Source organism: Vicia villosa, linkage group LG1, assembly GCF_029867415.1.
Source record: "Vicia villosa cultivar HV-30 ecotype Madison, WI linkage group LG1, Vvil1.0, whole genome shotgun sequence".
NCBI lineage: Eukaryota > Viridiplantae > Streptophyta > Magnoliopsida > Fabales > Fabaceae > Vicia > Vicia villosa.
The window spans coordinates 54,621,356-54,693,444 of NC_081180.1; the positions used below are offsets into that span (position 1 = coordinate 54,621,356).

At 34.4% G+C, this 72,089-nt stretch overlaps 6 protein-coding genes across 9 annotated transcripts; 4 read left to right on the forward strand and 2 right to left on the reverse strand.

Annotated features, from left to right (window-relative positions):
• Positions 1-3,940: 3,940 nt before the first annotated feature.
• LOC131638274 (serine/threonine-protein kinase SAPK3-like) lies at positions 3,941-6,843 on the reverse strand. Its single transcript, XM_058908829.1, has 9 exons — positions 6,527-6,843; positions 6,101-6,175; positions 5,525-5,626; positions 5,352-5,405; positions 5,186-5,278; positions 4,973-5,065; positions 4,676-4,780; positions 4,483-4,581; positions 3,941-4,411 (listed from the first exon to the last, which is right to left on the reverse strand). Exons 1-9 carry the CDS (start codon positions 6,647-6,649, stop codon positions 4,133-4,135), a joined length of 1,023 nt encoding a protein of 340 aa, XP_058764812.1. The 5' UTR covers positions 6,650-6,843; the 3' UTR covers positions 3,941-4,132.
• Positions 6,844-17,499: 10,656 nt separating this feature from the next.
• LOC131640380 (uncharacterized) lies at positions 17,500-18,939 on the reverse strand. Its single transcript, XM_058910805.1, has one exon. It carries the CDS (start codon positions 18,937-18,939, stop codon positions 17,500-17,502), a length of 1,440 nt encoding a protein of 479 aa, XP_058766788.1.
• Positions 18,940-20,479: 1,540 nt separating this feature from the next.
• On the forward strand, positions 20,480-24,177 carry LOC131638282 (calcineurin B-like protein 1). Of its 3 annotated transcripts, none has more exons than XM_058908841.1 (9): positions 20,480-20,694; positions 21,145-21,279; positions 22,346-22,428; positions 22,663-22,722; positions 23,089-23,197; positions 23,297-23,349; positions 23,490-23,570; positions 23,724-23,836; positions 23,918-24,177. In XM_058908841.1, exons 2-9 carry the CDS (start codon positions 21,201-21,203, stop codon positions 23,979-23,981), a joined length of 642 nt encoding a protein of 213 aa, XP_058764824.1. In that variant the 5' UTR covers positions 20,480-20,694; positions 21,145-21,200; the 3' UTR covers positions 23,982-24,177. The 3 variants fall into 3 exon arrangements, with proteins under 3 accessions (XP_058764824.1, XP_058764827.1, XP_058764821.1); XM_058908844.1 differs by having other exon boundaries at positions 20,480-20,660; positions 21,150-21,279; XM_058908838.1 differs by having other exon boundaries at positions 20,481-20,660.
• A 5,579-nt stretch (positions 24,178-29,756) lies between these two features.
• On the forward strand, positions 29,757-30,244 carry LOC131640470 (uncharacterized). Its single transcript, XM_058910887.1, has 2 exons — positions 29,757-29,903; positions 30,008-30,244. The coding sequence occupies exons 1-2, from the start codon at positions 29,757-29,759 to the stop codon at positions 30,242-30,244; spliced, it is 384 nt and encodes a 127-aa protein (XP_058766870.1).
• A 5,670-nt stretch (positions 30,245-35,914) lies between these two features.
• LOC131606603 (pentatricopeptide repeat-containing protein At4g17616-like) lies at positions 35,915-38,341 on the forward strand. The gene has a single exon (XM_058878804.1). It carries the CDS (start codon positions 36,030-36,032, stop codon positions 38,091-38,093), a length of 2,064 nt encoding a protein of 687 aa, XP_058734787.1. The 5' UTR covers positions 35,915-36,029; the 3' UTR covers positions 38,094-38,341.
• Positions 38,342-43,442: 5,101 nt separating this feature from the next.
• LOC131638296 (uncharacterized) lies at positions 43,443-47,403 on the forward strand. Of its 2 annotated transcripts, none has more exons than XM_058908852.1 (2): positions 43,443-44,187; positions 46,942-47,403. In XM_058908852.1, the coding sequence occupies exons 1-2, from the start codon at positions 43,528-43,530 to the stop codon at positions 47,200-47,202; spliced, it is 921 nt and encodes a 306-aa protein (XP_058764835.1). In that variant the 5' UTR covers positions 43,443-43,527; the 3' UTR covers positions 47,203-47,403. The 2 variants fall into 2 exon arrangements, with proteins under 2 accessions (XP_058764835.1, XP_058764840.1); XM_058908857.1 differs by having other exon boundaries at positions 43,474-44,187; positions 46,945-47,403.
• The last annotated feature ends 24,686 nt before the right edge of the window (positions 47,404-72,089 follow it).

Consider the following 72,089-nt stretch of genomic DNA (forward strand, 5'->3'; position numbering starts at 1 on the left):
TTCATGAGTAGTTCTGAGGGTATCCCAAACATCTTTGGCTAGTTCACAATGGTGTACTAGTCTGAATATATTCCTATCAATTCCATTGAATAGAGCATTTAAAGCTTTAGAGTTGCCAAGAGCCAGCTCCTCCTCATCTTTGCTCCAATTTTCCTCAGGTGTGAGGGATGACTTGCCATCCTTATCAATAGTGACAGGATGTTCCCATCCTTTGTTTGCAGCTCTCCATGCTTTACTATCCAAGGATTTCAGAAAAGCCACCATATGAGGTTTCCAATAATCATAATTAGATCCATCCAGAATGGGTGGTCTGTTCACAAATCCACCACCTTCCTTGTCCATAGTACCAGAAAATGTTGTCCCTAGATCTCACCCAGTAAGAAAAACAGGCAGGGTGCCTGCTCTGATGCCAATTGAAATTCTGGACTCAGACACGCGATGTCGAACAGGATGTCACGACATTACTATCTGAATATTTTTAAACAAATGAACAAGAAGTAAACAAACATATAACAACACAAGAAAGTTGTTAACCCAGTTCGGTGCAAACACACCTACATCTGGGGGCTACCAAGCCAGGGAGGAAGTCCACTATAAGTAATATCAATTTAAGGTAATACAGTTCAAGATTACTCCTTTCACTTAATATCTACCCAATGCAACTTCAACCTAATATTACTTAGATCAGAGATTCCACTCACTCCCCCTCAATCACAGCAATGATGAATAACGCTCAATGAATATGGATAGAAGACACACTTCAAAGACACAGCTTGATCTTGCTTAAAAGCTTCAATCAAGTACAATGGTACTCTTGCTTAAAAGCTTCAAGTACTTCTTACAACTCAAACAAAAACACCTAGACCAAGACAATCATCATGATGATTGTTTGGCTTACAAGAAAGCTAGAACGCAAAAACTTAAACACGAAGAACTCTTAAAGCTTCTCAATACAAAAACCCTAATCCGGTCTGCAGCTTCTTCATAATATATATAGCCTTCAGAAAACGCAGCAGCTGGGCCTTGGATCCGAATTAGTTTTAAACCTAATAAAACTAATTTCCACAAATCAAGGAACCTAAAATAAGAGCAATTAAAGACGTCCTTGAACAGATCAAAATCCAATATTTCCAAGTAAAGCGCATAGGATCTTAACAGATCACATAACCATAATTAGTAACAGAATAAGACGTAACAGCTACGAATGTCATGACATCGGCCTTGACATCAGGTAAAGGCCTGCATAAGTAAAACTTCACAACAGTAGAATGCATGTCATGACACCAGTTTTGACATGATAAAATCACAATGAGTTTTACCAAAAATTACAGCCAATCAACAACATCTACAATTTTCAACAGCTCGTTATCGATTCTGGTAAATGGAAGTCCAACAAACGCCTTTATGGTTTAAAGGGGTCTTAGACAAGGAGACCCATTGTCCCTTTTTCTTTTCACTCTAGTGGCGGAAGGGCTGGCTGTTATGTTCAATTCAGCAGCTGATTCCGGTAATTTCGAGGGGTATAGAGTTAGTAACAATATGGAGGTGAAGATTTTACAATTTGCAGACGACACAGTGATAATAGGGAAAGGGAGTTGGAAGAATCTGTGGAGTATCAAAACGATATTTAGAGGATTTGAACTAATCTCGTGCTTAAAGGTGAATTTCTATAAGAGCAAGGTGCTGGGAGTGAATGTGGTCGAAAGTTTTTTAGAAACAGCTTCACATTTCTTATGATGTAGCGGGGAGAAGCTTCCTTTAAAATTCATTGGTATCCAAGTGGGTTTAAATCAGCGGAGAGGGGATTCTTGGGGCATGGTACTGAGCAGCATGAAGAACAAATTGTCTATGTGGAAGTCTAGGTTTTTATCCATAGGGGGTAGAGTTACTCTCCTCAATATTGTTCTTTCTAGCATACCGATTTATATCATGTCTTTTTACAAAGCTCCTCTGAAAATCATCAAGGAAATTATTCATATCCAAAGTCGTTTTTTGTGGGGTGGGGTCGAAGACAAAAGGTGTATTAATCGGGTTAGTTGGCACAACATTTGTAAACCCAAAGTGGAAGGCGGTCTGGGGATCAAACACATTGGTCATTTTAACAATGCTCTCTTGACAAAATGGAATTGGAGGATTATGAATGAGGGTGCCTCATTATGGAAGAGTATTCTTGAATTTAGATACGGAGAAATTCACAAAGCTGTGACAATGGGGCGGATTTTAAGTCGAAAAGGAACGATTCTGTCTGGTGGAAAGATATGATGGCGGCGAGTTTTCCAAAAACTAACGCAATTGATTGTTTTGAAGGTAATGTTAGCTTTGGACTGGACGACGGTAAAAACATTATATTCTGGTATGGCAGGTGGTTTGGAGGTTTACCGTTTAAGGGGTTGTTTCCCTTGCTATTCAGTCTGTCTAGTAAACCTCTGGGCAGCGTCAAGGAGATGGGCTTCCGCAACGAGCTGATGTGGTTGTGGGATTTCCATGCGGCTGCGAGTGTTTTGTTGGACAATCCAGGAGCGATGCAAGAAGCTCTTGAGCTGCTGGAGTTATTAGGCGACATTGGCCCTACAGAAGGAGAAGAGGACGTGATTAAATGGCGGCTTAATACTGACGATAATTTTTTTGTCAAAACCTGTACTTCTTCGTTTAGGGAATATCATTTAGAAGTGGGAGTAGAAACAAACAAGCTAGCCGCAATTAACAAATTTTGGTGTTCTGAAGTCCCATAAAAAATAAAGGTTTTTGGATGGAGGATGATGTTAAATAGGTTGCCGTCGAAAGATCAATTGAGCAAGTGGAATATAATTCCTAGGGAAGAAGATAAAGTGTGTATATTTTGCGCCACTGCTTTGGAAGATATAGAACATTTGTTTTTCTTCTATTCTTTTTCTAAAAAGGTGTGGGATAGCATTTTTTATTGGCTGGAAGTTCAGATGGTAGGGAAGTGGTAGGGACTGGTCATCTTTTTCAGTTTACTCAAGCTTTGAAAGGAAATATCAAAAAGAAGAAATTGTGTCTTATTTGGTTAGCAACAGTGTGGATGCTCTAGAATACAAGAAACAACTTCATCATCAACAATACTGGTATCGTTTTAGATGACGTTATTGTGAGAATTTAAATGGTTTCTTAGATTTGGCATTCTATTAGCCCGAAAAGATGTGGCTTTATTCCTTTTTATTCTTGGTTACAAGCTCCATTGGAGGTTCTAAAAACTTGTTAATTTTCTATTATTTTGTGGCTCTGTAATGGGTTGTGAGTACCCCTATGACTCATCTCATTAATATATCTAATTAACTTTGCCTATAAAAAAATTATATTTTTTTACTAATGAAATTAAATGTATATAAATAAATTACATAAATATGATGTAGCATTGTAGAGACAACTTATTGTACGTGTCTCTAATCTGTCAATGGGTAATGCACAACTTGGTAAGAAAATTGTCTCTGATCAGTCAATGGGGAATGCACAACTTGGTAAGAAAATTGTCAGATGCATTTGGGTATCCCTATAAACTCAAATTTTAGGGTATCTGATCAATCCAAAGGTTATCTAGTCAGCCGCATCACTTTATAATTTTAGGGTATCTGATCAGTCCTAAGGGTATCTACAATCTAATAAGCCGTGTCACATTCTATTTTTCCATACAAATGAAATTGAGTTTAACTTATTATAAACTCTGATTTTAAATATCACAAAAATGAAATCGAATTTACTTAACTGGACTCACACTAAAGTAGAAAATTTGTGTTAACTTGCTAAGATATTTAAATGAATTTTCTTTTTATCATTTACATTATCTCAATTTTCACATCTGGTTACTTTTCTTTACAGTTTGATTTTAGTGTAGCAAATTTACATTTTTCATAAAACCTCAGTTTTTGAACTGCTCATAAACTGTGTATCAAACCATTTTTGCCCTTAGTTTGAGACTTACTGAATGAAAATCAATTCAAGCCCTTCTTATCAAATGTTATTCACACTCAAATAAACACAAAACCCTATTTCAAACCTAGGTATAGTGTTTATCTTTACAACATGAATGTTGCAGTGTGGTAAATGCTGATAATAATGCAGACCAATGTCTTATAAACAATGTAGCCAGCCATCCACCCAATGAAGGCCTCAATCACGCATTTTCATACTCATACTCACCACTGACATCGACATCGATTTCCTCGTCATCTTCAATGTTCATTGAACCCGAACCAGCTTGGCCACCTTCGCCAACTTTCGATCCCTGTCCCGGTACACTTGCCTCTTGTATGATCCTCATGATTTCTTCCACACTTTGGCTTGGTTGATCCTTCTTTGTTTCCACAAAACCTTTTCTTTCAGCCTCAATGATCTCTTTCGGCAAGTTCTTTAAAAACCAAGGGTTCTGCTTTATCTCTTGGAGACTGATCCTCTTTAACAAGGAACATAAATAGTTAGTACAAAAAACGAGCATAATGCAGTATCTAAATCGACTTGAAATACCTTGGCAGGATCGGCAACAAAGATGCGAGATAGAAGATTCCTACACTCTGCAGAAATGCGTACGTAGTCGGGTATGGAGTATTGCACGCCTATTATTCTCTACCAAACCAGAGAATCAAAGTTCAAAGTTTTAGCTATTAGAGATTACTCATAATCAATGGCATTTTGAAGTTGAAGTTAAAGAAAAGCTTACCCCAATAGTCTTTCTGAAATTTCTAGGATCTTCTGGTTCTTCGAATGGATATGCACCAACTAGCATGACGTATAGAGTCACGCCACAGGACCAAACATCTGCAGTCTACACAAAAGAGCCAAAAACACTTGCTGAATTGACCGTTTTGGACTAAGCGATAAACTTTTTAATCGACGTGAGACTATACTATTACTATATGTCAATTGTTAAACCGTGATTGTTAATAGCCGTAAACATGTTGGTTTGAAATATGGTTTGTAAGACTCTAAAGAAAGTGAATGAGAAAATCTCAGGCACCTTTCCGTCGTACTCCTTTCGTGACAGAACCTCTGGAGCAATGTATGCAGGAGTTCCGACTGTTGACTTTGGTATAGAGTGCAATAGTGCAGACTGCAATTGAATATTGAATGAAATGGGAAACATAAACAAATACTATTAACCTCGGATAAACATATGAGACAGTATACGATATATCTCTAGAAAGGCTCAATTAGGTGAAATAGTATTAACCTTGGAGTAACCGAAGTCGCAAATTTTTAGCCGAGGGGATGGATTTCCGTCCAAGAGCGTGTTTTCCAATTTCAGATCTCTATGACAAATTTCCTACAGCACGAAGCATAGTATAAGACACGGCTTTGCAATGAAGAACACAACAAAATTATGAGAGTATGCATACCATTGAATGACAGTAGCTAACACCAGATATTAGCTGTTGGAAGAAATATCTTGCCTGTAATAACATAAGAAAATCATTCACACGATAAATTTCAATGCGAATAACTTATTCGCGTATACGAATATTTCAAAAGGAAAAACAGAAGTTCAATCCAACCACATTAATTCTATAACCTCGTCTTCACTAAATCGGCCAGCGGTGCATATCCTCTCGAAGAGTTCACCACCAGCAGCATATTCCAAGACAATGGCTAAATGAGAAGGTGTCAGCATGACCTGCAGAACAGTTACCTTATTCATCATTTTACTATAACTCCTTAAAGCTCTAATTAATACAAATCAGAATCACACAAGACTGATTGAACGCAAACGATTATGCCTTTTTTTTAGTAACGATGCACTACATATAACTTTTTGCGCATTATAATCCAATATCGATTATGTGTTACATAAAGAAGCTAATTTCAATTTATGAAAGATGCTAGTAACTGGTATACTCGTGGTTTTAACATTATCTAGATTCTATTCAAAAAAATTACCAAACTAACTCAAGATCAATAATAAACTCACGTTGCAAAGAGAATTACGAATTATACCTTGATTTCTTTATGAATCGATCACATTAAACTATGAACAAATCAAATCTCGTTGAGACAAATTTCAATGCAGATAACCAAATACTACATTCAAAATCCTCCTCCAAACCTAATGAAGAATTCAAGAAACAGTTTAAGAAAGAAAAAGTGTTACCTCTTTGAATCTGATAATATTAGGATGCCTTAACGATCTGTGGTTAATTATCTCCCTTTGAACATTCTCATCAATCTGATATCAAAATCACAACTCACTCAGAACAAACACTTATCAGAAAAAACTTGAATAAAAAAAATGAAACATCCCTAATCCAAAGTTTAAGCTAATTAAGCTTTGATAATACACTACACAACTCTATAGAAACTCGTGAATATCACTGAATTCCATTCAATTCATTCTGAAAAACTGAAACATTCAAGATTTTGAAATAACACAAATCAATCTAATAATTACAGAAAACTAGTAAACTCACAAAACCATGAACCAAGAAAAATCATGTATCAGCTAGCATCACAAAAATATTCAAGAAAAAGTTACAAGAATACTCAAGAAAACATGAATGAAAAAACAAAGAAAGTTTACCTTTTTGCCCCTTTCAATGTATTTGAGAGCAACAAGTTCACCAGTGTTTTTATCTTTAGCCAACCTAGCAACAGCAAAATTTCCAGAACCAAGTTCCTTCAATGGCTCATATCTTTCTTCCATGTCAACCCTCTAAACCAAAACTCTCAAAAAACTCTTAAAAACAGAAAAGAAAGTACCAAATTAGATGATGAAAATATGTGTAAGGTGGTTAAGTATAATAGTATTATTTTGGTTATGATAATGTTTTGTAATGTAATATGTGAAAGAGACAAAGGAGGGACCCAATGGAAAGAGAATCAAAAGAGAGGGAGTGGACAAGACAAGAGTTACATAAAGAACTGAAAGCTTACCTCGAGAGAGTTATATATGGTATGTTTTTAATGTGTTATAAAGTTAGTTGGGGATGGAATGGTATTTTAATTTATGGAATATGTTGCTTTCATGAATATTATTATTTTAAAATGTGAATGATGTAAGGTATAGTGTTAGGATGGTGGAGAGGTAATAATTGGATTGGTTTTTGGAGGTTATGATGAAGCTGTTTGCGTGTACTATCAATCAAACACTATACGACGATTATAATACAATTTCATTTTTGTTTATTTGTGTATGTTGTAATCAAGAGAGATAATGTAAAATAAAAGTTTCAACTTAATGTTTAATTAATAACAAATTCGTGCATACTTACGAAATGGTTTTATGATCTGATATGTTTGTGCATGTGCTTTTGTTTGTCAAATGGTAAGAAATATAAGATATAGATTCAAAGCAAACTTTTAAAACCATAATTATATTTCATATTTGATATGTGGTTTAAGTGTTTGCATTGTACTACTAACCAAATCAACCAAAATATTACATAGATTAAACATCTCGAAAATGTCACATGATTATGATAGTTAAAACAAATTAAAAATATTCAAAATTAAATTTGAAACAAATAAGCTTTAAACCCAAAAAGACAACTTTCAACACCAGTCATCAATTCCTCCTCAAACAAACATAAATGATTCTTGAAAAGCGGCGGATTCTAAATGCAAATCATCCTCCTTATGAAGTTTTTTTTATTTTTGCGAATTCATACCAACCACACTCAATGAATTTTTCAGCATTGTTCCTTTTAGCGGTATGAATGCAGCAATGGTAAGTTTTCCTAGAATCAAAATCATACATTTTTATCTCCTGCAACTTACGTCTGATACAATATTTGATTATGTTTTTGGGAAAGTGCTGCAAAACATATAAAAAATGCAATCAATTATTAGCTATGAAATTGAAAAATAATAAAATTAATCATGTAAGAAAGGATTAAGATAGTAATACTAAGACATTTTTTGCTCTCTTTTTGAGATTAGTTACCCTGCTCTCCCAAACATACTGAGTATTGCACACATTCCCACCATCAACAACTACATTCTTCTTCATAACGTCTTCCTTGACAGTTTTGTTCACCTCTTTAGCATTTTTCTTCAGAACAACATTTTTCATAACTCTTGGCTTTACAAATTTTTTCTTGCGAACAATTTCATCAACAGATCGCTGATGATGGACAAGTTCATTAACAACTTTGATATCCTCCAGCTTGATAGTCCTAACAACTTCTTTTTTAACACGTTTATTTTTTGCATAACTTTTGCAAAATTTATCCACCTCAGAAATTGTCTCCGTGACAGATTTTCATTCATCATCAAATGAACTTGAAAAACCAAAAATTTCATAAATATTTGCATAACAGTGACACTTAAGAATCAGGTTAAAGATGTTTTTTTAGATAATATCTACAATAACAAATGATCATCTGATGCATGTATTGTTTTTTTGAAACCCAAGATGCTTAAAAAATTAAACATACAAAAAAAAGCTCCTTTATTACTGTAAAGTGACATGGGTTAAGAGTTGATTACCATCACTTAAATTTCAAAATAACAAAACCAACCAAAACAATGAATACAAGTGTGTGAAACATCAAAAATAAAACAATTTCCTTCATATAACAGTGACACATGTGACACAGACAAACTATCTAAACATGCATGTTCTTTATTCCAAGATCAGTAAGGTTAAAACAATAAACATGAAAATAAAGGGTTACTTTATTTCGCAAAACACTCAGGTCCAAACAGGTGATTACAAATACTTCATTTTCACAAGTCAAATTCCAAACAAAACGAAGATTAAAAGTGTAGTTTTGAAACAGGTTAAAAAGTCAAGAATTTCATTAGTTGTTGCTTGATGAAGATAACAAACAATGTAAACACGCTTGGCCATTCTTGGAGCTTTCATTCTTCCCACACCAAATATGAAAATGTTGAAAACCCTAAGTAAATTTAGAAGGTATATGATTTTCGTTATAGTGGGTCAAAAATACAAAACCAGTAGACGATTTAACCGAATTTTTATAACAATAAAGTGGCCCACCTAATTATTCAAGAAAAGGAAAAATAGTGTAAATAGAGTTTAATAAAGCCAATTTGAACAAAATTGGAATCCGAAATGTATATTCGGTTATTTGTGTTTAAAGATTTTTTGTAATGAGAGTTTAATGTGCAACTTGTTTCTGTTTAATTTTAGCCAACTAGTTTAAACATAATGAAATTATTTGTGTTTACCAGGTTGTACTTTCTAACATCTATAATATATAAGTATAATGTTCAGCTAATGAATTAATTCAAAGCAATGTTAAGTTGATATTGTCATTAATCGTGTTTACTCCTCCACCTAAAAACAGTTACAAATGTGATTACTTTTAGAACAGTTCACAAATATGGACTACATGAATATATGTTGCTTCGTATATATTACTTCAAAGTACTTAGTTACACATATTTTTAAGAATTTACTTAAAACGACATTGTTATACTTAATAGATGCATACAAGTATAGTCATCAAAATGATACTTCATATGTACGGGAGTGTGACTCAATTAGCAGCACGAAACACTTTGACATTTATAAAGTGTGGTGGATTTGTGACTTGGAACGCAATAATGTTTCCTTTCTTCATATTGCATAATTTCTTGAATACATACCAACCAGCAACAATGTATATTTCATTTTGGTGTGTGTCCCTTGTTGCATGAATGACCTTACATGTCTTCCTCATTAACATATCATCTTCATTTATGATAATTATTCGCTGAACATCAGGGGTGAAAAACACTTTGCCAGTGACCTTAATAAATGCTACAAAAATCAACATGCAAATATGGCAAAAATAAATATGGTTTTGAAAAGTGTAGTACATGCACTTTATTAAACTAATAATAAATGAAGTTATTTTCTTAAATGTAAATGAAAATGAAAATTAATGTACCAAAACATTGTTATTATTGACAATAATTTTAGTTACTCGAAGGAGTCAAGCATCATCCTTAAAGTTTGGTTTGAGATAGGATTGAATCATCCAGAAATCTAGTGTTAGAAAGTAAGATTATAAAGAGTTATAATAAAGATTATGGTTTAACTGATATATAGTTTGTAGAATGCATTAGCATGATAAAAAACATTATGTTTGACATCTTAGAGGCTAATTTCAAAGAAGGGGATGATGAATTTGGAAATAAATACGTTGGAAATGTTTTATACATAAAAACAAAAAAATATTAAAGTGTGTTAAATTGATTGACATGAGAATGGCAAAAGTCTATTTTTGCTGACATATGATGATGTTTCTGTTGGACTTGAGGTTTCACACACAAAAGGGGGTGAATTGTGTGGTTTGGAAAAATATGGTTTTAAAAACTTTATACTAATTTAATAAATATGGTATTTTAATTTTGTTACTTTATATATATATGGCGAGGAGAGACACGGGTCGAGAAAAAATGTCATCTTTTGGGAGTGGGGATGAGATTGAAATTTCAACCCTGGTGAAAAAAGGGTGCGGGCAGGAAAAAATAACTTATGTTGGGGTGGAAGAGGCAAAAATCGTGACCAACTTGGTTTGTTGTCATACATAGGTATGTTCATCTTAGGTTACAGTATACTAGAACTTTCTTTGTGGATAACTACTTTAAAGGAGTGACGTCATCAAATTGGCGTCATAGGGGTGACATCAGCATATTTTAATACTCAAATCAGACGACCATTATCGCCTTATCCTCATTCCTTGTCTATGTTGCTACGTCAGAGTTATCCCAGGGTCCTTTGTCTTTCTACCTTGTTCAGTGACACGTATCTTATAAGGGATCTCATTAGGTGTATTGGATATCCAACAACTCTTTGTTTAATCCCCCCTTGAATGGTCTGTGAACGAGCTACACCCATAAGTGTTGGATATTAGCCCAAATTGAAATAGTAGCCCCAAAGCTAAGGTTGGAAAAAATGGGTCGTGGTTTTTCCTCGGTCCCTTGGTGAATGGACTCATCATGGAATTTCAAGTTTTTATCTTACGTGAGCTTTCTTTTAAGTATTCGTGCATTTTACTCTATTAAACTCATCAAACGGCTCAACAAGAGTACACGTAAGATGGTTGGGCAGTATTTTATTTGTTGTATGATGGATTGTAGTCTAACGCCCATATGTCTTCTTTTCTAGAAGGGTTATCTTTGTCAGTCTATTATTGGCTCTCAGAATCATTTTGTGTCACCCCTTGGTTAGTAGGCGTGATGCTAGGAATTCTAGGTTGAGGGCACAATTAATATTTTTCCTCCAAAATCGATATGTGAATATTATAATAAGGGGAATCGTTGCTTGATGATTCACATCATGAGGAATGTTTCCCTAGTGAAGCCATATGGCCTCTGCCCTCTAGTGACCGATTTCTCATTTATTAATGATTTTTGAGATTTTCTTTAACCTTTAGGGATTCTTGGTTCAAGCGCCTCTATAAATATATTTTTTTACTTCGCATCCTTGTTTACTTTCTTCTTTGTTTCAGAGCTTTTATTTTTGTTTCTTCCTAATTTTTTGATAGTCCCTCTAAAGTTACCTCTTATTCTATTATTTGGCTACTTAATTCTTGTTGCTTCCAACTCCTTGTCAGTGCAGTCATCTTTCTTTCGGAGTCTTTATCTTGATTTAACAAATTTGATAAACACTTGAAAGAGTGTTTGTGAGCTTGTCTGCATAGAAAGATTGGATTTAAAGAAAAATATAGACACTTAAAGGAAGTTCTAATCAATCATTGGTAGATGAAACTAACTTAGGACAAAATATTTTGTTTATTGACATGTTATGTTGATCATAAAGAGATATTGGACAAAAAAAATTAAGTTAAGTTTTTCTATTGGAAAGAAATTGTTGTTAGGGATTTTATTCATTTAGGACAAGCAATCGATTAAGTAGTGGATTGTGATGACGTCTCTTTTGTTAAGAAAGAGGATCTTATATAGACAAAGTTTAAAATCAACTATCAATTCAATGCGTATGTATTATTCTACACTAAGCGTTTTTTTTTCCAGTATTTATTTCTAAATTTACAAGTTAGGTAGTCGGTTGGAGTCAAGACAGATATTGAGAAAGCCAAAGATTTAGGCAAAATTAAAGTATGAATTAAGCCATTATTTTTAACCTTTTTAACCTAAAAGTTCGCTCAATATATATTTAAACGAGAGTCTATGGTTGGAATAAAACTAAAAGAATTTGGCATGATACACTTATAGAATCCTTTTTTTAAGGCAAAGTATCTAACAAAAGAAATTAATGGTTTAATTAGTGTTGGTCATCTCTGATGTATTCTTATGGATAAATTTTTATTTGTTTTTTTTTTTGTTTTTGTTAAATCATTACAAATAGCTAAACCTCTTTGTTGTTTGGGATGGAAGATGAATTTCATTTTAGCTAGTTATTTGAGCTATGTAATTTGTGAGTTCTAATTTATACAAGATCCTTATGATTATTTTATTAATATCATATTTGATGTTTTTCTTTACTTGATCGTCATAATTGAATCGATTTTAATGAGTAATTCACTACTATTTTTAAAATAACGGTTCATTTTTCTAAAGAGATTAGAGTTCAGTGTTAGATAAAGGAGACTTTGAGATAATGAGTTGGTCTTAGTTTATTTTTCTAAATTATCACAATCATTTATTTATTAGTTATTTATTAGTTGTTGTGGTTAAAACCTCAATTATCATATAATGACAAAGAGATTATCATACAGTGACAAAGAGAGGATTCGAACAATTTTAATTGTTGTTTATTTTAATAACTTCTAGTCAATTTATTTTTAATCTATTTAATTTTAATTGCAACCAACTCTTCTGCAAACCCCCTATTTTTCAAAATAAATATTTTTACGATTTTGAATTATTGAATTAATCACAATTTTTGCGAAGATAAAAAAATTACATGATGATAATTTGAGTGTGTGTTTGCTTTTGTGTTGGCAAAGTAAAAAACGCTTGCTACTTTTTTGCTTTAATTTGTAGCTTCTCAAAATTCACCTAAAATGATATCGAAATATGGTATTTTCAATTCAAATGATCTATCAAACACACACTTGGTACATTTGAAGAACGGTAGGCTATCAAAATTTAGTATATTATAACCTCTTTTCTTTTATTTTTGGATTTTTCAATCTATTTCATGGAATAAGAATCATTTTAATTTCTCAAAAAAAAATCTAATAATTCTATCAAAATTCAGTATATTATAATCTCCTTTCTTTTATTTTTATATTTTCTCCATCTATTTAAAATAAGAATTCTTTTAATTTCTCAAAAGAAATAGAGATATTTATTACTATAATTTTAATATAAATAAAAGATATCCCCAATTATATATAAAACTAGAGTGATGAATATCTCCAACTATTTTTAAAAAAATATCCAAGATCCGGCTCTGGGACAGGGCAAACAGGCCCACAGCCCAGAGCCTCGTAAGAAATGGGGCCTCATATATTTTTTTTTGGATTTGGGCTTTTAAATTATAAAATAAATTATTTATGAATACTTTATGTTACAAAATGATACATGAATGTATCTGCAGTGCAACGGTTGTCCTCTTTAAGCTAAATTTGTAGGTTGTGTGTTTGAGCCAAGGGACAAACATATGATTTTTTTTACAATTGCTTACAAAACTGTCACATTTAATAATTTTAAAAGTACACCATGTGTTTAAATAACCATGGATAGTGATACTTTATAATTATTTTAAAATTTTATTAATATTAATATTATTTTTAACTAAATTATTATGATTAAATAAATATAATTAAATTAGAATATTTTAAAATATTTTTGAACAAGAATTAAATTAATAAATTTAATAAATATATATTATTAAACACCTATTTTTAAAATTAAAATAGAGCCAGTCCTGATACCGAATATTGATTATAATATGGTATTATATAGATAAATGACTAATTTTGATTTTTTAAATATGAGTTATATTTTATAATTTAAATGGATGATATTTTTTTATAATAAAAGATATTTTAATCTTTGTCTTGTGTCTCTAAAATGCCAGGATCGGCCCTGCCAAAATCCTTACTCATATATTTTCTCTTGCAATTTTTAGATTTATTTTCTTTTGATTATGATTTGGCCTAAGACTCTCTTTTTCTGTGTATCCCTTTTCTTTCTTCTTTCAATCATGTAAAAATATATACGAAATTGCAATCATGATTGAAAGATTAATTTTGCTTATTATGAGAGTCTAATATCTTGTCTAAATTCAATTTCGCCAGCCTCCATTCTTTTCCATGTGCTATCATAATCAGCATTGCCAGAACTGTACTAGTGTCTAATTTTCTGTGTGAGTACAATGTCAGGGTTTGGCATGTAACCTTATACCTAATTATTTAATTTATCATTTTGATTTTTTCTAAAGAAACAATTAAGTGTGCTCGTGAGAAAACTGAATTAAATTATTGTAAAAATTCATTCGAATTTGAACCACATCAATTTATTAAAAATCGAATTAAATTAAAATTATTTGTTTAGTATATTGTTTTAAAATTTTGAATGTACCAACTCATTAGAAGAATTTTTTTAAAACCGAACCATTAAATTATTTTTCATATTAATTTTTGGAATGGGTTCAGTTTCAATTCGGTTTAGTTTTAGTTTCGATTCATTTTTAAAATTGTTTTGTATTATAGTTAAATTCACTAGTTCGATTTGGTTCAGTTCAACAATTTCTTGAATTTTTTGAACAGTCCTAATTAAACAATAATAATAAATAAATAATATTAAATATGACATTTTTTCCTAATCAAAACTAAACAGATTAATTCATTCATATTATAATATTGAGTGTGACATTTTTTCCTTATCAAAACTAATAATTATCTAGCCCCAACAAAGATTGAACCCAATACAAATTTCTATCCACTAGGCCAAACATCTATTTTTGTTTGTACATTGCAATTTGCAACAATAATATATATATATATATATATATATATATATATATATATATATATATATATATATATATATATATATATATATATATATATATATATATATATATATATATATATATATATATATATATATATATATATGCTTCAGTATTTAATTTAATTGAAATTTCAACTATTAAAAATTAAATAAACTAATAAATATAATTGAAACTTTAAATAATTTAGCTATGGTTGACACAATAAATAGTTGTAATATTTAATAAATAAATTATTTTATAAACTAAATAATTAAAATATTAATAATTGAAATATTTAATAACATAATTATTTGTTAAAATAAATAATTAAAATGTTAATAGTTCAAATAATATAAAATAATTATTTAATACTTAATAAACCTGTTTAATCGTTAATAGTTTTAATATTAAATAATATTTTATTAAATATTTTATTCAACACGGAATATTTTTATCATTATTTTATTATATTTAAAATTTTAAACAAAACTTAACTTTACCTTATAAAAACAACTTACTACTTTAAAATAAATATTTGTATTAATATGTGTTGCAAATTACAACAAAAGAATAGAAGTAGTTTGGTGGAGTCCAATGCATGCAATGGGTACAGGCGTTTTTATAACAGAAATTTAACGTTAGGGACTAACGTCAATAAGAATATGAGATATAAAGAGTCAGGTAAAAAAAATACAGAGACCAAATTCAAAAACTCGCTAACTTACAAGAATCAAAAAACTATTTAAGTATATATAATTTATTTTCAGACATACACTTATTTATTTGGTTGTAAGAAAATTTCTGGGCATACATGTGAAAACATATAGTATAAACTCTCAAGAAGAAATTCTTGAGGACACGAGTTACCGTTCTTCTTGAGGACACGAGTTACCGAAGTTGTTAGATCGAATCTATATAAATCACCGATGCATTTCTCTCTTTCATTATCTCTTTACAATTTAGTTCTTTATTTCTTTCTCCTACATTTTCATCTTTTCATCTCTCTGTTCTATTTTATTTTAATTTTTATGATGCATATTCTCTCTTTTATTCATAAATTTGATTTAAATGTTTTTATATATCAAAATTTTTATAATTGGCCATCGTTTCAACCTACACAATTAAACTTTATTGTGTTTGGAGTCACTTGTTCAACACACGGCTCATGTTGTAGTTAGCTCAGAGATGGTCGTCGTTATTTGTGCTAAGAAGTCTGCAAAAAATTAGCCTTTAGAGTTTTGCTTGGCTTAAAGGAGATGTCAAATTTAGAGATCTCAACAAACCATTTTATCATTCGTCTTGTGAGATTCGGCATGTGGAGAAACTATGTTAGGGGTAAGTCGGTTCGAACGACAATGGTGTGCGCTAAGAACTAACATTTTAACTTTCTCAATGTCGTTACTAATGCTAATTCGATCTTCTCTATTTTATGGTAGTGTGTTTCCGCCCATACGACCGCTTTAAATATGAAGTATATTGTGTTTTGAATGGAGCATGCTTCTCGGATGAGGGAGATACCAAGTGCTTCGGAAAATACGACTAGGTGGAGGAATAAGGTCAACCAAATTGCTGATTAGACAAAACTGGCGGTTAAAAAGGTGTGATATCAGTGATACATACACTTGTTGCTATTATGTGGTCCGCTCGAAGCGTGTTTTTTTCTTCATCAGCATGTAGAATGGAAAAACTTATTAAGCTAACCTCAAGACGAACCTGATTAGGATCGCAAACATCCCATTCATTTTCATTATCTATTTCTTCATCATCGGAGCCTCCATTTTGATCACCGCTAAGTAAAGCCCAACAATTTGTCAACTCTAACACCAAAGGCGTATTTCTCAAGGTTAAACCTCATATTATTCTACCAAACTCTTTGAACACATTAGAGGGGTGTTTGCCATGTTGTTCCTCTTTGGTGGAGTTGTTTGAGATTTCGAGAAATTTCCTGTCGAATGTTTCTCGTCCATCTCTTCCTTACTAGACGACCCTACGTCAATGTGGGAACAAAGAAGTTTGTTGGTGATCTCAAAGTAGATGCTCGGGAGGTGACTCTGATAGTCATATCAGATATTATAATCGTAGATTGTGCGAGATCATTGTTAATGAGATGTAACTTTCAGAACTTGATGAATCTTATGTGGAAATTTGTCAGACGAGAAATATGTGTGATGCATGAGCAAGTTTTTCCAGTGCGGAGACGAGAGCTTTCAATATGATGGAGCTTAGAGAACCTGCAAAGTTAACATTTCAAAGTCTAAATCAATGAATTTTTAGAAATTGTGTTTGTCTAATTCAACTTGTGATGTGGAAATTCATCTTATCATATCCTAAGAACAAAGGATGTTTGAGAGATTCAGATCAATATCTCTATCTCTAGAAAGCTCCACTTATCTATTTATCCTATTAGGCAAAGTACTATATTGAGTCTTCGTAATTGAAAAAGACGGGTCACATTTGCGCATACTATTCTTAAAGTCATATGGGATGATGTTAGATGGTAAAATTTCTAGAGGCTTTTTTTTTGGGAAATCAAAATTCATTGATTAAAACCAAAACAGTTATGTACAAAGCGATCTCTAAAGATCGAGCAGAAACTACATATAAAAACTCAACTTAAAATCTAACACCCAACCCTATCAAACTATAAGGTGAGAAATGTGCTTTTTGATCTTAGGATATCCCCAACATCTATAAACTATAACATCTATAATATCTTGAACTATATTTCTGTTATGTTCTGTCGAGTTAAAACAACGTTCGTTTCTATACTTCCAGCAAGCATACGTGGTCTCTATGAAAGCAATTTTTAACACATGGGTTTTCCATCCCTTCCCCTTACTAGTTTGAATCACCCACTTTAGTCCATCCTTCCATTCGCCAGGATCATGTCTAATCTGAATCCAACTCAGCACCTGATTCCAGATTGGTTTAATACCTAGGCACGTAAATAACAGATGATTCAATGTTTCTTTTTGGGAGCAGAACACGCATTCATCATTGTTTATCAGACCCATACGACATAAACGCTCTTTTGTTGCTAATTTCACGTGGCATGCCATCCAAACTACAAAGCAGGCCCTCAGTCTTGCTAGATTGTTCATGAAAAGAGTTCTCCAAGTAAACTTTGGTTGCAGCTCTACCATTTCATTGTAGATCTCCCTTACTTTGATTTTCTGCTGCACAATATGCCAACAGTTCATATTTTGAACAATCTGTCTTGGGCTCAGGATTGCTTTCAAAATCCAAGAGCACCCAGTTTTAATACCAACTGTCATGGCAATGTCCTTCTTGATGTAGTATGTATGTACCCACTTCACCCACAAGTTGTCACTCTTTTGGCTAAGGTTCCACAACTGTTTTATCAACTGAGCTTGATTCCACTTTTCAATCGATATCATGTTGAGACCACCCCTGTTTTTTGGCGCACAAACAGTCTTCCAAGCAACGGGGGATTTTCTCTTCATGTCTCCTTGACTTGTCCATAAAAACGTACACAAATAGCAATTAAGCTTCTTCATTATACTCTTGGGCAAGGGCAAGCAACTCAACCAATATTTTGTTTTTGCAAATAGGACACTCCTTATGAGTTGAAGCCGGCCAGCATAACTCAAGAAGTTTACGCTCCAGTGTTTGATTCTACTGACTATATTCTCAATCAAGCACATATAGTGATGGGTGTTCATCCTTTTACTTGTGAGGGAGATCCCCAGGTACTGAAACGGGAGCTTCCCCTCTTTGAAACCAGTCACTCTTCTGATCTCCTCCTTCATACTGTCATCCAGCCCCCCAAAATAAACTTGGCATTTATTGGGATTCACTTTGAGGCTTGTGGCTTTGGAGAATTCAGCAAACATATTCATTGCCAGCTCCACAGACTTCATATCTCCTCGCGTAAAGACTAATAAATCATCAGCAAAACTGACATCTATGATGCTAGCTTTTTCACACATCGAGTGATAATTGTAATTGGGTATTTTACCAAGCATTTGCATCTTCCTATGCAAGTACTTCATCACAATAACAAAAAGGATAGGTGATATTGGATCCCCGTGGCGAAGTCCTCTTTTAGCTTCCATAGCTGTTGAAACTTGCCCATTGATATTAAATTTGTATGTGACTATGCTGACCGCAACCATCACCCACTTAACAAACCTCCTAGGGAACCCAATCTCCTGTAGGATCTACTCCAAAGCCCCCCCAGTCCACGGTATCATATGCCTTATGAACATCCATTTGCATAAGGCACCGTGGCGTTCCTCCTTTGTTGGCATAGCCCCTTATCAGTTCAAACGCAGATGATCTTGTACAGCGTAGAACAACATGCGATAGGCCTAAAGTCCTTCACGTGCTTTCCAGAACAAATTTCTACAGGTTTTTTCCAAATGCATTTGTAGTGATAGCCACATAATAAATGCATTTGTAGTGATAGCCACATAATAAATTTTATCATATCCCTCCCGATCGCAGTTGCGGGGGATCGAACCGTGATTCTACCTATTAAGTCCAGCGCCAATCACCACTGAACCAACTAACGATTGGTTTTATGATATTATTTTGATTAAACAGCATGGTGTAGTAAAATTTATGTTATTTAATTTAATATATACAACATACAGAACTAACCTTGTTAAAAAAAATTAGTTTCTTAAAATCGATATCCTTTGAGCAGGAATTGATTTCCAGGAGCACTTAAAAGAGAACTAACCCTTAAGAAAACAACTAACTTTTTTAAAAAAGAAAATATCACAGCAACGATATGAAAAGTGATAACACGTTACCTGAATTAAAGCTTTGACAATAGGATTGTGATGATGAACAAAAATCAAGATGAAGGCGTAATCCACGCTGGATAATTATTAAACATAAACACGAGCATTTTCTCTTGTTAGAATATTCCAATTCACGTTCAAAGATTCTAGATAAATTATTTCCGTACCAAATTATAAATAGATTTTTTTAAAAAAAACCTATAATAATTGTTTCATAAAATACTATTTCCATATTTTTATTATTTTAATTTTAATTTTTTAAATATTTCTTTTTAATATCATTAATAAAAATTAAATTTACAAATCATGTCATAATTTCTCTTTATCATGTAAAATTAATTATGATTTTAATTATATAATAATAAAAATGATATATAATTTAAAATAAAATAAATATAAATTTTTTAAATATTTATTTATAAATTGTAAATGAGGTAGTTCAACTCGTATATATTAATTGAATTAAATGTAAATTTTTATCTAATGTGATAACATCATTTATTTATATTTATGGATTAATTTATTTATTTTTTAAATTAATAATTAAAAAATAAAATTATAGAATCATAATAACATATTAAAAAATAATAATTTATTTATTAATTGCATCTCAAATATATAGAAAAATCAATATTTTCAAAAAAAATCCATTTAAGGAATTTGATAAAAATTCTAGAAGTAATGAAACAATATTCAGAGTAAAGGTTAAGAAACAAGATAAACAAAATAGAGAAATATTATTTTGGATATTAAAATTAGTAATTTTTCTAATATTAACTTCTTTTTTTTTGTTGTTGTTGATATATGTACTTAAGGATTAAGAAAGAAAACAAAATAAATACAATTTAATTTAGTTAAAAATTCCGTGTGCCGCCACACCACACACCAACACAATACACACACCAACCAAGTTCGCCGTTTCCAACTTTACTTCAATTTTAGGACAAACAACATCGTGAATCTCGATATTTAAAGTGTTCCTCTCCGCCACCTTTTCAACTTCTAACTACATTTCATTTCACAACACTGTGAGTTTCTCTTCTTTCGATCTTACCGCAAAAAGTAATCCCAATGCAACCTAAACCTTCCTTTCAATTTTCCGTCTTTTTTATTTTTTTTGGTTGTATATTTCATGCTGAAAACGGGTTGAAATTATCTTAATTCCGAGTCAACTTTTCTATTTCTTACTATTTCCTATTTGCCCTTTCATTCGCCAATTTGTTTAAATAACAGTTTTTTTAAATAGTTGTCACTGATCAATTATTGATTTCTGACATACAGTGTTGAATTCTTATGACTGCTGGGATTATTTTAATTTTTTTTTAATAATTTTTAGCCATGTTGAGTTTTTGTGAATTTCTAGGGTTTATTTGTTTACTTGTTATAGATTTTTTTTCAAAGTTAATTACAGTATTATATTATGTTATATGTTATGGTGTTTCAATTTGGGTTTGGATTGGAAGGATAATTAATATCTTTATAATGATATATTTATATTTAAATTTAAATCAGGTCAGCCTTAGCACTGGTTCTGTTTCTGTACCGAGCTGCCTTGCCAACCTCTGTAAATGGGCTGTTTCAACTCTAAGCCGACAACACAGTTTCCTGTGAAGGAAGATCCTGTGATTCTTGCATCACAGACTGCTTGTAAGTTTATTGGTTTTGAAGTATAATGATGTTAATATGTTATGCTTTCTGTATAGTTGTTAGATTGTCAGTTGTTAAGAAAGATCTCTGAAATTAATGTTTGAGTAGAAGTATTCTTCTGGATAGAACATTATGGCGAAAGTTGATTCATGTAGTTGATTCCACTTAGAGGGATAAGGCTTGGTTGTTGTTGTATTAGATTATGAATTGTGGTGATTGGATCTGCTTACCGAATTCTGAGTATAGTGTGAATTTAAATTTGGTCTTGCACTCTTGCTGAATGGATCTTGAAAGTATAATAATGATATAACTAAAGCTCTATTTACTTTATGAACATGTTTTCTAAAATTTATGTTCATTTTAAATGGTTAACAAGGAGATGGAATGGAAGACTTGTGTAGTAACAATTGTGATTGAGAGGATATGGGAGATAAGCTTGAAAGAAAGTGTTTTTTGTAAACAAACGAAAACAATGTTTTGACATTTTCAAAATTTGGAAAATGTCAGATTTGTTTTAAAATGTTGTAAAAGATAATGTATGTGTATTCCCTTGTTATTGCTGGTTTGCAAGACAGATCACATGATCTATCTCAACATGGGAAATATGAAGGAAAATGAATTTCACTGTGTTTCGTAAATATAGGTTGTGTGCTATCTGTGGCTGTATAATTGCATTCTTCTTCTCATTGCGGAAGTAAACCAAAGAACATTGTTGTTTTTCTATATTTGCTCTGTTTGCGTGCCTGCGATCCATTATTTTCCCTTCTGTCACCATGTTAACATGAAAAGGCTGCTTTCCCTCCCATTTTCTACAAGACTTTACCTGTTTTGACACAATTTTAAATCTATGCATTCAACAAGCTCTGATAGTTTAAGAAACAAAAATGAGACTTGTTGGTTGCTCTATTGAGATTGATTGGAGTTGGGACAATTGTATTAATAGTTTTGTTTGTTATTCACCAGATGTTTCCATCTTGAGATGGATTTGTTATGGAGTTACTCTCTCTATCTTTGTCAAGTACTCGAGTTTCTGTATTTTAAACTTGTGTATCAATTTTTGGTTCAGTCACTGTCAGCGAGGTTGAAGCATTATTCGAGCTTTTTAAGAGCATCAGCAGTTCTGTTGTTGACGATGGACTAATAAGCAAGGTACTACTTAGAACTCTGCCTAAGTATTTTGAGAGTTTATGAAAAAAAGCTGAAAACAATTTAATAACATATCATAAGTTATTTTCACAAGCTTTTGCAAACACTTATAAATGCTAATGCCATAAGATTCGCCAAAATAAGCTCTTCCAAGTGCCTCCCCTAATCCAGATGTTCTTTATTGTTCATATTGAACTTGTAGCCTGTAATGTGATTACGGGTATTCTTTCTTTGCAGGAAGAATTTCAATTGGCAATCTTCAAGAATAAGAAAAAAGAAAATATCTTTGCGAATCGGGTACTATTATCATTTCTTTTACTGTCTTAATAACTAACTACCATAATTGTTTGTTCCCTTCAATTTTCTGCAAGTTTTTTCTGTTTCTTTCCTTTTTTTTTCTTTTAGAAGAAACTCAAGACTTCTTTTAAAATGAACAAGCATAATTATTGTGAACCATTTGCATGGCTCCAGTACATCTCAACTTTATACATATAAATTGTTTTTATCATCTCCCGATTTCCTTTGAAGATAAAAACCAATGTTCGATTAGCCTTGCGACTTTCTTAATCATTTGTTGGTCAACATTATATGCCATTCTCGCGAAATAACCTTTTCAATTGGCTGGATATCTATTGATACGATGTCAGAATTTTATACTTGCAGATCTTTGATCTATTTGATGTAAAGAAGAAGGGAGTTATTGATTTTGATGACTTCGTAAGATCTCTCAATGTCTTCCACCCAAATGCAGCTATAGAAGACAAGATAGAATGTGAGTCAAAAATTGAATCCTCAACTTATTGTGGTTTAATTAAAATTTCTCACTTCAATCTGGCTGTTCTGATATATTATGTTTCGGATTTTCTTGCAGTCTCATTTAGGCTCTATGATTTGCACAATACTGGTTTTATAGAGCGTCAAGAGGTAAGATGAAGATTATTTATTCTTGTGTCTTCAATGAAAATGAAGTGCATGCTAATCATCCGAGAGTTATGTTTTTATCCCGTACTGCTCTTGTTTCTTTACATTGCTTTTCTTTCCCTTTTTATGGTGATGTCTCACAGGTCAAGCAAATGCTGATCGCACTTCTTTTCGAATCTGAAATGAAGTTGGCTGATGATGTGATAGAAACAATACTCGACAAGGTATGTTTGTAAAATTAGCAGATAATATTTGAATGTTATATACCAAAGTCCATCTGCAGAACAAATATTGTTCTTCTTAATAGAACCTGTGTTGTATGCTGTAACCTCTTTTTCATCTTCAACTTTTGCTTGACATAGTATTTTTCTGGCCAGACTTTCATGGACGCCGACCTGAATCAAGATGGCAAAATAGACATGGTCGAATGGCGAAAATTTGTTTCTGAAAATCCATCACTGCTCAAAATCATGACTCTACCCTACCTAAGGTATGTGCAGAATAATTTTTATGATACATATGATATGAATCTATTTTATCCTTTAACCTGTTATTTTGGTGATTGATGCAGGGACATAACAACTTCTTTTCCGAGTTTTGTATTTAATTCTAACGTGGATGAAATTGTTGCTTGAGAGCATATAAAAATATAGGTTTTGCAATTATTGAGAGAACACAACATTAGGTTCTCAATTATTTAGAGAATTGAATGTGTTTGTAAGAAGAGCTCAAACAGAAGTGAATAGATGACATGCTTATTATAGTTAGCCTTTCTCATTGAGTTGTAATTTGTAAATCACATTCTCATTGAAATTTGAGTCAGGTTTCCAAGTTCATGTGTTCATAGTATGGAAATACATATTCAAAACATAAGTCATACAAAGCATATAATTTAAGATAAAGTTTCTCCAGTATTGCAGTGAGTGACATTTGGAAAGATCACAATAAACTTCTCGTGTATGAATAAAGAAAAAAATGTGGAATAACTTTTTCTGGTTAGTCGCAAATCAAGGCTATTGCATTGATAGGTAGAATCACATTCGTGTGTTGAATAAGGAAAAAAAAAATGCAGAAGTCATTATTGAAGTAGATTGGAATAAAATAGGACTCCACCTGCCACCACATGGAAATGAAAAAAAAAAATAAAAAATCAAGTGGTGTCTATAAAATATTTTTTTGCTCATTAATGACTTCTAAATTAGATTCTAAAATGTACTTTTTATAGTTATTGATGTGACTTACAAAAATTGTTTTGAAAATAAAATAGTGCCTACCTATATTGTTTTAAGCATTTGGTGTCACAACAATCAATATGGTACTTCAATGACATTTTTCTAATATGTGTTGTTTGGACAAAAGTTTAGGCAGGGGTGATCAAAACCAAACCAACCCAATAGAAAACCGCAAACCAAATCAAACCAAATCGAAACCGCAAAAAACTGCATTTGGTTCGGATTAGTTTGGGTCATCTTTTAACAAAACCGCACGGTTCGGTTCGGTTTGCGGTTTGTATTTTATAAACCGAACCAAACCGAATCAAATCGCATTATGTTACAATCTAACTTTTACTTAACTCACATTCAACCCAAACTTAAATCTATAATATCTTAACCTTATGATTAAGAACAATTTTCTCATCCTTACACACATGATTTTAGTCCCGATCTTCTCAAATCTCTAATAGCATTATCGCGCCTTCTTTGCCACATACATCTTCCATCTTTTTCTATAATCTCTACTCTCTTATATTCTTTCTTTTCACCTTCTCATTTTTATGAAAATATTCTCTATTTCAGTTTCGTTTTTATGGCACATCTTCTTCTCTAATATCTCAACTCTTTTGTTTTTTTCTTTTTCACCTTCCCTAATCTCTCATCTCTTTTATTTTTTTTGTTTCATTCTAATAATTCTTATATTGTTTTATACTATTATTTTATGTTTATTATTCCACTTTTGTCTAATTTAATTTTTACAAATTAAATAGAAAGTTGTTGTCAAAATATGACGAGTTTTATTGTTATTTGATAGTGTATGAATGTCTAAATACAAAGTTATGTTGTCATCTATATGTATATGTGTGGTTCAATAAAATATTTATAAAAAACCGAACCAACCGAACCGAACCAAACCGCATTAGTTTGGTTTGGTTTGGTTCGGATTTTTTTTAAAAGCCAGCCGAACCAAACCAAACCGCACGATTTTTTCTCTTGCGGTTCGGATGATTTTTTTCGTCAAAACCGCCCAAACCGCACCGCGAACACCCCTAAGTTTAGGTCTTGAGAATAGGTGTTAAATTGGCCAAAGGTTGTTTGAACAAAACTTTAGTTCTTTGAGAGTAGATGTTAAATTGGCTAAAGATTAGACATGATAAAAAAAATAAATTGATGATAAAAATGATTCATATTTGACTAAGTTTTCGCAAAAGTATTTTGCAAGTTGAATAGGATATTTCAATTCAAAAGTTTAATTGGAAGTGTTTATAAAATCATTTTCAAACTGTTGGCTAGCAGGCTAAAAAGGGTCATTAATAAACTCATTTCGCATAATCAAAAAGCTTTCATCCAAAATAAAAATATCCTTGACGGTGTTTTGATTGTAAACGAGGTGGTAGATTTTGCTAAAAGACACAAAAGAGATATGTTCTTACTCAAGGTTGATCTGGAAAAAGCTTTCGATTCTATTTTCTGGGAGTACTTATTCTAAATTTTGAAGCATATGAACTTTGGAGCAAAATGGATCGGTTGGATCAGAGCGTGTATCAGTAATAATTATGTGTCGGTTTTAATTAACAGGAGTCTTTCAAGGGATTTTAAAGCAGAAAGAGACCTGCGATAGGGAGATCCTTTATCACCACTTCTTTTTATTATCGCAGCAGAAGGGCTGGCTGGCCTTATGAGAAAAGCTTGATCCTTTTCCAACATCTCTCCGTTCTCGGTTGACGAAAACTTGAGTTTTGGCCTGGTCCAATATGCAGACAACACTATAATCGTGGGCAGGGCTTTGCTGCGAAAATTTGTGGTCCATCAAGGCGATTTTGAGAAGGTTCGAATTGGTTTCAGGTTTGCGTGTCGATTTCCACAAAAGTAAAATTGCTGGTTTTAATGTTGAACAGGATTTTCTACAGGAAGCCTCTGATTTCCTCTCATGTGCTATAAGTCAGTTTCCTTTTTCTTTTTTGGGCATCCCGATAAGCGTCATTCCGTGTAGGTGTTCAACTTGGAAATCAATTTTGTTCAAAATTCGTAACAGACTGTCGGATTGGAAAGAGAAATTGGTGTCAATAGGGGGGAGAGTGACTTTTGTCAATTCTTTTTGAATGTGTTACCTCTTTTTTCTTCTCCTTTTACAGAGCACCAAAATGGGTCACTAGGAGATAATTCATATTCAGCGGTCTTTTCTTTGGGGTGGATCTGAGAATAAGAAACGAATCAGTTGGGTATCTTGGGACACCATGTGTAAACCCAATCTTGAAGGAGGTCTAGGTATTAAAAATTGCGAGCTCTTCAATTTGGCGTTACCCGGGAAATGGGCTTGGCGTATAATTACAGAAGAGAATACAGTTTGTTCGGAACTGTTACAATCCAGGTATGGAGATTTAAAGGCGGTATTATTGCAAAAATCTCAACACATTGATCGTAAAAAAACACTCTATATGGTGGCGAGATATCGTATCTTCTTCTGGCTCAATCATGACCGAGACAGGATGGTTCGGTAGCAATGTTTCTTGCAAATTAGGAAGGGGTTTGCAAATGGATTTTTGGCATAATTGTTGGTGCGAAAATGTCCCTTTCAAGATTCTTTTCCCAAGCTTGTTTGATGTCTTGAATTCTCCTTGTCTCAAGATACAAAATGCAGGATATTGGCAGCATAATACATGGAGGTGAAATATAGATGTACTTGATATTTCAATTGATGATAATGTAGGTACTGAGTTAAAGGAGTGTTTAGAAATTATTATGGACATTCATCCAAATCCAGAGGCTGCAGATCAGTTTATATGGTGGCGAGACGCACACGGTTTCTTAGTAAAAAAATGCTTATAATTTCCTTGCAGGAATATGTACAAATGGTGGTCCTGTTGGTGAATACAAGGCAAAGGTTTTTAAAGCACTTTGACTATCAAATTTACCTAGCAAGATTTTGGTTTTCGCATGGAGATTGATTCTTAACAAATTACAAACAAAAGACGAGTTAGTTAAGCGTGGGGTGCTTTCGGGTCATCATGATCTCGTGTGTCCGCTCTTTTTGGATTTTGAGGAATCCCATTCTCACCTCTTTCTATGCTGCCCCATCTCAACTATTGTGTGGAGATCTATCTTTAGGTGGCTTGGTTTGGCTCCGATTTATAATGCGGTTTCTCTCGACGATCACTTACTAGCTTTCAAGTCTCGAATGAAAGGGAAGAAATTTAGGAGATTCAAACTTCTTTTGGATGTCAACAATGTGGTCTATATGACTCATGAGGAACAACATATTGTTTGAAAGAGGACGTCAAAGTGCGGAAGACATTATCTTGCTTTTAAAAAACTTGTATTGGGATTGGTGTGTAGCTAGGCAATTAGGTCCTTTAACCTTTAATAAGAACTTGTGGTTGGTTAGTCCATTATCTGTTTTTTAGTAGGTCCTTGTTCAGCTGATTGGTGTATAGTTCGAATCGGTTTTATTGGTTGTATTTGGGTTCAACATCCCTAATGTTGCATTTTTAATACAATTATGTTTGCTTATAAAAAAATTGAAAAATAAGTTTAGACTAAAAATAAGTTCAACATCCCTAAGAAAAATGAGTTTTTTTTACTAATACTTTCATTTTTTTACTTCTAGCATGTTTGATTGGGTTTTAGAGACTCATAATCAATTTCTAAAGGTGTAGAATTGATTCAGGGTGCTTTTGAGATGTTTGTTTTATCAAAAGTACAATTAATTTAGACTCTAGAAGTAATTCTACTTGAAACTATGAATTTATAGCTTCTACCTCTAAATTGATTTTCAGTGATTTTTACACTAAAATTTATTGTTCAACTCACTTTTACATAAATGTATTCAAACATAAATCAATTTTCAAAACTCGATTATATTAAAATTAATTCTACCCGTCTCAAGATTTTTAAAATCAATTCTGTTCCTGAATCCGAACACAGCCTTCACCTAGTTATTCAAAACAATAAGAGTGAAGACCCATTTTGGTCCCTCACAAATATTACACGAGTTAAATTAGTCCCTCACAAAAAAATTGACCCAACTTAGTCCCTTACAAAATTTAACCGGGTCATATTAGTCCTTCTGCTAATATTTTTCTCAAATTGGTTTTTTCCTACTTCTAAATCGGTTCTTTTCATATTTTTAAACCGTGACTGGACTGACACGTTGGATTTTTTATTTTTTATTTTTTAAATACTAAATTAATTTTTATTTTTAATTTCATTTTTAAACAGTTATCAATGAATAATATCAAAAAAGCCAAAATTATTTCTTATAAAGTAGTTTTTAAATAAGTAATTTTTATGATTTCTACTGATATTAACAAATTTTATACATAAATTTTTATCTATGGGGTCTCAAATCCAAGTCCCTTCAAGTTAAATGATTTTCACTTTACAACTAGACAAATCAATTTCTATCGTTAATAAAGTGACTATCATTTACAACTAGAAAAATCAATTTCTATTGTTAGTAAAGTGACTATTATTTACAACAAGAGAAATCAATATCTATTGTTAGTAAAGTGACCATCATTTACAACTAGATAAATCAATTTCTATTGTTAATAAAGTGATTATCATTTACAATTAGACAAATCAATTTCTACGGTTAGTAAAGTGACTATCAATAACAACTAGGCAAATCAATTTCTATTGTTAGTAAAGTGACTATCATTTACAAATAGACAAATCAATTTCTATTTTATTAAATTGACTGTCATTTAATCTGAAGAGACTTAAGAGCTCGTTTGGCCTAGCTTTTTATCTACTTATCTTCTCCTTATAAGGAGATGGAAGGCCAAACACATTTTTTATAAAGCTCTTATGAAAAAAAGTAGCTTTTTTTTAGGCTTAATTACACTTTTGGTCCTCGTGTTTTAACCAACTCACGAAAATGGTCCTGCCTCACGATTTTGGTCCTAACCTCCACTCCCCCCCTCCCAAAATGCTGATGTGTCATTAAAAAAGCTTATGTGGCATGGCTGACCTGGTTAATTACAATATAAATCACTTTTTATTATTTGTAAAAATTCTGAAATTTATTTTAATTGAATTAATGCTCAAATCCCTAATTCACCTTGCCCTAAATCAATTTCACGCCCTTGTTCCAATTCAGATTCGTTTTCCTTGTTTCCATCAACTATTTCGATTCACTCCAATCTCTTCATTTCTCCAACATCTTCGTCTTCAATCGTTTGTCCTTAATCATCAATGTCACAAGCTAGTTACATGTCGACCTTTAGCTGTGCGTCACGAAGAAGAGAAGTATGTTGCTTCTGTGACCTTGACTTACCTCTCACTACTTCATGGACGACTGGGAATCCTGGGAGGAGGTTTAATGGGTGTGGGTTATTCAAGGTAAGTGAAGTTCTCTTTCTCTTTGAATCTGTTTCAATGTAGATGAAGTTCTCTTCTCTTTCTGTTTGAATGGGTCTGGGAAGATTTATTGTTTGTCAATGCAGTTGCAGGGAAGAAAGGGATGTGATTTCTTTAGTTGGTATGATGTTGAAATGTCCGTTCGTGCAAAGGAGGTTATTTTGTCGCTAATGAAGAAAATTGATGAACATAAGCAGAAGGACAATGCAAAGTTGAAACAAGATGAGGATTTGAGGAAGAAACTAAAGTTTTGGCAAGGAATGTTTGTTGCATCTGTTGTGGTCATAATAGGATTGTTTTGTTTTGTCAACTTCAAGAATTGAAGAATGTGATGAAATTAGTTGTTATGTTTAGGAGGTTATTTTGTCTTCTTTGTTAGGTATTATGTAAGAATGTCTGCCTTGTTGTTCTAAACTTGATATGTTATGGTGTACTGAATATTGTTTGAATGAAAATTATTGTATTGAAAAAGTGTGTACTTAATTGTGCTGCCATCATAGTGTGTGCTGCCATCATAGTGTGTACTTAATTGTGTAAACATATAGCTGCACATATAAAACATCACATATCAAAGAGATTGTCATTACATATAGCTGCACCAATTGTTAAAGCAGTGAGTACATAATCAAGATAGCCATTACATATCCAACATAAGCATTACATATCCAAAAAAAGACAGTACATAACCAAGATGATTGTGGAGCATATCATACAACACAACAAAGTTAACAAAATGTTGCTACCACACAAAACAGAACAAAAATTAACTTAAGCCTAATCTACTGCTGAGATGGTTGTGTTTGTGGAGCCTGTGACCCTTGAGGAATAACTTCAGCATCATTTGCTTTCTGCTTCTTATTAGGCTGCTTGTTTCCTCCCTTTGGAATCTGCCTGTCAGCAGCACTTTTGCCTTTACATGTCCTACTATTATGCCCATACTTTCCACAATGTGTGCATTTTACAGTCTTCAACTGCCTTGGTAGCACACCAGAATTTTTTGGCTCATCATTGCTCTTGTTCCTCAGCTTCTTGGGTCTTCCTGGTGCCCGTCTCATGACTGGTGGATGGATGTGTTCAGTATTTGTGACTGGCCACAATCTTGGTCCATTTGATGGCAGCACAATATGAGCATAAGTTGCAAGGCACTGTGATTTTCTGCAATTAACCAATAATAAATAGCACAATAAATATCACAGCACAGCCATTGTATCATATATAAAATGAGACATAAATGCAATGAGACATGTTATATCAAAACAGTTACATACCTATAGTAAGATGAGACATAGTTTTCAACAACCAAGCCATTGTACCATATGCACACAATAGCATGTGCACAAGGTATACCTGATAGGTCCCATTTACGACAAGCACAAGTCTTTTCTGCCAGGTTCACAACATATGTGTCAGATTCATTACACACACTGAACTTAGTCATTTCCACATCACCATGCCAAGTTGCCTTCCACCCTCCAGCAGCTCTCTTGTTTTTCTCAATTATTGACTGAATCTTGGGACATATATCACCATTGATCCTTTCAAGCATTTGCCTTTGCTTCACAATCCTCACAGTTATGTAATGTTTGACACCCTCAAGCAAAGTGATGATTGGTTTGTCCCTTATGTTGAGTATTGCCCTATTGAAAGCTTCACACATGTTATTGACCTGCAAATCACATGTTGTGTTAGTGCTAAATGCTGATCTAGACCACTGTGCAGGTTGGACCTTGGAAATTTCATTGTATGCAGCTTCATTTATATCCTTCATTTTCTGCATTACAGAGTTCCAATCTGGCACAGTAGTAGCTCTAGCAGCTTTCCATAATAGTTCCTTCATGTGAGCTCCTGGGAATCTCTTCTTCCAGTTTCCATACAGATGTTTGACACACAACCTGTGTTCAACATTCTCTCCAAGTCCTTTAATCACCTCCACAAGTCCCTGTCACATTATAGAATATCATGATTTACATACTTATAGAAATCACTATTATACAAATCAATAATACACATAATTAAATGCATACCTTTTGCTGGTCAGAAATAAATGCATACTGTTTAGGTATAATTTGGTTAAGATCTTCTAATAGAAGGTCAACAAACCACTGCCAAGAATCCCTTGTTTCAGCTTCAACCACAGCATATGCAATAGGCATTATCTGGTTGTTTCCATCCTTGCCTATAGCTGATATAAGCTGACCACCATGTTCACCTTTCAAGAAGCAAGCATCTAATCCAATTAATGGTCTACATGTGCTGGCAAATGCAGCCTTGCAAGCTTCCAAGAAAATGTAAATCCTCTCAAAAACAGGTCCTATTTCAGACTGTCCACATTTGATAATCACTGTGCTATTAGGATTTGACCTTCTAATCTCTTCAGCATAATTCCTCAAGTGTGCATACTGCTCACTAGCAGCACCCTCTATCAGCTCCAAAGCTCTCTTCTTTGCCCTATATGCCTGAAAATGATTGAGTTTAACATTCCACCTTATAAATGCTTCTTCTGCCAATCCACTTGGTTTGATGTGGGGAGTATGTCTAATCAATGGAATAAACTTCCTTGCAAGCCATCTAGTTTTAGCCTGTTTATTGCCAGCAGACCTAACACACTCATGTTTAGGTTTCAAACTTGTCACTTGCCAATACTGACTTCCACTTCTTTTAGCAACTAACATATGAAATGGGCAACCTAATTGACATTTTACCACAACCCTAATTGCATCATTTTTCTTTAACCATAGGTTAGTCCTTGTTTCCATAGCACAGTCCTTCACAGCATCTATGATGACTTCCTTTGAGACAAACTGCATACCCAACTCAAACCTAACTGGATCACCATTATCAGACACCTTGAAAGTTGGAAATTTCCTTTTGTGAACAACTTCATCATCACTTTCCACTGGAGTATGCAAATCACTCTCATCTTGGTCTGACTCTTCATATATAGCAGATTGTGGTTCATTTAGATTACCACCCTCCTGATTATTGTCAGCAAATGTCTCATTAGGTAATTCATGTGTCCAATCCCATTCTCCTCCTTCAATAGGAATATCTAAGTCACTTTCACTTTCAACATCACTTGGAACATAATCCCCATCTTCTTCACTATCAGAATTCATATTAACTTCTTCATCAACATTTACTCCATTAGGAACTTCCATATTGACATCTTCAGCATCATTATTGTCCAAAGGAACTTCATCATTAATAGGATCTTCAGTACTGACACCACCATCCACATGAACTTCAGTGTTGAAACCACCATCTAGGGGAACTTCAGTGTTGACACCACCATCCACAGGAACTTCAGTGTTAACACTACCATCCACAGGAACTTCTGTGTTAACACTACCATCCACAGGAACTTCATTGTTAACACTACCATCCACAGGAACTTCATTGTTGACACTACCATCCACAGGAATTTCATTGTTGACTCCATTAGGAACTTCTTTCTCAGCATTACTAACATCTTCATCTAAAGGGGCTTCATTAAAGACATCATCATCCTCAGGGCCTTCATCACCAAACTCAACTACTTCTGGTATATCCACCTCATGTTCAACAAAGACATCTACTAAGCTATGCCCTTTTGAATCTTCAATAAGCTGCAACAAGTCACCATCTGAGTTTAATGGCTTGAGTCCACGCTGAAATGATAGTTTTGGATGCTGGTACCACAAACACTTAAACTGCGCATACCCAAGCTTAAGGACCAGGCTTTTAATGTCCTTATAGTTCACAAAATCAACATCAACACTAAAATCCATCTCATAAACTAAACCCTCCACGTAACATTTGACAGGAAAACTAACAAATCTACCCCTATGGTTAATACGTAGCCTCAACCTTTGTATTTCACTTGGCCTGTGAATATCAACACAACAGAATAACCATCCATACGAAATACAAAATAGAAATAGAAACCCTAACTAGTGTGCTACCTTCTTAAAACCCTAATAGAAACAGTAAGCATGAATAGAAATAGAAACCCTAGTCGTAATACATACCTGAATGTAAATTTCGGGTTATTCACACCGTTGCTTGCCATGTTCTTCAATTGTTCCTCGTTCAAAGCTTTTGCAGTGAAGAAGACGATGTTCTGTGTTCTTGGTTGGAGGTAAGAGAATGAAAATAAGAAACGCAATGGAATGGTTTAATTTTTAGTGGTTACTGAGCATTAATTCAATTAAAATAAATTTCAGAATTTTTACAAATAATAAAAAAGTGATTTATATTGTAATTAACCAGGTCAGCCATGCCACATAAGCTTTTTTAATGACACATCAGCGTTTTGGGAGGGGGAAGTGGAGGTTAGGACCAAAATCGTGGATTTCAAAGAGGCAGGACCATTTTCGTGAGTTGGTTAAAACACGAGGACCAAAACTTAGTCCCTTACAAAATTTAACCGGGTCATATTAGTCCTTCTGCTAATATTTTTCTCAAATTGGTTTTTTCCTACTTCTAAATCGGTTCTTTTCATATTTTTAAACCGTGACTGGACTGACACGTTGGATTTTTTATTTTTTATTTTTTTAATACTAAATTAATTTTTATTTTTAATTTCATTTTTAAACAGTTATCAATGAATAATATCAAAAAAGCCAAAATTATTTCTTATAAAGTAGTTTTTAAATAAGTAATTTTTATGATTTCTACTGATATTAACAAATTTTATACATAAATTTTTATCTATGGGGTCTCAAATCCAAGTCCCTTCAAGCTAAATGATTTTCACTTTACAACTAGACAAATCAATTTCTATCGTTAATAAAGTGACTATCATTTACAACTAGAAAAATCAATTTCTATTGTTAGTAAAGTGACTATTATTTACAACAAGAGAAATCAATATCTATTGTTAGTAAAGTGACCATCATTTACAACTAGATAAATCAATTTCTATTGTTAATAAAGTGATTATCATTTACAATTAGACAAATCAATTTCTACGGTTAGTAAAGTGACTATCAATAACAACTAGGCAAATAAATTTCTATTGTTAGTAAAGTGACTATCATTTACAAATAGACAAATCAATTTCTATTTTATTAAATTGACTGTCATTTAATCTGAAGAGACTTAAGAGCTCGTTTGGCCTAGCTTTTTATCTACTTATCTTCTCCTTATAAGGAGATGGAAGGCCAAACACATTTTTTATAAAGCTCTTATGAAAAAAAGTAGCTTTTTTTTAAAGTCAAAAAATTGAATAAAATGAGCTTGTAAAAAAGTTGTTGAAACTAACTTTTTTGGAGCTTAAAACATGTGGTCGCGATTCGAATCCCGATAAAAACATTTTCTTTTAAAAAAAATGGCACTTTTTTGTAGACATTAGCATTGTCCAATTTTTTTTTTTTGGCTTTAGGGGGCGAGTTCTGGCATCAAGTGGTTCCATCCCCCTCCCGATCGGAGTTGCGGGGGATCCGTGGTTCTCCCTACCAAGTCCAGCGTCAATCACCACTGGACCAACTAACGATTGGTACTTTAACTTTATTTTAAAAGCTCTTATTTTTAACTTTAACTTTAAAGTAACTTTTAAGACATAAAAAAGTTGGGCCAAACGAATACTTAGGTTCGAGACCATATTGATACAAATTTTGTATTTTTTATTTTAAATTTAGAATTGTTTAAAATTAACCACATGAGTCTGAGTTCAACTTCTTATAAGAAACAATTTTCGCTTTTTTATATTATTAATTTATAATTGTTTAAAAATGAAATTAAAAATTAAAATTAAAAAAATTAAAATAAAATAAAATTCAACGTGGCAATCCAGTCACGGTTTAAAACTAGGAAAAAACCGGTTTGAAAAAAATATTAACACAAGAGCTTATATGATTCGGTTAAATTTTATAAGGGATTAAATTGAGTCTATTTTATTGTCAAGGACTAATTTGACTTGTGTAATATTTGTGAGGGACCAAAACGGATATTCACTCAAACAATAATATAATTTACAACATTTTACTTCACCTAGTTATTCGAAGTGACTCAATTACATTAGGGTTTACACTTTGGCATTTCAAAATCTCCCATTTTTACGCTTAAGCAATTCACCAAATTCCTCTCACAAAACTCCCAATCTCTCTTTAGCATCACAGGCATGGTGGCATGGTGCTTCCTTTTCCCAAACACATTCTATCACAAAACCCCTTTCTCTTAAAGCTTCCACCTTTGCAAACCATTCTTAATGGGCATCTCTATTTCCACCAATTCAATCCTTTTCCGCAAAAATTTTCAACTTCTACTTCCGACCACTGTGAGAGATTATCATGGGAACGTTCCACCCAAGAAATTCTATTGCAAAAGCTTAAATTTGCTTTGAGAAATCACCAATCCCAAGAAGCATTGGAAACATTTCATGATTTTAGAAGACTTTATGGTTACCCTGACGTTCAGTTATTGAATCAGGTTATTGTTCAGTTGGGTTATTCTTCAAATCATGTTTTGGTGAGAAAATCATTTGATTTGGCTTTGAAAATTGTTCAAGAGAATTCACGTTTGATTCATGTTGATACATTTACCAAACTTGCTTTGTCTTTGGCTAGAATGCAAATGGCGTCACCCGCATCGATTATACTTAGGTTAATGCTTGAGAAAGGGTTTGTGCCATCTATGCAGTTTTTGTCTTTGATTGTTTTTCATATTGTGAAGACAGAAATTGGAACACATCTTGTATCTAATTATCTGTCTCAAGTTTGTGATTTTTATAGTTCTTTGAAGGATAAAAAAGCGCAGAATGCGATCGTGTTGAAGCCGGATACTTTGGTGTTTAACCTTGTTCTGGATGCTTGTGTGAGGTTTAAGTTGGCTTTGAAAGGACTATATCTGATTGAGTTAATGCCTCTGATTGGGATAGTGGCCGATGCACACTCAATTGTGATAATTTCACAGATATTAGAGATGAATGGTTTGAGAGATGAAATGATGGAATTGAAATGTTATATTGACGGAGTTTCGGCTGCTTATGTTCGGCACTATCGTCAATTCTATGATAGTTTGTTGAGCTTGGACTTCAAATTTAATGACATTGATGCTGCAGCTAAGCTTGTTTTGGATATGAATAGCTCACATAATTGTAACAATAATGAAGAATGTAGAAATCATGTACAAAAGCCTTGCTTTATCGCGCTTGGATCGCCTAACCTTAAGAAGGCCTTAAAGATAATTATAGAGCCTGAGCTATTGCAGAAAGACTCGGTGCTTAAATTGGAAGGTAGAGAAGGTCTTGTTTTTTATAAGGGTAGGAAACTTGTTCTTAGTAATAGAGCTTTGGCTAAGTTTATTATTGGTTGCAAGAAAGATGGTAGAGTTAGCGAACTTTCAAAACTTTTACTTGACATTCAAGGGGAACAATATTCAGTGGCAGGGTCCAGTTTATCTTCTGATGTGATTGCTGCTTGCATTCAGATGGGATGGCTCGAGTATGCTCATGATGTTTTGGACGACGTAGAGGCTGCAGGGTCTCCGATGGGCCGCGATACATATATGTTACTCTTGTCAGCTTATCAGACGAAGGAAATGCAGAGAGAAGCAAAAGCACTGCTAAAACAAATGAAAAAGATTAATTTGCACAATGAATTATCTGATGATGTTGTCCTCAAACACACCCTTTGTGAAGAAACATCAAATTCTGTTGGTAAATCAGATTTGGCTGTCGCGTTGACTCAACTATTGAAAGATGAGAATCAGACGGTTGTTCCTTTGGTTTATAACTTCAACTCTTCGATCTTCTTTTTCTGCAAAGCAAGAATGATAGAGGATGCTATGAGGGCATATAGAAGAATGTGTGAAATGAAAACTCGACCGACAAGCCAAACTTTTGCTCATCTCGTGCGCGGATATTCTTCTCTCGGTATGTATCGCGAGATTACGTTCTTGTGGGGAGATATTAAGAGATTCAAGAAGAACAGCTATTTAGTTGTGGATAGAGATCTATATGAGTTACTGCTGCTAAACTTCATTCAAGGTGGTTACTTTGAGAGAGTGATGGAGGTCATTGGCCACATGAATGGCCATAACATGTATACCGACAAGTTGATGTACAAAAGCGAGTTCCTTAGACTTCATAGGAATCTTTATAGGAGTTTAAAAGCGTCGGATTCAAGAACAGAAGCACAGAGCAAAAGGCTTGAGCATGTTCAGGAATTTAGGAAATGGGCTGGTATTGATTAAATGTCTCATAAATATTCGCATGCTGATGATGTGTGTCTGCATCTTTTCCAGCATTGTGACCGTTTTTCTGCTTTGCCTTGAAATATATCTAAGAATGAATTTCTTCATCCCTTTGATGTATACTACTTTCAAAATGATGTTGGGGAGGAGAACTTAGCTCATCCAAAAATCTACACTTTGTAAACATATAGTCAAACAAGCAGTAAATCTTTGTCAAATTGATTTGAAACCAGTAATATTCCAAGATACACCCTGCCAGGATTCTTAAAAAATTAGGCTGGCCAAATCATCTTGAATTTTATATCATTGTAAATCTTATTCAAACAAACTTTAATTGAGTTTACGTAAGCGTTCTTGAACTAAGTTTGCTTTATTGTACGTGAATACAATTTGAGTAAGATCATGGAGCTCATTTTTTTTACAATACATCAACTTGGTTTACATAAAAGTGTAAAATTTTTATAAGCTGGCAAAGAGTGTGTGAATCGGGTATATGTAATGTTGCGAGTTTAAAAGATCTAACTCAAATATGTTATATTATGGATGTCCACCGAGAAATATCACTATTTAGAAAATAGAACAAATCCAATTATGAGGTTCAAGTGAGTGAGAGAGTCGAGAGCTGTTCACCCCAACATAAAAAGTACGTAGTTTATGATATTGAGAGCTGTTCACCCCAACATAAAAAGTACGTAGTTTATGATATTGACAGCTGTTCACCCCAACATAAAAAGTACGTAGTTTATGATATTGACAGAAATAAAAAGTACGTAGACTAAAATAAAAAATAAAAAATCAACGTAGCCACACTTGACGCCTCACTAACCATCCTCTCAACTATAGCAACCGCCTCTGCACCGCCCTCCTGAATGATTCCTCTGTCCAATGCCTCTTATCCAATTAACTGTATCCGCTGGCATATCGGCAACCATCCTGAATAGAATGAGATGCGGTCGAAGGGGACAACATCATGATAATCACGAAAGGGCGTTCAATTGATGTCATCGCGATATGGCGCTACTTTCTGATTCCCCCTTTGGTGGACGTATCGTCCAGCTCTAGGCATGTCGTCAGTGTACAACGGACCAGGTTTGTAGCCATGAATGCAGTGGAAGTAAGAGATGACCCAGCTCTGAAACACAAATATGAAAATATGTTAGTACAACTTAACAAATAACAGATTAAATGTGATATAATTAAAAATAAATGTACCGTGAGGAGTGTGCAAAAGTCAATTAACTGTTTGGTTCTCTAGTTGCATGTTTCATTCAGCTTCTGGTATAGGTATACCAGAATGGCGGCCTCTCAGTTCCACTAATAAACTATACTTAAATCCACAAAGTACCGGAGATATGTCACGTCCATGTAGGTTGCACTTTTGTCCACAAAGAGGGACGTGTCAACCAAGAACATGAACCAACACCGCGTAGCACAATCGCGATGGTACTCAACAAAAAGTGCATCCTCCTCAACCTCGGCCCTAGCTGTCGCCACCAAATGGTGCTCATAAAGCTCTTTCAAGGTGGAGAACCTGACATGAGCCCCATTCGTCGTCCTACACTCAAAATCAGCCATAAATGGGTCCATACCCAGATAATCCACCATCCATTCGATGACCTTAACCCTTTGTATTCGGGAATGGTCCAACAACCTCCCTCTGATAGGCAGATGGGGCAGACAAGCCACATCAGGGAGTGTGATCGTCAACCTCCCAATAGGAAAGTGGAAAGAAGACGTCTCCTTGTGCCACCTTTCGGCAAATTCCCCCTGCATGCCGTGGCTAATGATAACATATCTAGTACAACATAATCCTCCAAGTACGGATCCAGCAACATCATTAAACCACTCAGCCTATGGTTTAAAGAGATCGAATATTTTTCGCAAATGGTTCACGAATTTTATGGGCAACTATCCCTGTTAGAATAAAAAAAATAACAATGTTAGTTGTTTTTAAATCATCAATCAACCATTTAAATTCATTTCAAATATAAGCAAGTAAACCGTTTAAATTAAAAATTGTAATAAAAAATAACCTCGTCATCCCAAATATGTTGAGCGACATGGTCGTGATAGTAAATCAAGACAGACGTGTCAGATGGTCCTCCTGGATAGCTGATGGCACCGCCCTCCTGTGTATCATGTACATCATCTTGAGCATCCTCGTCGTGCTCAGGGTGAACCTCCTCCTCAGGCACCTCTCACTGTACTCAAGTACCTCTTCCTCCTGAGTAACCTCACGAGAGGAAGATGCCCGAGACACATGACTCCTCGGTGCAGATGAGGATCTTGTAGGTGCCTCCTCGACTTGGACTCGACCCAGTCCCTGAGTCATTCCTTGATGTACGGCTCTCTTGCGCCGAGCTGAGTCTGTCTGGGTTGGCCTCCCCCGTTTTAGTCGATCGGTCGGTGCCTGGTTGTCAGCCATTTTCCTGAAAAAATGCCACTGGTTAATAACAGTTAAGGTAAGAGTATGAAACAAATTTGAAATTAAAAAAAAAAACTCAGAGAACATTTCGCAAGTGCATATCTGAAACTAGTTAGAGGGGATTTCAGATATGCACTTCTGAAATAACCTGTGAACAACCATTTTTGAAAAACTTCCAATTCTTGCCCTAACTCATCCAAAATCCGTTTTTTTTACATCTAAATACTAACATTAAACTACAATAACATCAACCAACACATTGTCCTAAATTCTAACAACCCTAAATTCTAACTTTGAGATAGAGGTGGAAAGTAGAGTAAACTTACAAATTTTTGGAGCTTTGAGTAGAAATTGAAATAAGCTTTGAGCTTTTAGGAATGCTTGAATGGAACTTGTAGAGTGTGAATCTTCAATACAATTTTTGGTAAAAATGAATTTGAAGAGAAACTTTAGTGTTTGAAGAGAATGCAAATAGTGGGGGTGGCTGTTTGCGTTTTCTGAAATACCTCAAATTATTTCAGATATGCATATCCGAAGACACTTTTTTAAAAAAAAAGGTGACTTCGCATATGCATATCCGAAATTACCCTTTTTTATGTAAAATAGTGCAACTTCGGAGATGCATATGCGGAGTTACCTTTTTTCTAAAAACAGTGTCTTCGGTGATACGTATCTGAAATATAAGGGTATTTTAGAATTTTCGCCAGAGGTCTGTGAGAAAGCATATGGATGGATAGAGAATTTCCCATAAAGAATCTAGAATAGAAACACTGACGTGCTTCCACAATTTCAAACCACATGAAATGTATTTAAACCGAATAGGTGTCAGTGCTATCTCAAATTCACTTATGATATCCATTAACAACACTATGGATCAATGTCGTGGAAAAAGTAAGTGCATGTAACGAATAAGAGTCCAATCACTCTGCAATAGGGGGTTCATTATCTAAATATCCTCATTTAATCTATTTGTACAATCATTATATGTATATTCTTTGTTTTACTATGGCATTTGAATGTCTTAGCAAGTACACCCCTTCACTGGGAGAAGGAACTTACAATAAGAAGGCAGTGAGATCAAATATTTTCACCAGGCCACAATCAATGACGTGAATGTCGCATAATAAACCCATGTGATTAGCCTCGAAAATTCACATAAGAACACTGGTTGTCGCTAAAGGCACGTGTAAAGCTGACTCATATCATACAATCCCACTATCATGGTAATAATCAAAGGTTAGGTTTCATCATAACCATCACAATGCGAACCAAGTCATTATAACTAAACATTCAAAATGGTGAAGACGAATGAGATGTAAAAGTTACGTGAAGTATATTTCACTGTTACGAAATTATATGTTCAATTAAAGTAGATGTGACACTTGCGAGATCTACTAACGAAATTCTAAAGATGATGAAACGTCTTGAACCATCTCGTTGCGTGTTTCTTTGCGCTTCCGTTGCATCCGCAGCAACCTGCGTTTAACCGTTGTTGACGAGATCAAACACATTTTGTGTGCCAAACAACACACGCATCTGAATCATCCACCGATTTTAATTTTTTCCATCAAACACCAGAAGTTTCATATTCAAGCTACCGTTTCCACTGTTCATCTTCGATATTGTGCAAGAAATCACTCTGAGTTGAATGAATTCGAAATGAAAACAATTAGATACCTCACGTACACTCATGTTTCCCTTCTCGTGAATCCTAACCGGAGCTCTAGATTTCAATTGTTGGAGCACAAGGTTGAAGATGAAGATGATGATGATGGAAGAGAGAAAAACGAGCGAAACTGTAATTAACTTTTTTTCAATTGAAAATAGTTACAATGAATGATTAATATTCTATTACAAAGCAAAAAAATGAAATATATACTAAACCCATATTGGGCCAACTAGCTAAAGCCCAACACAGGTGACCTTTTCCTATGGTTTGTTTGATTAAACTATACCATTACCCGCCCTAATACATATAATAAATACGTATTAACATAAAATATAATAAATATTTATACCTGAAATAGACTCATGTAACCGACAAACAACCTCATCTTAAAGATAGTCAGTCGTCTCTCCAAGAATGTGATAGATAAATGTCACACCAACACAACCTCATGCTCAATTATGGAATTCAAGATCAACGAACAGATCTATGTAACTCGCATCAATGTAGACATGCGACTTATCAACCAAAATTGTGTATCCAAATGATTAGATTATGTACATTGCATCATCATTTCATCCTGTCCTCCCTAAAAAAACAAGCAATTAAAGAAATAAAAATAATAATTTCTACTGAGTTTTAAAAAAATTCGGTGGTCCAAATTTTCCAAATGTTTGGTTGAAAATGCGCAATCACTAGAATTATAAACCATATAAATTCCATCGATTTTTTTTGAAAAATATGATAAAATTTATGAATTTCTATAGAAAAATTTGAAAAATAAAGTAATGCTTAATAATTCGGTACCGACCTTTATAAAATCCAATATAAACCTATCAAACGCAAAAAAAAAAAAAAAGACATGCTCGTGAATATATGGTAAACTCCTAAAAAATATGAAATATTATTAAATATTTGAAAAATATGAAATATTGAGTTTTACTGTTCACTTTTTATTTGTTTTCACCAGTATCCGGTCCACTGGACCACATAATTTGGTTCAGGGTCAGTTTTTGCAATCAAGCGGTTTCAGCCTTCTTCGATCTCAGTTGTGGAGACCGAATCATGATCCTTCCTATCAAATTCAGCGCCAATCACCTATGAACAATTTCAGTTATATTAATTCAAAAGGTGTTTTAGTTTATCATCTAAGATATAGGGGTGCCAGATTGAATTTTAGGAGTCCCAGATTGAATCCTCGACCAGTTCTCTTGAAAGCGTATCTCAAATGGGCCAAGGCCCAACAATGATTTTGAAGTAAAGAAGAAAAGAAATATATAAACCAACAAAACTCGACTTCAAAAATACCAACTAGTTTCTTGGTGAAAGTACAGTGAGAAAAAATGGAGATGGAGAAGAAGATGAACGAGGTGAGTGAAGAAGCAAAGGAGAAAATCTCAGAGAGACTATCGTCTTTCGAAAACCTCTGGTTCCCACGCGCTCAACAACCCACCGCCACTCTCCCATCCCAACGCAAATCCATCTTCCTCGACCTTCTCTCTCGCGACACCGCCCTATTCCTCGAACGCTACGGTTCCAACCTCACCTGCAACGAGTTAACCGAGTTCGATTCAATGAAACACGATTACGAGATCAACTGGCACGTCACGCGGTTACGGAGTCTGTTGAGTCCAACGACGGAGGAATTGCGGAAGAGGTCGGTTAGGGCGAAGAACAGGCGGCGTGCGTATTTGGATAGATTGATGATCGCAGGTCAGTATTTCTCTGAAGAAGCTATGAGGGATAGGGAGCCTTATCTTCATCATGAGTATGTTGGCAAGTTTCAGGATCGAGTTGGAAGAGGTATGGCTAGGCCTGGGGAGAGATGGTCTGATACGCTTTTGAGAAGGTGTGAGGAAGCTGCTATTGTTGCGAAGATTAGAGGGGAACAGCAGAGGATTGGTGTGCCTCAGAGAGATTGGATTGGTAATGAAGGGTTTCAAGAAGAGGAAGAGGAAGAGGAAGAGGAAGAAGAAGATGTTGAAGAAAAAGAGATCGTGGAGGTATGCAATTCCTTTAAACTATCAATCAGTTTATATATTTTGCTTTTCATACTGGTCAATTATTTTATTTTGCTTTTAGATATCAAAGTTCAGTTAACTCCCTTAGAAAATCTTTTGTGTAAACTCGGGTGTTCTTGCATAGAACTGTGAGTTTGATGACAATTGAACGGGTTTACAAGACTTACAACATAATAATTATTTCCCTTTGGTGATTCAATGCTTTATGAGAAAACCCAAAATACAACAATTGACTGATAAGATTCCTTGGTGCATAAATGTTAGGCTCACAATTGTTAAAACTCCTTGTTGCAAGTTTGTGATGGATTGGACCCATCTGGATTCTGGTCCATGTGGTGATAGAACCCAACCATGATTAAAACCTATCTTTACCAAAGCTAAATCCAGCTCTAACCAGGGGAACTTAGTAGTTAGTCCCAGCATCCTTCAGTCTTTAGTAAATCTGAACCTTGTGATCTGTTGATATGCCCTTGGTGCATAAAGTATTAGGTTCACATTTAAGACTCCTCATTGCAAGCTTGCAATAGGATTGGGCCCAACTGGCCAATGAGGTGAATGAATCCAACTATGATTAGCTGAAACCTAGTTGAAGCCAACACCAACAAGGGGAACTTAGTTATGCCATGCCATCCTTCACTCTTTAGTAAATTGGAACCTTGTGATCCATCAATCTGCCCGTCGATTTTGAACTTGTTATTTTCTTTTTTTGTGCTTAGTTGTTAACCTATCTTGTGATTTGTGAATTCATCCATCAGTTATGAGTTTGTGATTCAATGTTCAGGTATTCTTGTCTGGATGTCTAAGGTAGAATGTTGTTAGTATCTACTAATGAACATATAGTATTGAATTGAGTTGTTTTAATAGATTTTGGAACATGATTTTTTTTTGTTATGTAAACTCTTAATGAGTCGGGTTAACAAAGATTCAGTGTAGACTCTTGAGTTTGACAACCTTGGATTAAACAACTACGATAATAGATGCAGTAGCAAGGTATTGCTCCTCCTGAGGATGAATTGAGTCTAGAACAAATGAGCAGCCTTCTGGGAACAGTGGCACTGGCGCCACATTCAATCAAACAGGTGGGGGATAATTTAGAGGATGGTGGCTCTATGTATAACTGTGAAAAATCACAAACATGGGTAAAGAAGGTCGAATTACCCATTTTGATGGTCGGGATCTCTTAGGCTGAATAACTAGGGCTGAAAATTCTAGATTATGTAAACCGATCTCTCTGAGAAGCAGTTAGCTTTTATCAGCATGGATGTTATAGCTCTGTGCTGAATCTGCTGATTTTATTTGTTGAGAGAAAAGTATGGCAGATTTATTGTGGATATATACACATGTCAGCCTTGATTCAGAGGTTTGGAATAAAATGCATGGGTTATATATTTGGAGAGGTGGTTACCTTTGCACAGTCATGCATACTGAAGTCCTGGTGGTTCAAACATTGGTTACCGATGAACAAGTTGTGTGGTACTTCTTGGGAGGTGTAAGACAGAATGTGAAGAGTAGGGTTCTGACCTGTGATCCAACTAAATGAAGATAGTTGAGGAATTAGAAAAGCTTGGAGGAAGAGCTACAGAGTAGAGTGCATGATTTCTCTAAGAATATCTTAGTCTCAATTTCATGCACTATGGATGGGTTTCAAGCCTGATTCAGGCAGAGAGCAGTACCTGCATGGGAGCAGTGGATCAGTTCTGTGGACTTCCCCAGCCCAACATAAAACTGAACATCCTTGGACCCTGCTTGAAAAGTGCTTCTGCCCTACCCTACTACTAAAGACAGATGCCCAAGGAGGTGATAGTCTGTCATGCAAAACCTAGCGGTAGCAGCTCACAGTTGAACCCACCATAAAACAGAGAAGTATCACCTTCTATATCAAGAGTATATCAAATGACAAGAAGTGAGGTACTTCCAACGTGGCAAGCCCTTGGGAGCTGAGGCTGATGCACCATGAAAGAGAGTATGCTAGTTACCATTCTGGGCTGTCCATAAAAGAGAGCATACTAGTTACTACTCTCGGAGAAGATGCACTAGTGAATGAGGAAACGGAAAGACTGTCCAACCCAGGGGGCGAAGCATTATTGGAAAATCAACAGTAGGAATTCTGACGTCGAGGGATTTCTTAATTACAAAGGTGGAATGTAAAAGGAACAACAATTGATAGGACATAGCAAATTATATATTTATTTCCATTGGATATAGAAGTATTTGGGTGGTTATAGTTAGAAGGAAAGTGGGGTTTGATTAAATAGTAGAAGAGTTGGAAGGGAGGGAGATTGAGATTTAGTATGGGAAACAAAGAAAACCATTGGAAGGAGAATGCTCTCCTTTCCTCTCTACACACTGTTGTAAATAATAGAATAGAATTGTCCTGTTTGATAAATAATAATCTAACTTTACTTTATCCTATTTCACTACTGTGTTTTTCAAATCTGTTACATATTTTCAACTGCAAATGACCAGTTAGAATATACTTCATGAACTTCTTACATTATATATCATCTACTTAGCTGTGTATTTTAATCTTGTATCTTACTTGGAGTAAACAATGACATGGTAAGATGATGTGTCAGAGATGTAAAATCTTATTCTTAGTAATGAACAGTTTGAGGTTGCTAAAGCTATGTTGCTTTTTAATCCATTGTTTCTTATCTTTTGGGCTTTGAGGAGTTCGAGTATAATGGTAACCATATGTTTTATGGACTGATCATCTCTTTCGTTTTTTTCCCTTAGCAGAGACGCTTGCCTCATCCCAGTGTAACTGATAATGCCACATCTGATCCAGCTAGAGCAAGGCAGGATCCAACCTTATCATCAGAAGAGCTGGAGGACCGGATGAATCAATTCACTTACATTATGCAGCAGAAGTTTCTAGTAGGAGAAGACCACGAACATGTAGATTACTCTAAAATAGATAATGATGAAACCCTTGACGATCATTGGCAGAGAGAAGCCAATGTTGATGCAGAAGAGAGATATTTTGCTGACGATTGAGTTGCATCAGCTTGATACTGCAGAACCCGATGTGTAGATATTGCTTAACTGTTCCTCATTTGGCCTTCTTCAGATCTATACTGTACTTACAGTTACATTAGCGGTTTGTGTTTATAACATAAGTAACATGTTGTTGGTAGCGTTTTATTTTGTATAAGTCATTTATTTTAGATTAATATAATATTGCTACTAATTAGCTTATGATTTTAGAGCAATATGGTAGTTAATTGTAGATGTAGTTATTGGTTGGGAAGCTGCTGCAGAGTTAATCATTGGGTGGTGGTGAGTTGGGGGAGAACTGACCCATTGGATATGCATATGGCACCAAAATTAAGAGGTGCATTTTCAGCAACAATCTAATCAAAAAGCAAATTTCTTTAATATGCTGCCCAAAAACTGCAAACTTACGTTTAGATCTAATAACTACGTTACCTTTTGATAAAACCATGAGTTTTCTATGTAAAAATAAGAAAAGTCCTAAAAGATGCGGTAATAAATGTTTTCTAGTAACAATATGTTTTGGGTTTAACTCAACCATGAGTTTCTAAATTTAAAGTTTTTTGGTGAACCCAAAAACAAGCAGCTCAATAACACAAGTATTTTATCTTTGATTCATTGTTAATTAGGCTACTCTCAGTCGACCCACCTAGGTGATTTTGTCTATTACAACAATTTAATCTACTAATAATTTTTTTTTATTATAACCGCAACCGCTAAGACTACTTGTCAATGTCTTCTCAAGGATTCTGACTAACCTTAGTCCCTCAAGAAAATCAACTCTACCCGTTAATGACTTTTCGAGTATTATAACTAAACACTTGGTTAAAATTACAAAAGTTTGTGTCTATAATATGCTTCTTGAAAAGCTGATACACACGGTTACAATGCAATAATATTTACAAAGAATGAAAGTTATAAAGCTTTTAAGTTAATGACGATTTTATTCTTTGTGTTGATGCTCAACTTTCTATTCTTAGTGTTTCTCTCTTTTCCTTTTAATGTGAACGTTGTATATCTTGTTTGATGCACAATAATAAAGTGACGCTAGCAATAGCGGGATGAAGGATTGGACGTATTGAAAAAGTTGGTACTGAAAACACTCATTTTTACAGAGTAGCGTAGAGGATAATGATTTCGTATTGTTGTAATATTTTCACACTATCTTTCTTCAGTGACAAAATCTTGAGTCATAGGCTTCTGATAAAATTTGTTGAAGTTAGATCAGAGTGTCTTCAAAGTTTTGAGAACGTTGAGACTTCAGAGTCTTGAATCAAAGTCATTTTGGATAATATCTTTTCATGATTTGACTTGATGCTTTCAGATATAGATTTGCTTGTAAACACATCTTGTATTTCAATATTGCTTCATAGTGCATTTGATGTCCAGAGTTCAGAGTTGCTAGTTCAGAGTCCAGAATTTTCACTAGTCCAAAGTCCACAACTTGCTCGTTCATGGTCAAGCTCGTTCATGGTCAAGCTTATCATCAAATCTAACATGAATATATTCTTCAACAATACATGTCTCAGTGTTGTTTACTCTATAGCTTTTTGAGCGTTTAGAGTATCCTAACATGATACATGTATGTGCTTTTGAATCAAACTTGTTAAGATTCTTCTTAGTGTTCATAATAAAACAATTACATCTAAATGGATGGAAATATGAAATATTGGGTTTCTTATTTTTCCACAATTCATAAGGAGTTCTATCCATAATTAGGGATGTCAATTTGCCTCCGTTAGCGGAGATCTCCGTGGGGATTCCCCATTTGGGGCTCCAAAGACGGGGATGAGGAACAAAGTCTCCCCGAAGACACTTCGGGGACGGGGATGGCGTAAATATCCCCCGTCTCGTGGAGTCCCCGCCCCGCCTAAAATAGTATAATATCCTTAATTTATATATAATTTTAAATTATTATGTAAGTTTATTTGTCATTTCATATAATTAATCTTCTACACAAATTTAAAAAAAAAAATATATATATATATATATATATATATATATATATATATATATATATATATATATATATATATATATATATATATATATATATATATATATATATATATATATATATATATTGTTAATAAAAGAGTGAGATCTAAATAATTATTTTAATTTTTTTAGTTTGAAATTTTAGTGGTCATGACACTCAATAAGTCAATATTATAAATTAAATATTGTTAAAACAATATATTTATCATAAAGAAATAATTTCTAAATTTCTTATTGTTAGTTTTTGAAGATTTTACTATTAATTTGGTTCAAAATAATAAATTCATGTTTTTGGACCTTTGCATGAACCTTGGGGATCCGTGGGGACCCGTGGGGATGGGGGACAAAATCCCCCCGTAGCGGGAATCCGAAGCGGGGATGTGGAATAGATTCGAGGACGGGGATTGTGATGGGAATGTATCTCCCGCCCCCTGCCCTATTGACATCCCTTTCCATAATAGGTATGATAGAGATTCTATTATGATTATAACAAGTTGTGCTAACAGTCTCTACCCAGAAGTGTTTTGCCATGTTAGTCTCGTCGATCATTGTTCTAGCCATCTCTTGCAAAGCCTTATTCTTCCTCTCTATAACCCCATTTTGTTGTGGAGTTCTAGGGCAGGAGAAATCATAGAAAATGTCATTTTCATTAAATAGCTTCTCAAACTGTTTGTTTTCGAACTCACGTGTCGCGAACAGCCAAAGTCCACATACCATGTTTGGTTCTTAACTTTACTGCGAAGGATATGTGTAACACCCTTCTAATACCCCGCATAAATATTAAACAATAATTAGAGTAAAACATGAAAAGGGCATTACAACCTCCATATAATTAAAATAATACTCATGTCTTGCCATAAAAGGAACGTTAAACTCAATATCATTCAGATCGTCATGTCAACGCAGCGGAAAATATATTTAACATCTGAACAATGCAACATCCAAAGTCATAGACTTAAAACACCACCATAATAAAATACTGAAATAAAGAGAGTTCCACAGATACTCTAAACAACATCCCCAGTGTTACACGACCAGAGCATGACACAGACCCAACTGACTCTAACGAACTACTTGACGAGCTAATCCTCACCAAGTACAAGAGCTACTCCTCAATCTGAAAAATAACAACAGTAAGGGTGAGTCTCATTCACATTTAACTAATATTATAAGATATAGATAATAAAATATCATTTCACATGTCATTCACCCAATCACAGTTATGATCAGATTCAAACCATACAATCAGTAAGCAAACAACCAAATCAACACATATTATAACATTGGACAATCTTCCATTCATGTTATAATAGCAAAAACAGCCTAATGCAATGCAACTACATGCATGTGGTACCAAAATCTGGGATAACCCAACTCACCGACCCACCATCGTCAAGGATACGGTAACACCCACTCACTAATTCCACACAATGGGAATTAGCTACCACTGATCCACCATCGTCAAGGACCAGCCACATAATGATTATGAATGCATGCATCAACCATAACATGCTCATCACCCACATAAATCGATCAATGTCATAATCATCAATAAAACACATATTTCACGCCAACAATACATGTATAATAAACTCCAGTTATAACCACAACATCATACAGGTAAAACATTCATTAGTGTACCTATAAGCATAACCCACCACAAACAAATAAGATCGGGTGTTTTAAAAATAATTCAAGCCACAACTCAAAACACCATTTGATTATATAAATTATTTGATTAGCTTCACTGTACTCGAAACGGCACCAAAATCCGGTTTACGGTTTAAAAGTTACATATTTTTAAACTTTTCAAAATGGCCTGTCACCAACAGCACGCGGCGCCAACCTTAGTTCGCGGCGCGAACTGAGCGAGTCAAAAATCCCCAACATTCTGCCAAGTACTTCGCGGCGCAAACATGTGTTCGCGGCACGAAACGAGCACATAAGTACGCCTTCGCGGCGCGGCCATATGCTCGCGGCGCGTACTGAACCCAACAAAACTTCTTGGCTTTCTGCCAAGCAGTTCGCGGCGCCAACTCCTGGACGCGGCGCGAACTGGCGATTTCCAGAACTCCGAATCGCAGAAAACAGCCTGCGATTTTGCCCTTCCTTCACCAATTCATTACCAAACCAATCCCATTCCAACCAGATTCGCATACAGTGAAACAAACACATATTATAACACATTTATAATACATTCAACCATCCAATTAACACCATACATGATCAATACAATCATTATACATCAATTCTCCCAAAAACCTAGCATTTCTACAACCTAAGCATAACCCAATTGATACGAATAACACGATCAAATTCTATCATACTACCTATAATCCCATAATAGAAGATAAACGGAAGAGTCCCCCCTTACCTGAAGGTTGATTCTTCGTTCTTCCTCGCGTCGCACTTCCTCGCTCTTCTCCTCTTTTCACGTTCAGACTTCTTTTCCCAAAATGCTGTAACCCTCTCTATTCCACAACTCCTTCTATTTTTCTATTTTATGAAAATAAGCTTATCATTAGTAATGGGCTTCACAACCGACACCCCCCCTTCTACTAAAAGCGACACTGGCCCATTAGCCTCATTATTTCCATTTTTCTCAGTTAACTCAAATAATTCTAATATTTAATCCAAAAATTAATTAAATTAAATAAAGAATTTTATGGGGTGTTACAACTCTCCCCCACTAGAAAAGTTTTCGTCCTCGAAAACATACCTTAGGCAAAGAGTTCCGGGTAGGAGTCCCTCATCTGGCTCTCCAATTCCCACGTAACATTTCCACCGGCTGGTCCTCCCCAAGCTACTCTGACTAATGCTATCTCCTTGCCACGCAATTGTTTCACCTTCCGATCTTCAATCCTCATAGGCAAAGTTTCAACTGTCAGATTATCCTTTACCTGTACATCATCGACTTGGATCACATGAGATGGATCAGCAATGTATTTCCTCAACTGCGATACATGGAATACATCATGCAGATTCGCAAGTGTCGGTGGCAACGCAATACGATACGCCACTTCTCCAACCCTCTCCGTAATTTGAAACAGACCAATAAAACGCGGAGTCAACTTCCTTGACTTCAGTGCTCTACCAACACCAGTTGTAGGAGTCACCCTCAAGAACACATGATCTCCTTCTTGAAATTCAAGTGTCCTTCTTCTTTTATCATGATAACTCTTCTGACGACTCTGAGAAGTCTTCATCTTCTCCTGAATCATCTTAATTCTTTCTGTTTTCTCCTGAACAATTTCCGGCCCAATCACAGCACTTTCGCCAGATTCGTACCAACATAAAGGCGTTCTACACCTCCGACCATACAAAGCTTCAAACGGAGCCATACCAATACTCGAGTGAAAACTATTATTGTAAGTAAATTTGATCAAGGGTAGATAACTATCCCAAGCACCGCCCTTTTCCAACACACAAGCACGCAACAAATCTTCTAGTGATTGAATAGTTCTTTCTGTCTGTCCATCCGTCTGTGGATGATAAGCAGAACTCAATCTCAGCTTAGTACCCAAGGCCTTCTGCAAACCTTCCCAGAATCTGGATGTAAACCTTGGATCTCTATCTGACACGATACTCGAAGGAATACCATGTAAACTCACTATCTTCTCAATATACAATTGAGCCAGCTTCTCCATTGGGTAATCCATTCTCATTGGTATAAAGTGAGCAGACTTTGTCAACCTGTCCACAATAACCCAAATAGCTTCACAATTCTTCACCGTCCTCGGCAAACCTGAAACAAAATCCATAGATATACTATCCCACTTCCATTTCGAAATAAATAACGGTTGCATAGCTCCATACGGTTTCTGATGCTCAATCTTCGACTTCTGACAAGTCAAACAGGCATAGACAAATTCAGCTATTTCCTTTTTCATTCCAGGCCACCAAAACAGCTTCTTTAAGTCATGATACATCTTGGTGGCACCAGGATGAATACTCAATCCGCTACGATGTCCCTCCTCAAGAATGCTTTTTCTCAATTCGGCAACATCAGGAACACAAACACGATTACCAAACCTCATTATACCATTCTCTTCGATTTTGAATTCACCTCATTTATCTTGGTTAATCAGAGTCAACTTATCAACCAACTCTACATCAGTCTTCTGACCCTCTCGGATTTCCTCAAGAATACCACTAGTCGGCTTCAGCATACCCAATTTAACACTGGTAGGAGTGTCTTCACATACTAAACTCAAATCTCGGAATTGCTCAATTAAATCCAATTCTCTCACCATAAGCATAGACATATGCAGGGACTTCCTACTCAATGCATCGGCAACAACATTTGCTTTACCCGGATGATAATTCAGTTCAAAATCATAATCCTTGAGAAATTCTAACCATCTTCTTTGTCTCATATTCAGCTCTTTTTGGTCAAAGAGATACTTCAAACTCTTGTGATCACTAAATACTTCAAACCTTGAACCATATAGGTAATGCCTCCACAATTTCAACACAAATACCACTGCTGCCAACTCTAAGTCATGAGTGGGATAGTTTCTCTCATGCACTTTGAGTTGTCTCGACGCATAAGCGACTACCTGTTGATTCTGCATTAGTACACTTCCTAATCCCGACAACGAAGCATCACAATAAACAACAAAAGATTCCGCCGGATTCGGCAAAATCAAGATCGGCGCACTAGTCAACCTCTTCTTCAACTCTTGGAATCCTTCTTCACATTTCGAATCCCAGACGAAAGCTTGACCCTTCCTAGTCAACTTAGTTAACGGCAACGCTAACTTTGAAAAACCTTCAATGAACTTTCTATAGTAACCCGCAAGACCAAGGAAACTACAGATTTCGGAAACTGACTTCGGAGCTTCCCACTGAGACACTGCTTCTACTTTCGTTGGGTCAACGGCAATACCATCCTTGGAAATTACATGCCCAAGAAAGCTCACTTCATTTAACCAGAACTCACACTTTGACAGTTTTGCATTAAGTTTCTTTTCCTTCAATAGTTCCAATACCACTCTAAGATGATCTGCATGCTTTTCTTCATTCTTAGAATATATTAAAATATCATCTATAAACACCACCACGAACTGATCCAGGTAAGGATGGAAGATCCTATTCATATACTCCATGAAAACCCTCGGCGCATTGGTTACTCCAAATGGCATCACTGTATATTCGTAATGACCATACCTTGTTCTAAATGCCGTCTTCTGAATATCGTCCGTCTTCACCCGAATCTGATGATATCCCGACCGCAAGTCAATTTTGCTGAACACACATGCTCCAACCAGTTGATCCATCAAATCATCAATCCTCGACAATGGATACCGATTCTTGATGGTAACTTTATTCAGTTGCCTATAATCCACACACAACCTCATTGAACCTTCTTTCTTCTTCACTAGTAACACCGGTGCACCCCACGGTGAGACACTAGGACGAATAAATTTCTTCTCAAGTAACTCTTCCAATTGACTCTTCAACTCAGTCAATTCTGATGCCGACATACGATAAGGTGCCATCGACACAGGACTAGTTCCAGGAATTAATTCAATAGCAAAATCTACCTCCCTCTCTGGCGGTAATTCTCTTACATCTTTTGGGAAAACTTCCGAAAATTCACAAACTACCGGTAAGTCATTACTCACCGCTTTCTTTTTCACTTCCAAGGATGCAATCAACATAAACACGGCAGCCCCGTCCTTCATTGCTTTATCCACTTGTCTAGCCGTCATCGCTAAATCCTCAACACTGACATCTTCAGGAAAAATAACCGTCTTCGTGAAACATTTGATATGAACCCGGTTAAATTGCAACCAATTCATGCCCAGGATAACATCCAGTTGTTCCAATGGAAGGAACACTAAGTCCATTCCGAATTCTCTACCAAAAATATCAATTGGACAGTTCAAACAAGCAAACGAAGTAGTCACTGAACCCGACGCAGGAGTGTCAATGATCATACTTCCATTAATATCAGATATTTCCAAATTCAGGCGTTTAGCACAATCCAATGAAATAAACGAGTGAGTTGCTCCAGTATCTATTATTGCAATTAAAGGAGTGCCATGGATAAAACACGTACCTTTAATCAACCGATCCTCTGGAGTAGTCTCTGAACCAGATAAGGCGAACACCTTACCACCAGCTTGATTCTTCCTCGGCTTAGGACACTTAGGACTAATATGACCTTCTTCCCCGCAGTTGAAACAAGTTACAGTGTTCCCTTTGCACTCAATAGCAATGTGACCTGCCTTTCCACATCTATAGCACTTCTTTTCCTCACTTTTGCACTCGTGAATGCGATGTCCAGGTTCTCCACACTTGAAGCACTTAATAGGGGCACCAGAGTCTCCCTCACTAGGCTTCTTCCAGCCTCCAGCTTTCTGGTTACCCTTACCATATGGCTTACCACGATCCATATGCTTTTTCCCTTTCCTGTCGACTAACTCGCGAGAGTGTGACGACTTCAGTTTAATATTGTCCTCTTCAAAGATTCAGCTGCAGTCAACCAAATCGACAAACCTGCGAATCCTCTGGTATCTGATACCCTATTTAATCTCATCACGGAGACCATTTTCAAACTTAACACACTTCGAGAATTCACTAGCCTCATCATTATTGTAGTGGACATAATACTTTTCCAGCTCAACAAACTTGGACGCATACTCCGGCACGGTCATGTTACCTTGTGTCAGCTCCAAAAATTCAATCTCTTTCCTGCCTCTAACATCCTCAGGAAAGTACCTCCGCAAGAATTCTCTCTTGAACACAGCCCAAGTGATTGCAACACCTGCAACTTGCAGTTCGTCCCTACTAGCCATCCACCAATCATCAGCTTCTTCAGACAGCATGTGAGTACCATATCTCACCTTCAGATTTTCGTCACAATCAATCACCCGGAAGATCCTTTCAATTTCCTTTAGCCACTTCTGGGCGCCTTCAGGATCGTGAGTGCCTTTGAACAACGGAGGGTTGTTCCTCTGAAAACTGTTCAGCTGCCTGTCAGCACCAATTCCAGCTCCATTGGCACTCCCTCCCAACACACCAGCAATCATACCGAGAGCCTCAGCAATCGCGTCGTCGTTTCTTCCTCCTCTTTCGGCCATTGTTCTGCTAAGTATAAAACAATATTTATTAGAACAAGAAGTATCGACAGTGTCAATCTTACACTAATCGCATACGAGGGATCAACCGACACTAAGACTCTGACTCAAACGACCGACTATGCTCTGATACCACTATTGTAACACCCTTCTAATACCCCGCATAAATATTAAACAATAATCAGAGTAAAACATGAAAAGGGCATTACAACCTCCATATAATTAAAATAATACTCATGTCATGCCATAAAAGGAACGTTAAACTCAATATCATTCAGATCGTCATGTCAACACAGCGAAAAATATATTTAACATCTGAACAATGCAACATCCAAAGTCATAGACTTAAAACACCCCCATAATAAAATACTGAAATAAAGAGAGTTCCACAAATACTCTAAACAACGTCCCCAGTGTTACACGACCAGAGCATGACACAGACCCAACTGACTCTAACGAACTACTTGACGAGCTAGTCCTCACCAAGTACAAGAGCTACTCCTCAATCTGAAAAATAACAACAGTAAGGGTGAGTCTCATTCACATTTAACTAATGTTATAAGATATAGATAATAAAATATCATTTCACATGCCATTCACCCAATCACAGTTATGATCAGATTCAAACCATACAATCAGTAAGCAAACAACCAAATCAACACATATTATAACATTGGACAATCTTCCATTCATGTTATAATAGCAAAAACAGCCTAATGCAATGCAACTACATGCATGTGGTACCAAAATCTGGGATAACCCAACTCACCGACCCACCATCGTCAAGGATACGGTAACACCCACTCACTAATTCCACACAATGGGAATTAGCTACCACTGATCCACCATCGTCAAGGACCAGCCACATAATGATTATGAATGCATGCATCAACCATAACATGCTCATCACCCACATAAATCGATCAATGTCATAATCATCAATAAAACACATATTTCACGCCAACAATACATGTATAATAAACACCAGTTATAACCACAACATCATACAGGTAAAACATTCATTAGTGTACCTATAAGCATAACCCACCACAAACAAATAAGATCGGGTGTTTTAAAAATAATTCAAGCCACAACTCAAAACACCATTTGATTATATAAATTATTTGATTAGCTTCACTGTACTCGAAATGGCACCAAAATCCGGTTTACGGTTTAAAAGTTACACATTTTTAAACTTTTCAAAATGGCCTGTCACCAACAGCACGCGGCGCCAACCTTAGTTCGCGGCGCGAACTGAGCGAGTCAAAAATCCCCAACATTCTGCCAAGTACTTCGCGGCGCAAACATGTGTTCGCGGCGCGAAACGAGCACATAAGTACGCCTTCGCGGCGCGGCCATATGCTCGCGGCGCGTACTGAACCCAACAAAACTTCTTAGCTTTCTGCCAAGCAGTTCGCGGCGCCAACTCCTGGACGCGGCGCGAACTGGCGATTTCCAGAACTCCGAATCGCAGAAAACAGCCTGCGATTTTGCCCTTCCTTCACCAATTCATTACCAAACCAATCCCATTCCAACCTGATTTGCATACAGTGAAACAAACACATATTATAACACATTTATAATACATTCAGCCATCCAATTAACACCATACATGATCAATACAATCATTATACATCAATTCTCCCAAAAACCTAGCATTTCTACAACCTAAGCATAACCCAATTGATACGAATAACACGATCAAATTCTATCATACTACCTATAATCCCATAATAGAAGATAAACGGAAGAGTCCCCCCTTACCTGAAGGTTGATTCTTCGTTCTTCCTCGCGTCGCACTTCCTCGCTCTTCTCCTCTTTTCACGTTCAGACTTCTTTTCCCAAAATGTTGTAACCCTCTCTATTCCACAACTCCTTCTATTTTTCTATTTTATGAAAATAAGCTTATCATTAGTAATGGGCTTCACAACTGACACCCCCCCTTCTACTAAAAGCGACACTGGCCCATTAGCCTCATTATTTCCATTTTCTCAGTTAACTCAAATAATTCTAATATTTAATCCAAAAATTAATTAAATTAAATAAAGAATTTTATGGGGTGTTACAATATGTGCAACATAGATTATCTATTTCTTAGGTACCCATAACTTCTTGGATCCTTTCCTGTTAGTTTTCCCAGAGTTTTTGACAACTTTGGGTTTGGGAGCAGAATAAACATTTTTGCAGGAATTAAAACGATAGGGATTAGCTATTGGTTTTACCTTTGGTTTATGAGGAGGTTTCTCCTTAGGAACAAAACCATCAGAAACAAAATGAGAGTGGAGCACATTTGGTTTAGCTTCTTGTTCATAATTAGATTCTTCATCAGAGTCGTAACCAATGCCTATGGTCTTGTTTCTACTAACATCATATATCATCGAAACCATCATGCTTCTACTTATGCTTCTAGCTAGAAATTTTTGGAAAGCCTTGTCATACTTGCTTATGACATCATCAGTGCTTTCAGAAGCTTCTGGAGGAATTTCCTTCTCAAGTTTAGAACTCATTAGGGATGTCAACGGGGCAGATATTGTTCGGAGGATGTTTCTCCGCTCCCCGCCCCGCCCCCAAATTTAGTCCCCATCCCCATCTCCAATCCCCGCCACGGGGGAATATTTCCCCCCATCCCCATCCCCACAGATCCCCACGGATATCCACGGAGATCGAATCTTAAGAAATTTTTTACACTTTTTGATCAAAAATATGACACTAGTATTTTGTTATTTTTTTTCATATTTTTTAAAACGCATATATTTGCATCTTTATTTTATAAAAAAAATAAAAATACATCTCGCATCAATAATAAATAAAAAAAAAGCAAAAGAACTTGATGTTGCTAATATTTTTTATGTAAAAATAAATAAATAAATAGTAACATAACTTGCTACCGTTCTTCCACTAATTTACTACAACAATACCGATGTCGTCCAACGCAAGTGGTTGATTATGTGTGACAAATCTATAACTTCTAATGACTCTTCATTTTTCTAATACATTGATATTTTTCATGTAAAATTATATAATTATATAATATATAAAATATATAAATTAAAATATATCGTCGGAGTCGGGGAATCCACGGGGACGGAGGATACTTTTCCAATCCCAGCCCCAAAGTGTTATCGGGGGAACTTTTTCCTCCATCCCCATCCCCACGGGGAAAAAATCCCCAACTTCGGATCTCCGCACAGATATTCCCCACAGGGATCCCCATTAACAGATGCAATTGACATCCCTAGAACTCATACTTTTGAGAGCCGAGTTTTCATCCTTAAGAAAAATATCTTCTTCATTTAAAATGGAGAATTCTTCCTTAACCTTATTGTGTTCTTCAAAAACAGATTCATGGAACTTTTTTAGTTCCTTGAATTTGATCTGAAGTTTCTGATGTTTTTCCATAATCTCAAATAAAGAATAAGTTAAATCAGAACGAGAGATGTCAAAAAATACCTCTTCTATGTCTGAGTCAGATTCTAATTGAACTTCCGGTTGGATCTTCTCATTAGATCCGCTAATTTTGGTCATCAGCACCACATTAATTTTCTATTCTTCGGAGTCATCTTCTGAAGAGTCAGAATCATCCCATGTTGCCATAAGCCTTTTCTTCTTGTCTTTGAAGAACTTCTTATTAGGATTCTCTTTATGGAGCTTTGGGCACTCGTTCTTGTAATGGTCCGACTCTTTGCACTCGTAGCAGGTAACTTATTTGTTACTACGAGACTTCCTTAGTCCAGTAGTAGACTTGAAGCGGCCATATGTCTTTCTTGATCCTCTAAACTTGTTTCCTTGCTTCCTCTTCTAGAATTGGTTGACCCTTCTGGAAAGAAGCGATAACTCGTCTTCATCTTCATAAGAATCTTCTGATGATTCTTCCTCCACTTCAACTAGAAAATTTTTAGTCTTTTCATACTTTCTGACGCACTTTAGAGCAACATATTTTCCTCTCTTATGAGGTTCATCTTGTTCCAGCTCTATCTCATGACTTCTTAAAGAACTAATAAGTTCTTCAAGAGATGTGTTGTTCAAGTATTTGGTAAATTTGAGTGCAGTTACCATCAGCCTCCATTTAATTGGAAAGCTTCTGATAATCTTCTTTACATGATCTGAAGTAGGATACCCTTTTGTTCAGAACCTTTAGTCCTGCAACAAGAGATTGAAACCTTGAGAGCATGTTCTCAATAGTTTCATCATCTTCCATCTTGAAGGCTTCATATTTTTGAATCAAGGTAAGCGCCTTGGTCTCCTTTACTTGAGCACTGCCCTCATGAGTCATTCTCAAAGAATCAAATATAGACTTAGCAGAGTCTCTATTTGTCATCTTTTCATATTCATTATAATAAATTGCATTCAACAAAATGGTTCTAACTTTATGATGATTCTTATACTCTTTCTTTTGTTTTTCATTCATACTTCTTCTTTCGACCTTGTTTCCACTTGCATTAATAGGATGGTCGTATCTATCAACTACCATATTCCATATATCAACATCATATCCAAGGAAGAAACTTTATATTTTGTCCTTCCAGTAATCAAATCTTTCTCCATCAAAGATTGGCGGTGGTGGAATGGCCATAGTGTTTCACAGAGAAATTTTGGATCTTTATCTAACAAGGTTAAGTGTTTGATAACAATCAATACCAAAACCGAAGCTCAGATGCCAATTGAAGATGCGTGAAACACAATAAAGGGCGGTTGAATTGGGTTTCAAGGTTTAAAATCAAATTCTTCCCAAAACAAAACACAAGAACAAAAATAAATAACACAATTATTTTTATCCTGGTTCACTGTTAACGAAGCTACTCCAGTCCACCCGCCAAGGTGATTTCGTCTTATCATCAAAGACTTAATCCACTATAAATGAATTGATTACAGAAACCATAACAAATACCAAATGTCACTTGTTGCAAACCATAAAGACTAACTGTCAATGTCTTCTTGAGAATTTTGACTAAAGCCCTAGTCTCTCAAGGAACTATCAACTTCACTCGTTTATACAAAGGTTTGTGCTTACAAAATTGCTTCTTGAAAGTAGATTACATAAGTTTAAATACTATCAAATAACACAACAGTGTTAAGCAAATATTGAACAAAATCTCACTTGATGCAAGTTAACGAACAAAAGTTCACTTGCTTACAAAACTTTACAAAGAAAATGATCAAAGTGATTTGTGCAACGTTTCAGCGTAGTTTTGTAATATTCTTCGATATTTGAATTCTTCTTCTAAGTCTTCCTTTTATATCCAAGAAGAAGTTTGTTGAAGGCAAGAATTAGAACACATAATTCCATATGTTTTGTTCCAATGGTTAGTGAGGGAATGGTAGACAGTATAATACAATAGTACCGTCCTTACGCCACCCTATCTGAGTAATAGAAACATACATACCTCATACTATTTCCTCACGTGAACCAAATTTGATCTTTATCTTCTAATATTTAGAGGCTTATGATAATATATGTTGAAGCATGTTTAGAAGGACCAAAACTTGAGTTACCAGAACCTAAGTCTTCAGAGTCTTCAGAACTTGTTCACTCAGAACCTTGTCTTCAGAGTCTTTAGCACCTGGTCTTTGAATCATCAGATCCTAAGTCTTCAGAACTTGTTCATCCATAACCTTGTCTTCAGAGTCTTCAGCTCTTGGTCTTCAAAATCTCCTGTCTTCATAATCTTCAGAACTTGTTCTTCCAGAACCTTGTCTTCAGAATCTTCAGAACTTAGACAACATAATCTCAGAGCTAGAGGAGGCCCCAGAAGCTCTTTCACGAGAGTCACGATTAGAATCTCTATCATTTACGTTCATCAGAACCGTTGTTATAGAAGCATTCTAGAACTTAACCGAGTCTTTTTAAATACACTGGTTTCTTCCAGAGTCAAAGTGTGTTGAGTTCAGAACTTAATGATGTCACACACCTATTCTTTAGATTCAGAACTTATTAGCAAAATCTACACACTACACAAAAATCGTTAGAGTACTAAATTATTCTCTAAGATATCATATAATGTTATCATCAAAACATAAGGCCAGATGCAGAACCAAATCTTATTCTTACAGATGCTTGTCCTCATGATTAAGGATTTCCATCTCGAGTTCTCATGGACGAAGGTTTGACATCAAGATTTGAAGCCAGACTTTTGCCTTTGGACATAAAGAATCCAGATTGTTCAGATGGTAAAGGTTGTCATAGATATTGAAAATGAGAGACTTAGAAAAGGTAGAGTTAAAATGATTTTTTTTTAACCGTGGAATCCTTTTTTTCACAACTAATTGCAGTAACAATGAGGGAGGGAGTGATATAGACATAGAAGTGGATAGTCATACCATCTTGCCCCACAGAAGCATACGCCCAAAACTCTTTGACAAGATTAGGGTAGATGGGACCGTTTAACATGTCGAAATAGTTTCTCCATTTTTGTATAAGGACATCCGTCACTAGATCAACACCTATATTTTTCAGTTCAATGAAGTTGACCAAATTTTCATTGATCACAAAAAGAAGTTCTTCATCACCACAGAAAGTATTTGAAACCATTCTCAAAAAGAGGTAGAAAGAAGATATTTGAAATACAAATAAACGAGTGATAGATGAATGAAATAGTGAATAGAGAATGAGTCTTTAAATAGGAAAGAAAATAAAGAGTGAGAGACACTAAAAAGATTTAGGATAAGACTCAGTACAGATAATGGACGGATGAATTTAAGAATTTTTTAAAAATGTCCACAATAAATAATAATAATCGCGTCAAGAGATTAATGACTTAGGAGAGCAAATTAAATGATTTCATCTGTTTCCAAGACTAGTGGTGTTCGCGGGTTGGGCTGGGTCTAATTTGATTAAATCTAATACCCTACCCAATCAATAGTCTTTGGTTTGGGTTAAGTGTCTAACCCGTACTTCCAAGGCTAAACTCAAACCAAACCAACTTGCTCATCAATGGGTTGGGTTGGATTGGGTTCTTGAGTCACCTACTAAATATAATTTTTAAATTCTAAATAAAATATTAATTTAATTAACACGTTTATTTTACAAAAACATTTAAAAAAATTATAAAATTGTGTATTATATTTGAATAAAATTTACCATTTAATACCTAAAAATTCTTTTACGATTCAGATCAAGTAAAAAAAAATATATACAAATGGTATAAAGTATAATTTAAAAGATAAGATATATCTCTCTTTGAATAAATAAATTTGATCTCTCAGATTTGATTTAGACTTAGTCTTTTATAATTACTAAAAACTATACTTATATTTAAAAATATATATGCATTGTAAGTTCTATGCTAGATAATTTATAAATAGAATAAAATAAAAATAGAGTGACATGTTAACGGGTTGGGTTCGTGGGTCTAAAACTTCAAACCAGTTACCCGAACCAAATACTATTGGGTTGGTTCGGATTGGACCCGTACATGATTGGGTTGGGCACAAATAAAGGTTGGGTTGGGTTGGGTTGGGTGAGTGGGTTTGCGGGTTGGCCCCTATCCATGAGCACCCCTATCCAAGACATAGAACTCCCAAAAGGTCATTTCAAACGTTTTGATAGTTGCATGCATGACATCTGTCATACTTCAGAATCTCAAAAACTTTAGACTGACTTTTGATTTTCCTCGGAGTCCAATAGCTAGAGTTTCCTACGGAATTCCGACTTTTGTCCATATGGATTAGAGAACCTTCTAACTTCAGAAGGGTAACTTTTTTGGAGCCAAATATCTAGAGTCTCATTTTACATAATCAGAGGCAAAATCATTTTTCAATCTGAAAAAATTTCCATTTTAAGATTTTTAAAAATAAATATGAATCTGTCTTCAACAAGGGGTTTTTAAAGATATCATCCCATTATGACCTATATCAACGAATTTAAAATGAAAAATACCCTTCTAAACATTATCTCTTATAAAATGATGTTTAATTTCATTATGCTTTGCCTTTGAATGAAAAATGGGATTCTTGGATAAATAAGTAGCTAGGTATTATCACACAGGATAAAAATGTTACCTTCTTTAATTTGATAATCTTCTAGCTGAATTTTCATCCAAAGTATTTGTGTGCTGCATACAGAGGCTGCAATATATTCATCTTTTTTGTGAGTAGAGCTATTGGAGATTGCCTTTTGCTGGACCATGAAATCAAATTTTCACCAAGAATCTGACATCTTTCATGGTGCTTTTTCTTTCAAGTCTATCTCCAGCATAGTCAGCATCATAATAACCTACTAACTTGCACTCCTTTAATTTTCTATATATCAAGTCAAGGTTAGTAGTGCCTTTTAGATATCTAAAGATTCGCTTAACAACTGTTAAAGTGAGATTCTCTAGGATCTAATTGGAATCATGCACATAAGCAAACACTAATTAAAATGGCAGGTCTAGAATCACTCAGATATAGAAGAGAATGAATCATGCCTCTGTATAATTTATGTTCTACCTGTTTACCCGCTTCATCCTTCTTGAGAATGCATGTTGGATGCATATGAGTCTTTGATGTCTTGCATTCTAATAAGTCAAAATTCTTCAAAAGTTCTATCGTATACTTGCTTTGATGAATGTAAGTTCCTTTTGAATTGTGATTGATATGGTTCCCCTTAAAGAACTTTAATTCTCCCATTATACTAATCTCAAACTCTACTTGCATAGACTCAGAAAATTCCTTGCAAAGAGTAGCATTAGCAGAACAAAAAAATAATATCATCCACATAAATTTGAACTACTAGAATTTTTCTTGAATGTTTTACAAAATAGAGTTGTATTGACCATCCCTATTGTAAAATCATTTTTTAACTAAAATTGATTAGTCTTTCATTTCATGCTCTGCGAGCCTATTTCTGACCATACAAAGACTTAATTTGTTTATAAACAAAATTAAAATTTTGTTGATTTTCAAACCCATGAGGTTGATGAACATGAACTTCTTCTATCATTTAACCATTCAATAATGCACTAATTTGATACAAAATGATATTGTGATTAACTGCAAAGGAAATAAGAAGACAATAGATGCTAACCTGGCCATTGGTGCAAAGGTTTCAGTATAGTCAATTCCCTCTTATAGACTATAGCCTTGTGCAGCCAGTCTGGTTTTGTTTCTTACCAATTCTCCTTTCTCATTCAGCTTGTTTCTGAAAACCCACTTACTTCAAATAATATACTTTCCCTTTGGTCTTGGTACCAGATTCCACACAACATTTCAGGAAAATTGATTTAATAATTCTTACATAGCCAAAATCTATTCAGAGTCAAGAAGAGCTTCATTGATGGATGTTGTTTCTATGATAGACACTTGACCTAGAAGTGAATCTTCATCTTGTTTGAATGAAGATCTGGTTCTGACAAGTTCAGCTTTATCGCCTATAATCAATTCAGGATGTGATGATCTTTGCCTCTTATTCTTCAAAGATGTTGGAGTGTGGGTTACTTCTGATTGAGAATGTCCATAATCTTTGGTCTCAAAATATTTTTTCTCAAAGTATGAATATGTAATCTCCAGATCAGCAAATTTTTCAACTATATTTTACTTTTCAGGGTCAAGCTTATCATCAAACTTAACATGAATCGATTCTTCAATAATTCATGTTTCAATATTGTACACTTTGTAGCCTTTTGATCTTTTAGAGTATCCTAACATGATACACTTTTGTTCCTTGGCAAAAATATGGAATACATACACAGTTTAGGCTTAGAAATGGAGTTCAAAAGGTTGAAGATACAAGGTTAGAGATATTATCATAATATCTTCTACAGTGTCAGGTTAGACATTATAATTACTGGAAGAATTTTGAAGCAGAAATGTCTTTCAGCATTAACTTGGCAGATTCATGAGCAAAGTATGTTTACATAAGCATAAACGTATGGATGGTATTTTATACTGTCACCGGAAAGGACATTTATGATTTAGGACATGAATATCGATTCAGGTTTGCTATAACTTTGTAATAATCTCAATGTATTCTATGCATTTTTTGGAAAATCAAGAGCTGACGAAACTGGAGCATGAATTTTTGAAGCAAGATCGTCGGCATGGCGGGATATGTGAAAATTTATATATTTTAAGATTTTTTTTTGTTGGATAAGGAGAATTAATGTCTTTTCCGATTTGTAATTCTTTTTCAAATTCATTGGGAATGATGGGCGATGCTCCTTTCCCTGCATGGACGGGAGGCGCCCATCTCTTTTTAACTTGTAGATAGAAAAGAAAAGCTAAACCGAAGTGGGAAATCCAACCTGCAGTAGAGTCGCGCAAGAACTATCCTATGGAGCTTACAATATGTAATACAAAGCCTGTATAGAGACTTACTCTCCAACAGAAGCAGGGATTGAGATCAACATATATTCTCGACCTAACGAGTTGTGAACCCATCGAGGCTCTCCAGCTTCATAACGCAAAGACCTACTAAGATCCACGAGCACCAGGTTATGTTAATATACCTGTGATCGATAAGTAAAAAATGTTAAGTTAATATATCTCTGGCCTGGTTAGGTTAATATACCTCTAACCGATAAGTAAAAAGTGTTATGCTAATATACCTCTGGCTCATTTAGGTGAATATATCTCTGACTGATAAGTAAAAAGTGCTAAGTTATTTTACCTCTGGCTCAGTTAAGTTAATATACCTCTTGCCGATAAGTAAAAAGTGTTATGTTAATATACCTCTGACTCAGTTAGGTTTATATACATCTAACCGATAAGTAAAAAGTGCTAAGTTAATATACCTCTAATCGATAAGTAAAAAGTGCTAAGTTAATATATCTCTGGCCCAGTTAGGTTAATATACCTCTGACCGATAAGTAAAAAGTGCTAAGTTAATTTACCTCTAGCCCGGTTAGGTTAGTATACCTCTAACCGATAAGTAAAAAGTGTTATGTTAATATACCTCTGGCCCAGTAAGGTTAATATACCTCTGACCGATAAGTAAAAAGTGCTAAGTTAATATACCTTTTCCCCTGTTAGGTTAATATACCTCTGACCGATAAGTAAAAAATGATATGTTTATATACCTCTGGCCTGGTTAGGTTAATATACCTCTGACTGATAAGTAAAAAGTGCTAACTTAATATACCTCTGGCCCGATTGTGTTAATATACCTATGACCTTAAGCGACTTGATTAACTTATCCACGTCCATCTGGTGAGATTCATCATGATTGACCTGGGGCTGGCGGGTCTGCGGTTGATACGCCGAGATCTATCAAGATCCCCGAGCGATAGAACCCGACCCACCGAGGCTTATGAAGCTATACGATATAACCTTAGTTAAATTGAAATCCGACTGGGGCTAGATGTTCTGTTTTAATTCCCACTTAAGCAAATCAATTATTTTATCAAAGAGATAAAACGCAAAAAAGAATGAAACAAGATCTACTCGGGTTTGTCAACCTATGTACGCCTAAGCCTTTCACGATTTGGATACTACTGATATTCGAAAAAAATCCACATGGGCTATTGTGATTCTAATAAAAATGCCATCATGCATTGGTGTAATTAAAATGGAACTTCAGCAGGTCGAGATCCCACTGAGACTATCCGACTTTTCTATGTCTATAACCTATCGGGTTCTACGACGTCGATAGGTCGAGATCCCACTAGGGCTCTCCGACTTCTCTATGTCTAGAACCACCCAGGTTTCACGACGTTAATAGATCGAGATCTCACCCGGGCTCTTTGACTTTTATATGTCTAGAACCAACCGAGTTCTAAGATGTTAACGGGTAGAGATCCCATATGAACTCTTTGATTTCCCTACATCGCAAATCCACCAGGGTTCTCCGACTTCTTCATTAAAGTCGTAAAGCTTACCAATATTCGTCAATGTGAATCCCTCGGAAAGCTTGCCAAGATTGTGAATTTACAGGAAGTTTCCTCAAATAATATTAAATGCACAAACCAAACGTCACAAACACGTTTGTCACGTGTTTGTGTGATTCAGGATAAATTCAAAACACTTCACCCTTACTGGCCTCGTGCTTAAGGGACTTATGTACATCCCAATTTTTTTAGCCTAGCTGAGATATCTCTTTTAACGTTGGTTGAGATGGTGGACTTAAGGTGCAAGAATTTCCATAACTAGCAAGGGTATGAGTTGTTGTCCATATGCCATGGTCGTGCAGGTACCGGGGTAATACATATAGGTCGACCCTTGATAGATGACAGATGGTCGAGTTAGTAGCCCATTGTAACAGTTAAGGACAACTCAATGGTCGCGTGGAGGTTGCGAAATTGATGTTTAAACCGTTGTGACTCATGATTAATGGTCATTATTGAGACGACAAATGTTACCTTGAGCATTCAAGTAGGGGAAACGTAGGGCGGCTCATTATGTCCCATTGTGGAAGGAGTCAAGGGGTTGAAATGAATATTATATAAGAGTCTCAAAAGAAAATGGATGGAAGGGAAGGAGAAACCAGTGAATAACATAAAAAGAATGATGCACGTGAAAATCTTGGACCACCAATAATGATGGTTATTCATCCCTCCCAAAAATTTACAAGACACTAAACTTCTTACTCTATTGTAATCCCTCCTGACCTACTTCAAAAAAATTAACCTGGTGATATTTTTTATAAGAACATATTGTAATCTCTTTCGTATGGTTTAAGAGGGTATTGAATCGAATTTAAATTATTTAAAGTTGCCGTAAGATATTTTTAGTAAAAAAAAATAAAAGCTTTTGAAGATAACTGTCAAAGAAATAATGAAAATGAAACAAATTTAATGAAGGGAAAGGGTAATCTAAACCACAAGACTACCAGATTGTATTCTTTTAATATTTTGCTGTTGTTTCATAATTTGTCCTGTTACTTTTGATCAATATATTTTGATTGAAGAACAAGCTAAAACAACATGGACATTGACATATGAAGGCACCATGCCCTATCCCGAAATAACGAGACCGAAGATAGATGAAACGGATAAGGACAACAAATTAAGGTTTTTATAATGTGAGGCTACGAAAAACAATGGATAAGAACAAAATAAGGCCACTTCATACACACATGGAGGATTCACCCCTTTTTTAATTCCTTATCAATCTTATAGAAGTTTAATTATACATTAAATCTTCTTTGATTCTCATTCTTTTCATATTAGGCAGCTGTTATTATAATGTTGTCATTGTAATTATTAAGTTGTGTAGTCAAATATCTATGATTAAGATATGATAATATCTTTGTTGATAATTGTATTTTTTTTTGTTTTGAATCCTCGAAAATTATATTTATTAATATGGAATAACATGACAACCGTTCTACATGAATAAAAAAAGGTATTATGTCATTGTCAAATCATTTGATTGTAAGACTATGTACAATGGTTACATTATTCAACACTCTACTTTTTCACTTTTTATCTTCCACATCATCTTCTCTCTCTTCCACCTAATAATTCAACACCTATTCAATATTTTTTCACTACAATGATTTTGTTTAATAAAATTCAACACCCTACCCCACATCATATTCTTATTTTCTTTTAAAGTTTTGTTTTTATGATTATATATTAATATCTATTATCAATTAAAATTAAATTAAAATAATTAATATTTAAACTTTTTTTTTAAAATTTAATAATTTATTTATTTTTTCTAATTTTTTATTCTTAATTTTTTTTCTTGCAAGTAATAAATAAGAGATGTAAAAATAGTTATTTTAAGGCTAAAAAGAAAAAAAATTGAGAGAAAAAAGTGAATTTTTTTTTATGAGTCCAAATCAAATGAACCAAGTCTCTATTTATAGAGGAAAAAAAATAATGAATTTTGATAAAAATAAAAATAAATAAAAAATTTATTTACTATGAAATAATTAATTTTAAATGATTAAAAGAAAATAAAATCTAAATAATCACAACAACCAATAATATTGTGTAAAGTGTTGCATGTGGCCCCACTTTTTTCTCATTCAACATGTTGAATCTTTTCAACACCAATTAATCCACATCACATTAAACACCTCATTCAACAAACCATTGTAGACATTCAACTATTGAATAATTTTTTCAACACCCCATTGTAAATGGTCTAACAAATTTATTACAACTTGGAGAGTGAAAGTCGGCTTAAATAATACTCCCTCCGTTCCTTTTTAAGTGTCGTTTTAGAAGAATTTTTTTGTTCCTATTTAAGTGTCGTTTTATAATTTAATGTTATAATTTGTCATTTATACCCTTATTTTCTCAATAACTCCACCTCAAATTTTTCAATTAATTATTGGAAAAAGAGAGTGTATGATTGAATTTATTTAGAAAGAGAAAAATAAATAGGGATATAATAGGAAAAGTAACTCTAATAATCCACTATCTTGATTGAAGAGCTTTTTGCTAAAACGACACTTAAAAAGGAACGGAGGGAGTACTTTTAATGAGTAAAAGGATAGTTAAATGAGTAGTATAAGAAAAATATTTGAATATACATAAAAAAAATAATTGAAATTTTTCTTTATAAAAAAGTTTAGGTGAAAGCAGTTTAAAGCTTAAAGAGTTTTTATAGAGATACTTACATAATATTTATTAAAGAGACTCTTATATCGTCGGTAAAAATTCAACCTACAACCTCTCAATAATATTGAGAGTCAACTTGGTAATGTTAACGAGTGTTTGTGGGACATTGGTTATGAATATTATTTAATAAAATAAAAATATAAGTTTTTTATCTAAAATATATGTATTCAATGCATTAAAAACATAAATAATTATATTTTTTAAAAAATATTGTGTGTATTAAATATAGAATTTATAATTTTTTTTATTAGAAATATTTAACCGACACTTGTTAACATGACCCTTAAGTTTAATTTGTTAACATGACCCTTAAGTTTAAGGTTTTGAATAAGAAAACTTTGCATAATTTCCTTTATATTTTATTATTAATTAATTAACTAAAACAAAAATTAATCTTGTTAAATGATATTATAGGACTTTCCATTTGTTACGTATCTTGTTAAATCACATTGTAGCACTTTCCATTTGTTACGTTTCTTAGTGAAAAGGAAAGTTCAGAATGGCATTTTCGTAAATTTGGCACAACCATGTGACTGTTCTATGACTCACTGTTATAAAGGGTCGATATGTTTGCCACGTGTACGTGAGCTAGTATGCCACGTCATCGATGTCCCAAGAAACAGTTACAGTTAACAAAATTGCGCGCGGCTACATAATACTTTAACTTTTTTGGGTCTTATAGTTAAAAATAGATGAAATTTAGATGTACTAAGTTTTACTTAAAAATTTATATTTAAAAATCTAAAAATAATTTTCTCTTCTTAAAATATTTTAAGTTGAAGTATCCACAAATCAAATCTCTTTTAACAGTATTGCACATTCTTTTTCATATATATTTTGTTTACTTTTTAGTATCTTATTTATATCATATGTTCTTTATTTTTCATCTTCTTATATTTATTTTATTACTCTTTCTTCAATTATGTTTTTAACTCTTCTCTTCTAATCTCTAATCTCTTTTATTTTATTTTGCATCTTCTTTAATCTTTCATCTATTTTTTTTCTTCTTTTCATTATATATTTTTTATATTTATTTTACTTTTATTTAATCTAATTTTTATATATTAAATAAAAAATTATTATCCAAATATAATTAATTTTGTTATTATATGATAATATATAAATGATTTAATATAAAATTATAATGGCATATATATATATATATATATATATATATATATATATATATATATATATATATATATATATATATATATATATATATATATAATTCAATAATTATTTTTCAAAAATCAAAGCAATCAAATCAACGTATTGATTTAATTTGATTTAGTTCAATTTTATTTTTAAAAGTCAACTG

Bases quoted from the DNA above. Each gene is read 5' to 3' on its own strand.
- LOC131638274 (XM_058908829.1), bottom strand. From the start codon at position 6,649: ATGGAAGAAAGATATGAGCCATTGAAGGAACTTGGTTCTGGAAATTTT. The intron at 5,066-5,185 runs GTTAATACTATT...ATTCAATTGCAG, and splicing joins GCGACTTCGGTTACTCCAAG to TCTGCACTATTGCACTCTAT. The intron at 4,781-4,972 runs GTGCCTGAGATT...TCTTTTGTGTAG, and splicing joins GAAAGGAGTACGACGGAAAG to ACTGCAGATGTTTGGTCCTG.
- LOC131640380 (XM_058910805.1), bottom strand. From the start codon at position 18,939: ATGGAAGCTAAAAGAGGACTTCGCCACGGGGATCCAATATCACCTATC.
- LOC131638282 (XM_058908841.1), top strand. From the start codon at position 21,201: ATGGGCTGTTTCAACTCTAAGCCGACAACACAGTTTCCTGTGAAGGAA. The intron at 21,280-22,345 runs GTAAGTTTATTG...TTTTTGGTTCAG, and splicing joins TCTTGCATCACAGACTGCTT to TCACTGTCAGCGAGGTTGAA. The intron at 22,723-23,088 runs GTACTATTATCA...TTATACTTGCAG, and splicing joins AAAATATCTTTGCGAATCGG to ATCTTTGATCTATTTGATGT.
- LOC131640470 (XM_058910887.1), top strand. From the start codon at position 29,757: ATGTCACAAGCTAGTTACATGTCGACCTTTAGCTGTGCGTCACGAAGA. The intron at 29,904-30,007 runs GTAAGTGAAGTT...TTGTCAATGCAG, and splicing joins ATGGGTGTGGGTTATTCAAG to TTGCAGGGAAGAAAGGGATG.
- LOC131606603 (XM_058878804.1), top strand. From the start codon at position 36,030: ATGGTGCTTCCTTTTCCCAAACACATTCTATCACAAAACCCCTTTCTC.
- LOC131638296 (XM_058908852.1), top strand. From the start codon at position 43,528: ATGGAGATGGAGAAGAAGATGAACGAGGTGAGTGAAGAAGCAAAGGAG. The intron at 44,188-46,941 runs GTATGCAATTCC...TTTTTCCCTTAG, and splicing joins AAGAAAAAGAGATCGTGGAG to CAGAGACGCTTGCCTCATCC.